The sequence below is a fragment of the Netta rufina genome, assembly GCF_964035555.1.
Source record: "Netta rufina genome assembly, chromosome: 3".
NCBI lineage: Eukaryota > Metazoa > Chordata > Aves > Anseriformes > Anatidae > Netta > Netta rufina.
This window is the reverse complement of record NC_140125.1, coordinates 73,487,287-73,547,880: the sequence shown is the minus strand read 5'-3', so window position 1 is coordinate 73,547,880 and position 60,594 is coordinate 73,487,287. Positions and strand designations below refer to the sequence as shown.

The 60,594-nt window shown below is 40.6% G+C and overlaps 1 protein-coding gene across 1 annotated transcript; it reads right to left on the bottom strand.

Annotated features, from left to right (window-relative positions):
- Positions 1 to 5,868: 5,868 nt before the first annotated feature.
- Positions 5,869 to 41,524, bottom strand: CDC40 (cell division cycle 40). The gene is made up of 15 exons (XM_084285223.1): positions 41,300 to 41,524; positions 34,891 to 34,977; positions 33,338 to 33,467; positions 24,567 to 24,650; positions 22,800 to 22,939; positions 22,068 to 22,164; positions 20,265 to 20,404; positions 19,263 to 19,337; positions 18,546 to 18,591; positions 16,925 to 17,026; positions 15,686 to 15,801; positions 15,274 to 15,407; positions 10,248 to 10,324; positions 7,811 to 7,955; positions 5,869 to 6,873 (listed from the first exon to the last, which is right to left on the bottom strand). The coding sequence occupies exons 1-15, from the start codon at positions 41,489 to 41,491 to the stop codon at positions 6,696 to 6,698; spliced, it is 1,743 nt and encodes a 580-aa protein (XP_084141349.1). The 5' UTR covers positions 41,492 to 41,524; the 3' UTR covers positions 5,869 to 6,695.
- Positions 41,525 to 60,594: the final 19,070 nt, after the last annotated feature.

The window sequence follows — 60,594 nt, the reverse complement described above, 5'->3', positions numbered from 1 at the left end:
GCAATGCAGGGAGCTAAAAAGTCTATAGCAAATTGTTTCTTTTTCTAAAGATTTTTGACATTAAACTTTGCATTGAAATACCAGATCACAGCGTTTCTGTGTCTTTGATAGATGTGCTTTGTGACTACCTTTGATTTCAAACTTCCATGGGGCTCAGTGTGCCTCCCCTTGGTGTTTCTCAGTCCGGCACTGTGTTTCAAGAGGTCTCTCTCATTGTCCCTGTATCGTGCCTTCTCTTGTAATCTTCTGAGTTCCCTCTCCTTTTTATACCCTTCGTTCCTCTTTCACCCCCTTTGCTGCCTCACCTCCCTGACCTGCTTCCTCCCAGAGCAGGGCCCAGTGTTGTTCCCACCATGCCCTCAGGACCTCAGCGAACTTCCAGAGGGGAAAAAAAGCTCCAGGAGCTCATCCTTCCAGCCAGGTGAGACAGCTTTCTCCCAGAGCCAATGCTTTCCAGGTAAATACATCAAGTCATTCTCCTCTCTATTTCCTGAATCTTTCCTCCTCTCCCACCTCTCCGAGGGCATCTGCTACCCCAGTGCAGGCAAGGTCTGCTCTCACCAGCAGGAGCAGCTTCAGCATTTCATCTCAACTGCCTTTCTCCCAGAAGAGGCCAGCAAGCTGTGGTGACAGCCTTCCTCCCACTCCTCTTGTTCTGTGGTGGCACGGAGCCACACAGCCCGTCCACCTCCCCACCTGGACCTTCAGAGCCCTTCGTGGGTCCCGAAACTGCCTGAGTGAATCAGACCTTGAGCATCAGTGGTGACCATGGAGGCCACACACCTTGGGCTTCTTTGGAAGATGCTTCAGAAAAACCCTGCTCTGATGATGGTGGACTAGGTGGTGCAGGGCTCGTGGAAGTGGAGAGGATTTTAATCTCTTCAGTGAAAGCCAGCTCTGTGCCCTCATACACTCAGGAGCGTATCAGCCTTCCTTCAGTCACATCCGAAATTTTAACTTGTGATAAATGTCAAACCCTGCCTGTTTTAACAAAGGCATGCTGATTTTCAATCCGCTGCCTTTCAGTCCTGCTGACAGCACCTTGTTGTGTTGTGTGAAGGGAGTTACTGCCTCTCTAATCCCATTTTTATCATCTTTTAAAAACAAACACATCCGCTTCTTTGGGTGCACTGGGATTTTCTGAAGTGGGGTTTAATTCTAAGGCAACTTCATACGGGTTTCACGCATTAAACACCTCAGTTGGGGAAGAAGGAGGAAGGCCAGGACTGCTGGTAAAATGGAGTGGTGGCAGGCAGCGATCGCAGGCCCTGGCCATGGCTGCCTGGTTAAATTAATGAGCTCCCTGGCACAGTTTTGGTTCAGGCCACCTGGGACCCTCCCAGACAGTTCCTGGGAGTCAGCCCAAGCCAAGGCCAGCTCGGATGCAGCCACCTTGTGCTGGAAGCTCAGCGTGTGGTGAATAGGCACGGCCAGCCCCTGCCACAAGGCTGGGAATGCAGTCCCGGCATGGCTGAGGCGTGACGGGACCTCTGGAGGCCATCTGGCTCAGCCCCCTTCCTGCTCAAGCAGGGACAGCTAGAGCAGGACTTATCCTACACTGCTTTTTTTGTTTGTTTCTGGTACAAATGTGGCTTGGGCCTGCTCCTGCACACCCTGCTTGGGCCGGGGAGCAAGGGCTTTGCGGCCTGGTGGAGCAGAGCCCACATACTGCCACCCCGGGGTAACCCCAGAGAGCTGTGACCTCCAAAAATGAGTGGGAAATGCCTTCTTTGTGACAGCCGTGCCCTGTACATTAAGTGCTAAGACTGTTCCACAAGGCAGGGCCAGAAGGAGAAGCATTAAAATGCAAGAGGGTGCCAGGTTTGCTAAGCTGCTAGAAAGCTGGCTGGGAACAGTCACACTTTGTTCATCAGAGAATGGCGCCCCTTCCATTTTTCAAATAACGGGATGGCAGAAGGCCAGGTGTTATTAATAAAGCATAGAAATATAGGCTCAAGCACCACACAGGGTTTTCTTGCTGATAAGTGTTGGAGTACCTGGACTGGTGGCTTATTACCATTTGTTTAAGAAACCAAAAGATAGAGGTAGAAAGACAAGCGACGCTCTCTTTCAGGTGTTAAAATTCAAAAAGGATGCGAACCTTTCATCATTTATTGTCGTGAAGAAAAACCATAAATTACATGTATATGTAAATCATAGAAAAGGACTGGAGGGCCATCCTGGTGCCCAAGATTCAGAGCTGAGTGTACCCTCGTCACATTTCTTGCTCAGGATTGCTAGGTAGTGTCAGGAGCCATTTAGGCTGCAGCAAATACATCTCCTGCAAGAAAAGAGCCCAATAACTATGGTAATTTTTAAAGAAACCTCTCCTAAGCTTCGGGAGAGATAAAAGCCATTTATCATTCCGGAGGCAGTTATATGATATTATGTGAGAAAGGGAATGGCTCTTATTTTATGCACTCTGCCTCTCTACTTAGCGCCTCTTGAAGCGGAGTTACAGCCCTTCCTTTCCGAGCTCTTGTTTTTGTGCCCTGCCCTTTCTCTTTTCCTGACCTCCTTCTACCTAAAGGAGCAAATCTCACACAAGGCCAGTTCCCTGCTAACGACTGGGCCTGATTTCAAAGAAATGTGGTTGGCACCGTGTTGGTGAGCGAGTGTCCACTGTGTGACATTGAGGTGCGATCGGGTCCCCACCTGCCGCAGGGCCCCACCACACACCGTGCTCAGGCAGCATCACCCATCCTTCAGGGACTGAGCTGACAGAAAAGGGAAGAGATCCTGCACTGGTCACGCCTGAAGTCTCTTGCTCCTTCAGCCTGAGCTGAATGCTTTTATGGCCCTGGGCCTTGACCCCACCAGTGACTTGTGATGGGTTGTTCTTCATGAGGACCTCTCAATCCTGAAAGATCAGAGAAAATGTAAAGGGAACGTATGTCTGGTCTTTCTTGGCAGATGCCAACAAGACATATCGCCGGGTAGCACACCTAAAGGCACTCGTTCTCTCTGAATTATTCAGTAGCTGAGACCAACTGGTTAATTCAAAACCTTTGGTTTTGTGAGCTTCATTAGCAACTTCCTTGCTCTTGGAAGGATCCTCGGGGTTACTCAGTAAGAAATCACTCCTGATTTCTTCCTGCTTGTTAACACAACGTGACATTTAATTGCAGACAGTAGAAACCTGTTTCAGTGGTGGTGGAAGTTCAGAGCTGACCTACATTCAGAGACCTATTTATACTTCCCTCTCTCTGCTGGCTCTTTCATGGGGAGCATCCAAAAAATAAGGCCAGCACTTGAAGAGAACCACCCATGGTCATGAATGGACCCTTAAATAGAAGACCCTGCTCCTGGCATAATGTGACCTGCCCGCTCTCAAGTGTGTCTCAGCTGGGTCAGGAGGAAATCTTTGCAGATGGTCTGTGCTACAGCCCTTATGTTGACCTTGCACAAGGAGAAAACAGGAGCTCGCTTTGCGCTGTGTAGAAACAATGACTCAAATGTGAATAAAAACAAAACGTCCCTACTCTTTTCATTGGATTACTACCATACATGCTTGTTTTTCAGTAGTTACCTGCAAGTAAGTTCTGCAGTATACATAATATAAAATGAGGAAATTACAGCAACACACCAATTCAGGGTAATTATGCTGGGAGAACTGGAGAGGTGGGCAGCTCCCAGAGACATGTCTGTGTACCTGTCAATGGTCCTGGAGCTCCATAAAGCTGATAGGGCTGAAATTACTCACTAGAAGACTTGTGTTGTTTTCTCCCTTTCCAAATCGGAGGGCAAACAGGCTCATTTAGCCTTGACATCTTTCAGATTAACCAAAAAAAAACCCCAAGGACGAGTCATAGCCTCTTATTCTGAATGGCAAACCCAATACATCTGCAGTACCGCTTGATTTTAGCGGTGCCCGTCAGCTGATTTGTTGGGTATATAGGTTCAACTCTTTCAAGTCTTGCAGGCAAAGCTCCCCTCCCTGCCCTGCTCTCCTGCTCGTTCCCCCTCAGGCAGGCTGCTTGTCATATGGAGCCTCTCTAGCAAGTAGGAGCAAGATCTTGTGATGACCAGCTGGTAGGAAGAAGGAAAGTACATTGTGTTCCTGGGCGCTCAGCTTTGCAAGGCTCACTGTTTAAATCAGCCTTTGAAGACCACACTGTTAAATGGTAGATTGAACATCTGCCCATTGCTAAAAATTGGCTTTTTACAAGGCAACGTTGGAGTTTTCTGGATGTACAGTAATTTAGGTATTTGTTCCTTGTAATGAGGGCAAAGACTGAGCATCCCGTCTTACTGGGGACTGTTATAAACTCTGTGCAAGACAGATGCCAAGACCATCTGCTTCAAGAGCGACAGCCTTCTTAGCAGCGAGTTGCGTGAGGATATGTGGGATATTTCCCCCTCTCGCATATGAAGAGAGTCCAAGAAGACGATGGCACAGGGCCAAAAGAACGATCAAGTTCCCGAGGCAGAGCTCCAAGGATGATGGAGATAGCTCACTTACCCGTAAAACCCATAAAAAAAAACCCTGATATTAATAAAAATGGTGACATAGCCACGTCATTTCTTAAAATTAGAGATGCACAGTCAAGGGGAACTAAATTATAATGCTGTCACAGCAGCATTTGTGCGAACTTGCAAGTATTCCTTCCAGATAGGGCGACGGGCTTGCCTCCAGCCCTCACAAGGAGCTCCTTCCAGCCCAAATCTACCCGATGTTAGAGGACAATGATTTGGGAACTTGAAACACGTGGCTTCCTTTCCTCACAGAGCTGCTTTTCCGTGGCTGTCTGCTCACACGCTCAGTTCAGCCCAGAGGTCTCAGTCTAGACTTGTTCTGACCGATATTTGTGGCAGACCAATTTCTGGCGAAACACAAAATTGGGAAGATAAGAGGACAACGTGATTAGAGTTAATTAGCCCAGCAAGGAGTCTGCTCCCAGGTGGCTGTTGGTGAGACAAGTCTAGACTCAAGCCACACAGACACCCACCGCCTGTTCTCAGGCACAGGAAAATAGCTGACAACGCGAGCCTTGGGGTTCATAACTCTCAGGCTGACAAGAGGGAATTATCCTCATAAAAATTCCCCCTGCGGGCTTCAATGCAGATGTGAGAAATTCCACAAGGGATTAACAGGGTGACCAGCAGCGAAGGACAAAGGATTTTATCTGAAAGTTTCTGGCGGGATTTTGATTCAGGGCTTGTTGCACACGTTTAATCCTAATTCATCATCTCCAGGATTTCCTGAGTATACATTTGGTACAGTTATGCGATGACATAAACTAGTAGTGAAAAGACTCAAACTCAGCTTCAGACAGCTGGTCCTAAAACCCCTAAGTTCCATGGCCACTCGTAAAAGCCTAGCTTGAAACTTTTGGTTCAAGTATTCTTTGAAAGAACAATCTTCTTAATGAATCCTTCCAAAACAGATGATTTAAAAAAAATAGAGAACAAAACAAAAAAATAATTGCCCTTCTTCCTACACAATTTGTGATTCTTCGCATCTCAACTATTGAGATGTTTTATCTCCTATCCTACTGCTAATTATAGCTATTACTCTTTTACTATTGTTTAATTGATGAGGAGTGGTTGGACTTACAGTAAACAACAGAGTGTAGTCCAAAACTGTAATTAAACGGGATACATTTGTTACATGTTTTTATTTCTGTTATGGCCTAAAAACAAGAGCAGATAGAGAATTAGAAGGAGGGGGAAAGTCCTTTAAATTTACATTAGTTTTGTATGAATGGTGTGAGAAAATGAGTTTATCTGAACTCTGATACAACTGAGAATTGAAACACCAAATGATAAGAAGTATTTCATACGGACAGTGCTAGATGGAAGAACTGAATGAAGATAATGAGATTTTTTTATAAAAAGATTTATTAAAAATAAGTTCTTTGACGAGAAAAAGTGTGGCATGTATATACATTAAATTGTCAGAAACTTTATGGAGCTTATAATACAATGTATTCACTTTGTTGGTGCCCTTTTTTTTTTTTTTTTAATATGTCATGCTTACTGGAACTTAACAACATTAAGGGAAGAGAAAAACACCTAGCACACGACCATTACAGGCAAAATCTTCAAACTGAGGAGCACTTGTAAAGATGACACTTGGTGATCAGCATGATACAGTCGTTAAATACAGACAAGACAAGGTTTTTATGAATGCGGCTTTCTGTTGATACAGTTTAATTGAGGGCTGCAAGCTTCTGATTAGTCCATTCCAACTGTGAATTAACAGATATTAGCAAATGATTGTGTTCTGTAAAGGTAGAAGTATTTGGGGGAGAACAAAATACTGCCAAAAGCCACAAACAAATGCATCTTTTCCAGCTCTACTGCAGCAGGTATCAAAGATTTCTTCTTCGGAAGAGAATTACACAATTGCTGGTTTTCTCCTCTAAGTCCCCACACCTCTGACAGCCAGAACCACAAAAATAGTTTTTCTTAAAATTATTTTATTTTACAAGAGTATCTCGCACAAAAAGTGACAGGACAAACTAACACTCGATTCTGCATGCTCCAGGTGACCTCAGGTTCTCACACCCAGATGTCATATTTCGAACAATATCCTTTGGGACAAGTCTTCTGAAATTCCCCATTTTTTAGAGCATATGTACAGCTAGCTGGGAACAGCCGTATTACAAAAGTTTACCTCTCCTCACAGCTGAATGCACTCCAGTCTCAGATGTCTGCAGGGCTGACACCTTTAGATCCTCGTAGCAGTCTCGTTAGTCCCAGAGTTTAATAAGACCATCCCAGCCGCACGTAATGACTTTGGATGTTTCGTGTGGATGCCAGACTGCACCAATACAGACTTTATCGTGTGCTTTTACTCTGCTGTAGAGTTTTGTTGTCTTCCAGTCCCAGATGTTCAGTTTTCCATCTGCATCTCCAGATATCACATAGCTGTATTAAAGGGATTAAAATAAAAGCTGCATTGAGTGCAAAGACTGCTGGTATTTTAACAGTTTGCATTGAGCAACGGAAATAGAGCTTCGCCCAGCGAGCTTCCCATCTGACAGTCTGAAAACATATCTGCCCAAGAATTAGCATTCGTGCTGTGCTCTAAAGCACACAAGTCCTGCAGAAGGTGATTCATCAGCTACGAGGTAAACGTGCTAAGCAACGTGATTATACCATACACGGTGTTACTGGAACTAGAGAGAAAACATCGGGCAAAGATGAAGTGCGAGGAGTTTATCTGCAAGTTACAGACGCTTCTCTCCACTATTTCCTCCAGGTTTGAAGAGGTTATTCTCCCGTTTTTATAGTACTGAATATCTTATGTACACACAATGATAAATGTATCAGTGTAATCCTGAGCAAACAGGATGAAGAAAAGAAAATTCTCTCAGCAGCAAGTCAGGATTCACCACAGCAGACCCACAAATTAGAAAAAGTGGGTATTTCTGAGTCCCAGGTATTCTAGACAAGTGCATATCGCAGGGATAAAGCCTTGAGGTTTCTGGGAGGACTTTGCAGCTGGTCTACAGTAAAGAGCCAGAGGCAAGTCAGATGTGGAAGCCTCTTGTGCTGCACCAAGGCTGGACAAAACAAGGGGAATCTCCGGATGCTTTAACACAGAAACATAAGCCATCTTTGCAGAATGGGGAATCTGGAATACACTGCCTGTTTTCTACTGTTGTTTGGACCAACTCTTGAGTATAACTTAGTCTAATTAAGTCACAAGAACAGAATTTCCATTCTGCTGCTTGGCTAGAAAGCCGTCTGATGCTGGGTTAATTGAAGGGCTGTGCATCAATCATTGTTGCAGAGGATTCAAAAAGAATCCTAGTGTCTGTGCTAGCAAGTTTACAGTGAAACACTTTCCCACAAAACTCACCTCATATCAGGTGAAAAATCCACTTGACAAGCGTAGCCAGCTACCATGTGACCTTTGAAGATTTTCTTTTTGTTTAATCTGAATCTGTTCTGAGCTCCAAAAATCAGAATTTGGTTATCCATTGACTGGCAAGCCAACCATTTCCCTGTAAATGCAAGAAACAAAGATTTCAGAGTGCCACGTGTGAAAAAACAGACTTGGCTGAGAAGTTTGAGACACGTATCTTTTCCTGCACTATATTAATAGAGATTTTTAGTATGTATCAGTATCAACTTCTACCTAGAACCTTATTTCTGCCTGTTATAACTGCCACGAGAGGCAGAACCTTATGCTTGGCAGGAGCTGGGAAGCCTATGCCCACAAGAACCCCTCAGAACTGTAAGAAAAGCCCTGCCAGTTATAACAATATGCTGCATTAACCCCACTGAGTTACTGATTTGTTTTTGAGCTACCGAGCAAGCTTGCTGGTGCACACATTCTAAACACTCAATCAAGTAATTCAGATGAGGGAAAAAAAACAACATCTAGCTGCAATCTGTTTGATTACCTCCTTTGTGGGTAACTCTAAGATCATCATCTCTTATTTTTCTTTATGAGAAAAGCAGCTCTAAGGTGGACTCGGAAGTTTGAAAATCTGAAGTTTTCGGAATTATTTCATATTCTGTGCCTTAACTGAGCATGATTTACTGAAGACATTTAAGAAAAAAAGAACAGGCTTTTCTAATCTTAACTCCGTTTCACTCTGCTTCTTGGCAGCACATTAACTCCTGCCTGAAAATCCAACGAAGATGATGCACTACAGAACAGTACAGAACAGAGACTCCTGTCCTGAACTCTTTATATCATCACTGTCTTCACAGTGTCCCATTTGAACAGCAGTAACAAAATGTGTCGACTTATCTGTAAATCTGATCCAGCTCCTACCTTGGAATTAGAGGTTTTTCTTAAGACTCCCAAAGAAATAAACAGCATGTGTACCCCAAATGTGTTATTCTCTTCTACTTTTTAAAAGTCTGTCTCCATCTCCTGCACCCTTCAGAAGGAAATGTGCCCCTGCTAATGGTTGGGGGGTTAGAATTAGATGATCTTTGAGGTCCCTTCCAACCCAAACCATTCTGATTCTATGAAATTGTAAGTTTTCTTCTGTAAAATTTTCAATTTAATTTTCTTTAAAGGACTCATTTAACTCCAAAACGATGCACTGTGTATCTGGCACAATCAGTAGTGTAATTATTCTAAAAGCCTTTGTTCTGCCTGATGTTGGACTACTCAACAGGTCAAGATAATGTTAGTTAATGTGAGGTATCTGGAGCTGAAGAAACGACCCTACTTCGTTCCTAACATCATTTACTGTCTTATCACAGAAATCAAATACTCAAATGACCAATAAGGAAAAAGAATGAGAAATCTGGTAAATACCAGATCTGGTAAATATCAGATTTCATACAAATGTGGAAGAATGAGATGAGCAGAAAAACTGGATGAGAACACAGCAAGTTGTGCAAACTGGATGAGAACACAGCAAGTTGTGCCACATCAGAAATAGGGGTTGAAATAGCCCAGCTTGGGAAGCTAACATTTTAAACACGTAGCACTCTTTCTCCCTCCAGAATCTTCCTTTCTATATTAAAGCTCTACTTCAATTGTTAAGAATAAAATATTTACACTGCAAAGCAAATGTAATTTGATGCTGATAGCTGGCTGAAAATGCTAGCTGTGCAACAAGTTCATCAGCCGCTGCTCAACAAATGAGACCGTTAACTGTAAATCCAGTAACACTTCAATAACGTTGGCAATAAAGCTATTTAATTTTGGCCAAAACACATAAAGAGATTTTGTCCTATTAAAAGGATTTTTCACTTCTTACTGGAGACACTAACCCTTTATCCTCCCTCAGTTTGATTCTTATAGAAGAATACAAACACCAGGGAAACATTAGCACACAGAAACACTGAGATAATTTAGAATTTCTCTAAGTGTTATTTGGGCTATATTCAGAAGAGAAAGCAACAGCATTAACAGGAACACGTACAACATCACTCTTTGCTTTATCAGTGGCACCACAAGGACTGATAAACTTGCTTAGCAGTTTGCAGCCACTGTCAATTACCACCAGTGTTTCTCTTAATATTGTAAATATTGCAAAGAACACATTATAGCTCTACAAAAAAGGAGAGTCTGTTTACTCTGGATGAAGGTCTAAATTTAAACCAACAGTTATCCTGATATAACCCCTCATTTTGACATACTTGGTCTTCTCAGAACATTTCAATCAAAACCTTATCCAGTCCAATCTTGGAATAAATGTCCACACGCTCCTTCGGGAAGGTAGGGTTGTGTGGGGCACCAGGGAAGTGCAGCATGGCAAAGTTACAGATATAATCAGTAAGACGTGCCTACGTAAGCTGCCTAAGAAGGCAGGAAAGTGTTAACCTACCATTTGGAGACAAAGTCACGGCTGGCATCGAATGCATACTTGGCTCAGCAATGTACTTGAAGTCTACAGGAATGTCCCTGCAAAAGGAAGAAGTATGTGCTTTAGGAAGACGTGGAGACACTCCAGCGGGCTGCCTGGAGTCTGCTGATTTACTCAGCCACCAAATCACGGAGAACGTGGTGGTGCTGTCCGCAGCGAGGATGTGGAAAAGGGCAAAATTATGAATGCCCACCTCCAGTTGTGGAACCATTTATGGGATAATCTCTGGTAGCATGAATTAACCCCAAACCGAGCGACCCATACTCTACAGCACAAACCTGATTCCAACCGTTAAACTTTAACACAAACGTGTTAAAATGTGGCCAAATGTTTATGTAGGTAACAAGAATAGACTGATATATGCACGCATCTCACTGCGATAACTCAAGGACTTGAGTCTTGTTTTAGCTGTAATACTTCTCTGCCTTTTTATATGCTTTTTTTTTTTTTTTTTTCCTTTAGAAGGAGAAAACAGGAGTCTTTTTCACTTCTCTCTGACAACGACCCTTTCCTCCTGATTTCCCCAAATGGGATGCCAATCAATTCTGAATGTTCATAGCTGAACTGTACTGCGAACTCCTCAGTCTCAATTCCATATAGGACCGTGCCAGTGCATGTTAAGTCTATATATAAAATGTACAAAGGCACGTGGAACAAGGGAAAAAAAACCCTACAGGCTAATCCTTACTCCTCAGAATAGTCATTTGGTTTTCACTATGTAAAGTGAATTACTAATGAGCTGTGCACATCCACAGCATTCCTCACACCCCACACTGGAAGGCTGGTAAAAAGGGAAGACAAACACACAGCTTTCCCCTTAAACAATGAAATCTCCAGCAGAAAATAGATTTGATTAGTGTATTCATTCGAAGACGTGCAAAATGTTCTGTAGCAACAGCAATTAAGACAAAGGGGATGGTTCTGGCCTCAGTGTCTATAATTGACCCAGTAGAAAGGCTGCTGGGACACTCTCAGGGCAGAGAGCGGGGATGGCTGCCTTGTACTCACTGAGGGAAATGCTAACAGCATTAGCAAGGTAATTAACAGTCATGGTTTATTGGGGAGCAACTTATTTCCTGGCATCTTGTGTTAAGCAACGTGCACATGGGCAGCAGGGTGCGAAGCTGCCCTGCTGTCAGAAAGCAACATTGATGCTGCCGTGAGCTAAATGTAAGATCATTTCACCCCTCAGCATCAGAGGAGGGGGGGGGAAGAACACGTGCAGGGTTCTTCTGTGTCCTTTGGTGGAGAAGAGCACGTGCAGGGGTAACTTCCTAGTGTGCAAACCTAATCCAACACCCCCTCAGCCCACCTGGCACCTGGAGCCCTCAGTTGTAGGTAAAAGCAATCCTATCAGAAGCCATGTTTAAAAAAAAAAAAAATCCTATTTTTTAAAGAAATAAAATCACAGAAGATACATCTCCAGTGCTGAATGCTACCGCAGTGAGAAATTTAAATGCAGTGTAGGTTTTCCACCTTCTCTTCTCCCTTTACAAAGGGAATGCAGGCTCATCTATTAGAATTTATTCAGGACAGCTCTGTTCTATGTTGAAAACTAGCAGGCACAGTAAGGACAGGTGCAGAATACAATGCCTTCGTCTGTTAAGAAAAATTGAGACATTTGTGTTTCCCCATTTGCTTCCAGTCAAATTGCTAAGTAAGCAGTAATATCAACCTGCTCCGCACATGCCCTCCCAATAAAAATAAAAATTAAAAAATTACCGAAAAAGATGCTGTCATGGTTGGCTGACCTAAAAAAATCACGTGATCCATTGTTGTTCAGATTTTTAAATTTAAAGATCTTCGAATCCTTATATATTTTTCCCCACTTCCTAACACTCTAAAGGCCGAAAATGTTTAAATATCAGAAGTAGCTTCTGTTTGCCAAGATCTAGAAACGTGATAATCTGGGGTTCTCATACCACTTCTTCCCCAAGCAGGAAAGAGAAAAAGCCTTCCAAAGGATGAAAAAAAACACCACCACCAAAAACCACAAAAGCAAAACAACCCCCTTCTGGGATCTGTACATCATGAGGAGCTCTCTCAGGAGACTACAGCATCTTTACAAGGAATTATGGAGTGAAAAGGCCTGCTGCGGGGTATAGCTTTCTAGACGTGACAAGCCTCCTAAGCTTGGCAAAATAAGCACTAAGCTACCACTGTACTGCTCTTTGCTAGCTGACTTGAAGGTAAAAGGAAATAAAAGCTTCCAAGGTCAGTTGCCTGAATTATTTCACTGTTTAGCCAAGTAGGGTCAGAAGCATGGGAAGCAGGCAAGACAAAATATTTTGCATTTCAAAAAGAAAACCCAGAATATAATACCCATGTTTTAATATCGCCGCTGTGAAGCTACAATCAAATGAAAAGTAAAAGCAGGCAAACGTTGAAGTACTCCTCTCAGGACTCCTGACCGCCCCCCTTGGTCTGTAAGCCTGTCCCCTGTGTTTGCAGGTTGAACTTTCAGCAGCTGGGCAACTGCAATTCAGAGCACGCCACCAGTGCCATCGACGTGCATGCTGTGAACTCCTGGGGAAAGGAGCTTTGGAGTCTCGGGGGAGAAGTTGCTGACTGTGATGAAGTCTGACATGCCATCCCATTACCAGCTCTGGCCAAGTCGAAGTGTGTACAAAGCAGACTGCAAAATTCCTCTAGACAACTGAGACTAAGCAATTAAATCAGCTTTAATTACTGGCTTTTAAGGCCATACTCAGGTCAAAATTACTTTGAAGGCTGCTTTGTTTCTGTGGAATATTGGAGAAATACATCAAAATGTGCAGTAAGCAAGTCACCCAAAGCTTAGGAGTAACTGTCCTGATGAACTTAAGGCAAAAAAGAATTTGAGGTGCAGCACAAAATAGTTTGAGGTGGAATTTTTCAAAGTCCAGATCTGATGTGCTGAATAGACTGGCTTAGTTTCCACGTGTTGTAAAAACCTGGATATTGAAGTTAAGTATGTCTGCAGAGCAATAACCATGTATCATAGCACGTTATGGACAAATGTTTTTTTAGGTTGATGCTAGGAACACAGTGCTGCATTCGCTTTATATAAAATAAAAAAATTTCCCAACAACTGAATCACAGAATACTGTCTACTGTTGACAATTCCTCCCTGTTATCTGAACAAGGACGCTCTTTCTTCATTGTACAGGAAGCTCAGTACATATTTTTGTTCTTCAGAAGGAAGAAAACTTCTGCTACTGGAACAATCAGGTTGTGATGTTCCCATCCCAGAACCTTTTTGCCTTTCCTGCTCTTCCCCACGGAGTGACTAAATCCACCCACTTCGCTATTTATTTCAGCCATCAACACAAAGCTCAGAGAAGAAGGGCAATCCATTCTCAAGGAAGTAACAGATTTGTGCAAGTGAGATCCTCCTCCTACTCACCAGAGAGGAGACATTCCCTAGCAGATATGATAATGTAAAGATGTTTTTCTTAAGGAACTCAGTAAAGAGTCTAATCATGAAAAGCTGAGCAGGGGCTCTCTGGGAGAGACATCTGCTGATGGTATTCTGTGTCTAGCCTAAGCCCGGGATCCCAGACTTTGGTCATTACCAGCACTGCTACTGGCAATGGTAGCAGGTCACAGACACTCTGTGGGTTTTGCTGGCTGCTTGAGTAACATTTAAATACTACAGACCGGAGTCTCCTGTCTAGATTTATAAATAAATAAAAAAAAAAAGCTGGGGAGGAACTGATTAGTCACGGAGATGTCAAACTAATGTCTGTATTGTGCAACAGCTTTTCATGCGTGAACAGCAAAATGAAATGGATACGTGAAGATATGGAATTAATAATTTCCAAAAGAGGTTTGATGTCCTAGAGAAATCTTCAAGTCCTAAGCAGAAAGTTTTAAGACCTAGAGCCTTGTGGAAAACATTTTAGAAGCAGGAGGGATTTGTTTTCTCCCCAGAGCTGTTAAAAACTGGAAGCCATTGAAAATGATGTTTCATGTGAGTTTTCTTGGATAAACTTCCATTTTTCTGTCACCTGTTGTATTCATACTGTGCGTATCAATGATTGCCCAAAAAGCAGACTACCAGAAAAAGAGAAATGAAGCTAAACTAAGATAGTTATTTCATGTATTGGTCAAACATTAAATAATAATATAACATATCCGACTTCAAAGCATTCAGAAACTACACAGGCTAACATAACATAGCAAGCTTTTCTTTAAAAGGCTAATTTAAGGGCTAATACACCCTTGGGGAACGGAGAGATAACAGAGATCACTAATAGAGTGCAGCATGCTTCAGGCAGATAAGGCTGTCTTGTTCTTTCTTTGGAGGAAGGGAAATCTATGAAATCTCTTGAGCATTAAGCCAGAATAGGTTTGTTAGCATTCAGCTAGGGGGTAGGAAGCAACTAGTTTTAAACGATCAGAATTATTATTTTTTAAGAGTTCTTAATAAGATACAACATTAAAATACATTATTAATAATTAATGCTAATAATAAACATAGCCTGATGCCCTTATAAGATTGACACCAATAAAACAGAGGCTATTTAAGACATTCCATTTTACAGACTTTAAAAACAGTTTTCAATTACTGCAGTGGAGTAGGGCAGTAAGCTAGGGACAATAACTCACTATTAAACATTAATAATGTCTAGACATTGTGAGTATTATATTTAGATTTTGGAAGGAATGTTTTCTTCTTCTGGACAAAAATGTTTAAGAACTAGGACCCACGCTAGACTGAGTGGCAGAACAAAGAAATATGCAGAGTATATGCCCAACTTCAACAGTATCAGAAATGTGCAACAAGGATATCTGAGATCATTCTGGTTTTACTTTCTTGTGAAAGACTTTCTAAAATTGTTTATATAATTATGTAGTAGTTATTTAAATTAAACTCTTCCTCATTTAGTTAGAACCCAGTACACTTCAGCATCCTATGTGCCATGTACACTTGTAAGAATAAACTACCTCTCAGTTTGCTTACAATACACTTTATGTTAAAAAAAACAGTATTTTAAAAACTTACCATTCCCAGACTCTTAAGCTCTTGTCATCAGATGTACTCACAAACCTTCTATTTTCATCCACAAATACAATGGTGTTGACAGCTCCCAAATGCCTATCATACTCCTGCACAATCTCACCACTCCGAATATCCCACTACAATTAAAGAAGACATAAGATTTTTTTTTTCTTTTTACACTAAATATTTTATTATTATTTCAAGTTTTAAAATATTTTCAGGTAAGGAAGCAAATTCTCTAGCAACAATCTTTGAAGGTCTAGCAAAAAGAAAAAAAAAGACGAAGAAAGATTTAATAACTGGTTGAGAAATTCTAGTTGAATCAGAAAATCCAAGTAAAACTAACAATTTCTTGAGCTGTAGGTGGAGCGTTTAAGACAGAATCCGAAGAAAATAAGGTATTAAGTAGACATACCTGCACAATTTTCTTGTCTGACATTCCTGCAACAAAGAGGTTTTGTTTATCTTCATCAGGATTGAACTTGACACAGTAAGGAACCTTCCTGTTTGTGAATCTTGAAATGCATTGTCCTGAAACAGACAAACCATTCATATTGGGTCAAGAGGGAAGTTCTAAGGGCTGGTGAGTTCATTACAGGTATTGACAGAGACATTCATTCTACTTTTACCTCACTAACAGCAGAAAATACCTTTTTTTTTTTTAAAAGGCCCTGAGAGGATCAGAGGGTAGAATTTACCCTACATTTACCTACCCTAACACTTTAGTTAGACATTCTTTCATGTGTTTGTAAGCGTGCATCTGCAAAAAGACATACAAATACACTCACCCAATATCATTACTACAGCTTTCCAAACAACATAACTTCTCTTCAGCCTACGTATCATCAGGACATAATCAAAGACATCAGGACTAGTGAAGACATCACAAGCTGACCAGTGTCTTGGCAAAGCACCAGCTGACTAGGATCCAAGTTATCCCCAGCAAAAGACTTGAACTCAGTGAAGAATCCCTTATTGCAATGACTAAAAAGGGCAACAGTAATCCAGCTAGAAGACAAACCACTGACCTCCTCTCACAGCCTCAGCCACAAATATCCTGACTGTGCATTATTTGTAACTCTCAGGAGCCTGGTTTAGTTCAAAAGCACAATGTTTTTTTTTTTTTTTTTAGGTGGTCCAAATAACTGAGCTCTAACACAAGACTGGAGGATCTGACCTACCTTCTGCCTGCCACTTGTATGAGACTTGTGCCACTGCTAACCAAGGAAGCCAACATTTTTTTCAAACATGGGAAATTCCTTCCTTTCAAACACCCTCAGCTTAAAAGAATACTGACAAAATTTACTTCGAATCTTTTTAACTGGAGAAACTATTTGCAGCAGAATGTTACAGAGCACCTTCCAGCCAGTTCTGTGAAAGCATCACACCTATCCCTTCACTTCCTAAACCAGCAGCTGGATTTCTACTGTCGATTCCTATTCAGAATGCTCTTCATGTTCAGGTTAGCTGAAAGATCAAGTGAAATAATTCTTCTAAATTGAATTTAGGTTTAAAGTGCAATTTCATTACTTAAGTTGTGCCTGTACACATAAACGTGCAATTAATTGATGTAATAAAAACGTTTTACAACCTGACAACATGTCTTGGTATTTACCACAGCGCCACGTAACAGTGTGTAGAATTACAAGCCTACCTGTTTCAGTGTCCCAGAGTTTAATATAGCGGTCATACGCAGCACTAAGAAACCGAGTGCCAGCGTTATTAAAACAGATGTCTCGAACAGCTTTACCATGTCCTGCAGAAAAGATGCAATAAACTTTTAGCCATTCTTGCTTAGAATTAATTTTTTTTTTGAAAACATTCCAGTTAACTGCTACCATCTTCATCAAAGCAAAAAGAACAAGGAAATTGCTTGAAATTCTTCATGAGCGCTAGTAAACCTAGTTTCAGCACAGAGATTCATTCAAGTGGCAAAGAAGAAGTAACTCCTAAAGACTGATAATTATTTCAAAAAACAAAACCACAACTAAAGCACTGGAGAGAGAAACAACAGTATTGCACAGAAACATGCACTGTGCATCATTCGTGAATTGATATGCAAGTAAAATTTTAAGTACTTTTGGGTTCAAAGACTGCTCTGATCAGTTAAGAACTGCAAGAGAAATTTAAAACGTTGTAATAAATGACAACATCTAAGGAAAAAAGAGGAAGGACAAACACTACAAGAGATGCACTTAAAGGAGAAACGTTTACCATGACATAATCAAGTATAAGACATGTTAAATACTAGGTTAGAAAATTAATAATCTGGTGTTAACCCTGCTACTCCTCAGCCCAATACTTTCAGCTGAGAATTGAACCAGACTTGTAGAAGTTGTCTTTCATTAAAATGTTGGCACTGGAACTATATATATTAAAAATATCTAATACATAGCTACATGTAATCATACAAATCTATATAGCTATACTTACATTATACTTGCATTACATTACTTGCTACTTACATTATATATGATATTATGTATGACATATATATAATATTTACTTACATACATATAAAACAGCAAGGAAATTTTCATATGTATTAAAATAGTAAGCAAATCTGGTTGATAATAAGGACCTTCGGAGAAAAACAGTCAAACCATTCAGAAAGAGTAGTGTATTGATAGAGAACCCTTTCTGAGCACTCCTTTGCCACACTGCTGTCATCAGAATATCAGATAAAAATACTTTTTTTTGTTGTTATTCAACATATATTCACTCAAGCAGTGTTCTAGAAACCTTCCCATCTCAAAAGGGGAATGAGCTGCTTTTGTTCTGTATTCAAGGCTGCTATGAAGTTTGTATTTTTCTCTCTCAACCACCTGCTTTAAAAAGCACCTGTTACAGGAACAAAGACTGCACCTGAACTAGGGGGAAAAAAACAAAAAACAAAAACCTCTCATGCTTTTGCACTAGAAACTGAATACATAAGAGACTACCTAGTTAAGGTGAGATGCCCTCCCTGCATAAATACAGAGGGCACCTGTTCTCACTAAGAAGATGGGGCAATTCCATTTCCTAATTTTAGCTTTGGAATGGAGTATTGCCTGGAATAATGCCAAAGGTTCACTAAAAACTTGTACTTTAAACAAATTTTTATTGTCAACATTACACTGAATACCATTTACCTTGGATGCCTCCAGATCTTTTCTAAGATAAAGTAATAAGCTAATCTAAATCATGTCCTTCCATGTAGTTGTTATATATATATATATATGTATAGATACACACACACACACTTTAAGAACTCAGTTTAAAAAAAATGCTATTACCAATAAATGTTCGTAGACATCTTCGATCACCATATACTTCCCATAGCTTGGAAGAAAAAAAAAAAAAGGATGGAGGAGAAAGAATGTTAATTGGTAAAAAAACGATGCTGAAATTAAGTGCAAATATATATGACAACATCTTTTAAGAAATTAATTACAAACAGAAGACATCAACCGATTAATCACAACTACCTATGCAGAAATTCACAAGAATGTTGTCATCATCTTATTAGCAAAAAAAAAAGAAGTCTTAAAATAATTAAAAAACATGCCAAATCTAAACTTAAAAACCCCTAAGATTATGCTAGTCAAAAAATAAATCAGTTTTCTAATATGACATATGACTGACTAAAATTACATTAGTTCAAAGCCACAAATGCTTCAGTAAACCACTTCAGCAAAAGCCTATTTCTAGCTGTAATGCTAAGCTTCATAGAAAATTAATTATGATGATGGCAAGGACAATAACCTGAACAACTTGTGACCTTCTAAATGCTATTAGTAAATGATTAACACTGTTCTAACACCCACATCATCTTGTGTATTATTCTTTGTTCCAGAGAACTTGTAATCTAAAAATCAAGTGAGAAAATAAAAGTAACAGACAAAAAAAAAATGGTCCTTGGTAGAATTACGTAGTGTTTAAATACTCTAAATGCAGGGTCTGTATTCAATGATGGTATAAAATACATAAATAAAAATTAAAAAATAACTCACCTTAATTTTGCAATCCATAGAGCAAGACAACAGCATATGGCCAGACAGAGGAAACAACCGAACTGCACTGACACCCTGTAAATAAGGACAATTAGATAGTAAGTGGAGCATCTAGATATTTGCTCAGTTCACTTGCCCTCTTTCCTTTCGTAGGCAAAAAGCTAAACTGCATCTTGAGAAGAAATAACCTAGCATTCCATTTTAAAAACAGCAGTGCATTTTGAACATTGTTATTGGCACCAAATAGATTCAGTTCAACAGCTGTACATACACCCTCCTTCAGCATTCACACCGTTACTGTGAATCATGACAAAGAAATACAAGTTGTGGCTGAGGGTAACAGCTTTGACCACACACTTCCTTCCATCTTCTGGCTACCATTAAGGTGCTGTCCATTGCAGCACAGTATATTCCCTGAAGGAGTACTGAAAATCAGAGATAAAAGAAGGCTTTTATGAACCTGATCAATGAAAGGCTTTTAATATAAAAGTATGTATATAGTTACGGGCTCTGGCAACAGACTGTAAACATGATGTAGCAATAAATAAAACTAAGTTAAAAAACGTATTTGGAAATCTTGTAATGCCTATGCACTGTAACCACAAAACCTATTTTCTTACGTTTAATATAAAATAACTCACGCACTTTTACTCTACCACTGCATTTTCAGTGATCTCTAGAATTAACCTTCCTCTTATGCACATGATAGTTTTGAAAATAGCTCCAAACCCCACAGAGGTGAAGGAAGAATATTTTTCGCTTTAAAGGATGTCAGGAAGTCACTATGTCTATGTAAAAGTATATGGAGGTATCAGAAACAATCACTTCTGACCATGCAAACATCTCATGTGGGGCATACGATGCCATGAGCTGTGTGTCATAAATGAGAAAAATATTCCTTCCTTCTACTGATAGTTCAGCTTTATAGAAGTTACTAGCTTCAGACACAAAATGAAGTGTTTCTCAATAAAAAAAAAAAAAGTACACTCACAAACTTCCTACCTTTGTATGTCCAGACCATACATGGATTTGTTTCTTTGGAAGATAGCACTTCTCAGGCGGCACTGTAGAACGGAGATTAACTCCAACATCTTGAGGAACGTGAAGGTAAGATCTCCCCTGGTAGTCATACATTTCCTTAACTAAAAAGGTAAACAGAGAAATCTGAGAATCAGATTGTATTTTACGAGGTAATAATCTTGGAAAGACTCAACTGCTGCACATGGTTAAGGCTTTTCTCAACACAGCTGTTCTGCTCTGAACTGGGGGGGAAGAAAAGAAATCCACTTCATAGGGTATGGATGTAGAAACCTATTTGACATCAGTTGGGCTCAAATTAAGTCCGAAACGAAGCAAAAGGTCTGTTTGGAATCTGAAAATCTGAACATTAGAACAATCTAACCCCCTACTGATCTGACTCATTATCAAAACGCAAGAGAGGCCAATAATGGTCTGCTTACACTAACCCTACGTAGATTATGGTGTGCAGCTCTAACCCTGGCACATGCTTGCAATTTACATTCCAGCCAGCTCTGTGCTGCATCAGTCATATCAACAGAATTGCAAACCAGAGAAAAAAAAAATCCATTTAGCCAACGTGAATGAATATTGGTCAACCAATACTGGTCAGCAGCCAACACCTGCTGTTGAACTAGATTTAACAGAAGAGATTGGACAGTCAGACATGCAGGGATGCATCGTGCTTGAAAGGATTATTTCAAGAGTAGACTTGTGCTGGATAGTGATGACATTAAGCTGTGCACTGACTAAATCGAATTCTCAGTTTCTGGGATATTACTACGGCAGTTCCGTTTGTATATGTGACCTCCTGCTTGGTATTAATGATTAAAGGTGTCTACAAAATGGCTTAGGGAAGGCTTGTGTTCGAGAGGATTAATGTTTATTTTGTAAGGACTTTCACTATGAAGCTTTAGAGACCAAGGAAAATATGATACAAAGAGTTATTCTACAGGAGGCTCAATGGCTAAAATTTAAAGTCTATGTTTGTCACTATTCAATAAATATTGTCATAATCTACTGTATATAAATACAATGAAGTACTAAGTATCTCTCTCGTCCACTCCTGTTTAATGCATATAAGAAGATGCTCCAGCTTACGTGTAGGATCCTGGCTGTGGTAAGTGGCACACAAAAAGAGAGGCTCAGTTTGGGCTAAATTTCTATGCCAAGCAATGTAAAGCAGGACTGTTTTGCATACAGCCAGCTGAAATAACAGTTTCCAAAAATCACTTAATTTTACTTACTTGACAATTTTCATTGAAGATACCATATGCTATAGGGTAATTATTTCGTACATAATTATTCACAGTATGACAGCAGGAGCCTTTACATTAAGAAATGAGGAAGTACCGAGTCCAAGTGATTTTCTAAATTGCATGTAGGTAAGCCACAACTCAAAGCACTATTTGCTGATGAAAGTACTGAGACACAAAACTGCAGTAACTCTGAAGCTCGAACTAAGCCAAACTCATAACCTAAAATTTCTTTGCTCTGTAAAATAAGAGAGAGATATGCATGCCCAGGAACATGAAAAATGAATAAAACCAGTAGCCTGAAAGATGACATTTCTATGTTGCTCTTCACAGTATGAAGTGGAATTGGTCCAAGTTTATCTCTTTCTCTGTCCTTTATGCTTATGCCTCTGAGCGCTATTATCTCCAAAACAGAAACATCAAGGTGCCTCAGCAAAACTGCTGAGGCTGTCTGCCATCCTTACTAATTAACACAGCAGGCAAGAAAACACAGCGAGTAAGAAAATGAGAACAGGCAGGAAGACGCCGTTACCATGTAATATAGTCTTCTCCTCTCCAGGTTTATCATCTTCCAGCTTTCCTCTCTTCTGCCTCTTAGCTGTTATTTCATCCAACTCTTTCTGCTCTTCCTGGAAAAATTAAACAGGATCATGACTTTTAAAAAATTAAACATTCAGAATGACGTAACAAATTTCAAAATTGCATTACTGTTTACTTACTATCTAAAACACATTTACTGGCTAAATGAGATCAGAAATATTTCTAAGCCTCAATCAAGAGAATACTTTTATCAAAATCAGATTAATTTGAAAAGCTGTGTACACTGAACATAATTATGTATAAGCTTTTTATTTAAAGACTACAGCTAGGCATCACTGACTAAATGTGAAGGACATTTGGTGGTTGGAGGGTTGAGTAGTTGCTCCCCCACCCCTTTTTTATTATTATTACAGTTTTACTTTCAGGTCTTTTTCAAGCTGCTCCTACATATAAGCATCTTTTATCGGACTCTACACATGGCACATAAACACAATTCATTTTATTTTATTTCCAAGCAGTCTTTCAAATAATTGAATGCAGAATATTCAGAACACCTTATTCAAACAAATCACCTGAAACATTTCTATTACCCTGAAGCACAGCATGGATCTTCTGGTTGAGACAAACTACTAGTGCAGTTGGATCCTTATTAAAACCACCACAATGTATTATGGCACAATGATGTAGTAACTATCTGTATCTGCTGAGCTAAAGCAGTACTTACTTCTGATGGCTTGGCTACTTCTTTTTCATCAACATACTTTGCCCATGGTCCCAGAAAACCATCAATGTTAGATGCATCATTCTCCTTGAATTTCTTCCTTTTTTCGATTTTCTTTTGTCCTGTTTCAAACACTGTTAAACCTGCAGAAAGAAACAACGCACTGCCTAGCTGCTAGCACAGAATACAACACATCACAGCAGTCTAAAACAAAAAATCACACCACCACCACCCCCTCCAACACACACAGGAAAACGGAAAACAGATTTTGGTGCCAAAACATTGCTAACTTTTTTACATTATGAACACTGCTAGCTATGTACAGTAATGGAAGAGACAAATTAGTATTTAACCATACGTGTTTCCTTGTGTTTTTAACAATAAGCCTGCAGACTGTACGAACACATCAGTTTTCATACCTTAAGTAGTGCAGAGTTCAAAAAAGTAGAGTCCTAACAATTTGCTTCTGATCCCCTTACCCCTGTTTTAAACAAAACCCACAAGCAAACAAAAAACAAACATCTCCCTAAACCCCCATTACAACTGTGTATTTTAATGCAGAAAGAAAATAAATCAGGGTCATCTATTTCTGAACACTAGCTTATTCCTTCCCATAAATGCTAGCTTATCACAAATACTGTGCCCTCGAACTTCATCTGTCAAAACCAGTGTGCAGTTTTCAAATAATGCTTTCCTACAGCATCAGTAGTACTCCTCTAGGGAAAGGGAAACAAAAAAGATTTCTGTGTAAACAAAGGGAAATAGGCAATGTAAAAGCTAAAATAATGGTCATATGGAAGAATAGTATATTAAATTCACGAGGTTTCTTAAAATAATACTGCTGAAACTGTAGTTTCAGAAGGGTATGTTTTACTTCTGAAATTATTTATCTTAGCCATCTCTGTCCAATGTAGTTGCTATGTCAAAATAAGTCTATTTTCTTTTTCTTACTTAGGAAGGAAAGAGTGAAGTAACCTTGCATATATTCCATGGAAGAGAAGACAGAAATAAAGAACCTTTATACATGTGTGCAAATAAAATGTTTAAAAAATCATGAAAGGGAAAAGCATAACTAAAGTTTTCACATTATTACTTTACAAATTCGGTACTTCATATTGGGCTACAGTTTGATACATCCTCACCAGATTTACTTTACACTAAACTACAATATCACATGCTAACAAGTCACTTTCAGTGGTAAATATCTTTCATCAGCGTATTAATTACAAACCCCATGCTTCTGGTAGTCAATCCTCTCAGTGGCATGCTATGCCTTTACCATTTGGCAACTTTCCAGCATTTTTTTCTTTCCCAAATAACCCAAACAGCTTAACTCTGCTAAGCAGAGATAACATGCAATTCCCAACAGGAGTGCTAGAGGTTGCTTACAGAATGATCAGTTTGCTACTGAGCAGCACAGTTTAAGTGGTTATCCTAACACATGAGAATCCTAATGCAAACATGCGACCACTTACCTATGACAGAAATTCAGAGGACCAAAAAGCTCTGCTCAAATCAATGCTATCCACACAATTACACGTAAGAGTTCCCATGCCAAATTTGAAATTTGACAAGTGATAGCCTGATACGTTTGCTGCTTCAGGAAAACAAAGCTCCCTTGTACCTCTCTTTGCTTGTAACATTATGATTGCAACAGATCTGCATTGGTAAGTCTCTCATAGTTCCTTCCTCTGCTAATACCTATTCCATTTCTTACTGAGGAAGCAATGGAAATAGTCACCAATTTATATAAGATTCTGAATTATTTACCTTGATTTTTTTCAGCTTCTTCTACAGAACCAATATACTTGGTAGCAACTTCAGGGTTATCTATAGAGGGATCTAATGCATAACCTGGAAACAAAAAGAAAAACAAAATAATGTTATTTTCTCTTCTTGATGTACAACATTTAGTACTCTCTCCCCCTATGCTCCATGAATTTTTTTCCAGTTGGTCCTCAAGGAGCTCAGGATGATAAATACTTTGAAATTTCATTCACTTGATCTGGATATTGGGGTTACTACAAGTTATTACCACAGAGCGGTAGAATGGTTTGTGTTGGAAGGGACCTTTAGAGATCACCTAGTCCAGCCCCCTGCCATGAGGTCCTTGTGTATGCATTGCTACCAGAACGCTTAAATCTGCACAACAAAGAAAGAAAATATGTACAATAAGCAAGAAATCAGGTAAGACACAAAGAGAGGGTATCACAGGAGCAAAGCCACAGAATCTGTCTGGCCTCCCAAGAGGCCTCTAGCCCAACACCTGCTCCAAGCAAGGTCAACGCTGAATTCAGCCCAGTTTGCTGTAATCTGACACATTACTTTTTGGAATGTCACAACAATGTTCTCACGTTGTGATGTGGTGTAAGGGAAAGACTCAACTCTAGATTTAATGTTAGTGGCACAAGATTTTAAACAGATACTGCTTTAGTTTGGGACAAAGCCAGTAAGACCCTCCATGGGCAACTCAAGTTTTTTGGGGCTTTGCATATATTCTGTCTCCCCTAGGAGAAATTATTTCAGCCTCCACCTGTCCAGGTTGGGAGAGCTTGTTCCCTCAACTTGAAAGCAGTTGTTTTAAGTAGCTTGGAAGATACTGGAAGCAGCAGCAATGGCCTTTAATTTTTTAAAATAATGAAGTATTCACATCTTCATTTCCTGATTGCAGCTATTGAGTCCCATTAAAAAAAAAAAAAAGAAAAAAAAGCTGCATTTACTCTTATAAATAATTTATAAAATGTATCATCATTTTGTAGATATTCAGGACATTCACAATTTTTGGGGACTGAGGTTTCTCATTTTAATATGCGTATCTTACAGTTTCTCTCCATTTGTCCTGAAGTGGATAGGATGATTTTACAAGAATAAAACCGACAAATAATCTCATCTAATTTCCAAGGAACAGGTGCACAGTTACTGACCACTACTACTTTTTTTTTTTTTTTTTTTGGGTAAGAGTGCACCCTGGTGGACACATCGCCATTTCTTATTAAACATTACCCAAATGACACACCGTCCCTTGAGGACCCAATGAGAATCTCTCCATCAGGAAAAACAACAACAATGAAGATATCACCCCCTGGTAGAAATAATCACACACACAAAACCAAGGAAATCTTATAACAAAAATCCAAGAACTAGTTTGTATACTAGTATTGAAGCCCCAGAGACCAATAGCCCATAAAAACACTTGCAAGAACACGACCTGAGAACCTACCAACACCATCTCAGTAGCCAAAGGAGTTAATCCCCAACCGTTTCTCGGGAACACTGCTGTCCTAGAAGATTTTTTTACTTCCATGGCTAACCAAATTGAGCAGACACCGCCATCAGACTTTCACTAATTTAACTGCCTGCTTTTATTAAGGCAGTATTTCAGCCAGCTCTTTTCCAAGCTATATGGCTTCTGTTAGCAGCAGAGAGATATTACTTTGGATTTATGTCAAAATCAATACAGTGGTTTTCTTGTCCTCCAACTGTATTGACACAGTCTCTGGGACTCTATTTGCTCAGGACTTGTAAAAGAGGGGCAGTATTCGAATGAATAGGGCCCCTGGGCCAAGCACAGCTTCCCGTGGAAGTGGAGGCTTCTTATAGCTGGATTGAATTTGGTCCAGCATCATTGTCATAGAAAAGCCCTGAACAATTTCGACTTTCTAGTGGGTTTGTGAAAGAGAATCTTTTCTTTCTGGCTGAGGCTCCTAAACGCAGCTGCAAAAGACAGCTTGCTTTTATCCTCCTCAGCTGGTATGCCACATAAAGTGCCTCGACTCCTACGTCTCCTTCAGTTTTATTTGGGAGGTAGATATTTCATACTGCATTTCAGCAAGGCAAGGTACAATTCCTCCTACACCCATAACTTCAGCGCATTTGCAAAGGGTTGGTTAAATAATCAGACTTTGATGTAGATTCCAGAATGACAGCTACTTCAAACACATTTCCACTGCTCCGTGCAATGCAGCACAGGAACCCAAGGTAGCTTCTGTATGCGAAACAATATCTCTGGACTGATGCTGATGGAAGGGGCCTCTCTGCAGAATCAAAGCAGTGAAGTGTCTACAATTGTAAGAGGTAACAGCGACTGTTGGCCTTGCATGTAACGTGAAAAATACAGAAGTTTAATTTTCAAGTCAGAGTCATTTTAAGCTTTCAAGTATCAGCCTTACTGATACAGTAATCCTGTTTTACCCAAGTTACTGAATACTCAATAAAGGGCTTTGAAATTCCTGGGCAGAAGTCTTTATTATTAAATAAGACCTTAATACCTTGGGAAGGAGAGGCATCAAAACACTAAATGCTGCATGAATGAAGCAGTCCACTTCTAGCATAAGTACTGAGGTTGAACTAGCGATGAAACGATTCTTTTAACCACATTAAGGGAGGAATAGTTCAGCTGGAAGGGACCTGCAAAGATCGAGTACAACTGCCTGACCACGGCAGGGCTAACCAAACGTTACAGCAGACTTTTGAGAGCGTTGTCCAAAACCACCTCTCCAGGAAGCCAGTCCCAGTGTTTGACCACCCTCCTGGTACATTTTTCCTGATGTCCAGTCTGAAGCTCTCTGGCACAGCTTTGGGCCAGCCCCACACATCCTGACATCAGTGACCAGAGGCCAGCATCTCCTCAGGAGGTTGCAGTGAGCAGTGAGGTCCCCTCTGAGCCTCTTCTTCTCTAGGCATGGGCAACCCAAGCATCCTCAGCCTCTCCTCATAGGACGTGCCTGCCATGCACATTCATATTCATGAACAGTGTGTGTGCAAAATGTAAAAAGATCCATAATGCCCCTTTACCTGAAAGTTTAAAAAGCCTTTCAAGAAAGCCTTTTCTTGAATAGATAAAATAATGTAAGGAGATTGCCTTACACCCGTGGATTCTAAAAGGGGTGGGTTACCCATGACTGTAGATGCAACACCGGTTACCAACTGAAAAAAGGTTAGACTCTCATAGACTCATTGTGAATGGCTTTCCATCAAACTAGGAGAGGATCTCATATACGATTACAGAATGACCTGCCGAGATGATTTTATTGAGTATTTTTATGGATTATGCCATCAAAGCATCATATACCTGTACAAGTAGCAGCTGAAACCAAACCAAATGTGAAATATTTCACCACAGGAAAAAAAAAAAAAAAAAAAAAAAAGAATTGGTTAGGTACAGGGAAAAAATGATACAGACTGTGCAAGGGTAGTGGTGGTTTTACACTCCACAAGACAATCTGACACTGTTGAGAAAAAAAAAAAGAAATCTGTGGTTTGTTGAAAAGGAAAAACTGTGTAAAACATGGAACAGAGCTGGCAAGACCAAATCTAGAATAGCATATACAGTTTTAGGCAAGGTATTTTAAAGAAAAATTTGGGTAAAAATCCAGAGTAACAAGAATGATAAAATGCTGGAGGGTGGAGCAAGGCCTAGAAGAGAAAAATGGAGAACCACTAGGCCAGTTTAAGACTTGATGTTTCTTTTTGCGTATGATATGCCTGAATTTCTGTGGTTTGCATCCCAGACAAAGGATGAAAAGACAGTAGCAGCTGTATGATTACTTCTAAGTGCTGGTATCACAAAGATGTTCTTAATAAAGAAGCTGAGGTCTGCTTGATCTATCAGAGATCTGAGGTTTGCATTCAGAATGCTCTTCCTGTTCTCCATGGACTGAGGGACTGTGCAAAAGTGACTGGATTAAGGTTGCAGGATCTTTGAATTTGTACAAAATACGTGCAGGAAGGGCAGATGGTTCTCAAGAAGCTGTTCACTGCAAAGAGAAGCTGCAGATCTTTAATGCCAATCAAAAAAAAACCCTCCAGTACTCGTGTCAACACCACCTCTCCAAGTTTCTGGAATGAAGGGGACCTTAGTATGATGGGTAGGTTTTGTGTAGATTAAAAAGGTTATTGGTACTGAAAAGGTTCAAAGAGGGCTTTTTGATTAAACCGTTAGGGAAAGACAACAGTTAAACAAAAATAAGTGATCTGGCACAGCACGCAAACTTAAAAATATACATATCCTCAAGCAAAAGGTAGCATGGAAATTTGAAAACTGAGATAAGAAGGGCAGCAATAAGCATAGAATCCTATTTAAACTGAGGGCCTGAGCACGCATACAAAATGGCAGAAGCTAAAAATCAGAGAATCATTTAGGTTGGAAAAGACCTCTGAGATCAGAGTCCAACTGTTAACCTAGCACTGCCAAGCCTACCACTAAACCATGTCCCTAAGCACGACATCTACATGTTGGGCCCGATGATCTTTCAAGGTCTCTTCCAACCCCTTCAGTTCTGTGATGTCTTTTCAACACCTCCAGGGATGGTGACTCAGCCCCTTCCCTGGGCAGCCCGTTCCAATGCCTCACAAAGCTTTCAGTGAAGAAATCCAACCTCCCCTGGTGCAACTCGAGGCCATTTCCTCTTGTCCTACATGCACAGTGAAATAATGCATGGTGAAATTTGACCGTCTTGTTTTAAATTCAGAAGCTAACAAAATTGGTAGGACAATACTACCCTAATTGGACAGAAAGCACTGTACCATGTAAAAATAAGGTGGTCATGGCATGTTTTTTCCCCATTGGTGTGTTAAAGAAAGCTTAAAAGCAAATCAGATCAGCAATTTTTTAATAGTGTTAACAGGCAGTAGAGAATCCTTTGGATTGAAATTCCAGGTTTAAGTAGCAGCATGTGGAGTTACCAGGACTCCATTACTGACTGCTCAGCCAGAAGAGGCGATAACCATGAGGTGGTAACAAAGCTGCTAGGAAAAGAAGCATAAAGTCATAATGAGATACTCGAGCCACCTCCTTGGAGCAGATGATGCAAATGTCATGTCGAGATAGGCTGAAAACAGCATTTTTATAAAATGTACCTATTCCATGAAGCAGTCATGTGAGAAATTCACAAGGAAAAAAGCTAACTGAGCAATGCTGGAACCTTGATTTTAAGGGATTTTTCCCTTAAGGGAAATTTTAAGATGTGTATCCTTTAAGTGGATATACATCTTAACTGTGACCATAACAGAATAAATTAACATTCTTGAGGAAGCAAAGACAGCCATAAAGAGATTTACTACAATGATCTTAATCTCAAACCAGGAAGGTTATACAAAACAGAAAAGATTTTTAAAAGGAACAGAAAGTAAGCACCAAACAGTAAAGCCTTTTCTAAACGCAGGGATATTTCAAAGACAGCATGTTGGAGAAAAAAAACTAATGCCTGCCAGCTATTAAAAGACATAAAAGAGACCAGAAGGAAGTGAACACAGCTGAACATTATGTAAAGAGAAACAATTAGAAATGAGAAAATATTCTTCAACAAGCCTAAGTTGTATCTAAACGTGTGAAATGCAAAGAACCAACCTCTAGCAGAACAGAAGTAAAAACTACAGTAGAGTAGCCTCTCCCACACCTAAGTGAGAAACAAATCACATAAGGCAGAAAAACCTAACACATCACCCTTTGTCAAAAACGGCAGGAGCAGAAAGCACATCAGACAGTGTGTAGGCCAACAGATGATCAAGGAATGAAAAAAAAAAAAAAAAAAAAAGAGTATTACAAGAAAAAGGTGAGGCTTTTTTTTCCCTCTTTTTTAATACATGGTCATTATGGAGGAGCTTGAGGATGCTGTTGTGCTAGAACCTTTCTTTATGGGCAACATGACAAAGCGTCTACCTCAAAGCAGCATATCAGGAGACTAGAGACAGATGAGTGGTAACAAATCACCAGGAGCAGATGGTGCTCACCCAAGTGATCTGAAGCCAAATCACAGCATAAAATCTCTCACCCAGTATTGACTCTATATGACAAAGGGAACATACCAAATACAAAAATCTATTTTTAAAAGATGCTTTAGAGAGGAGCTGGGACACTACAGGTCAGTCAGTCAGGTATTTGTAAGGGTGGAAGTTTCAGGCAGTAGAAACTAAAATAGAGAGAATGATCAGCAGGCACTTGGGTGTTAAATACTGCAGCAGAACAGAACACGCAGCTTTCTGTACAGATAGAGTAGAGCGACGAAAACTCCGGAGTATTTGTGAGGTGACAATCACGAGAATGAAAGAAAATTGGTTGATGTTGGATACCCTTTATGAAACACAGTTAGATTGATTACAGGGTACCTCAAGGACATTTTCAGAAAGCCCACAGCTTTACAAGGTGAATTGATTACAAAAATATTAAAACAGGAATAAATGGTTGGTTTCCACAGTGCAGGAAAGTCACTGGCAGATCCGTGCTCAGGCCCATGCTGTTCAACGTAGTGACAAACAATCTGGTTAAAAGGGAACAAATGGCTCGTATGAAGTCATTCAAAGTTGTAATGAAAAATCCAATGTTACTTCATAGAAATTGAAGGAAAAAAAAACAACTCCCACTTTATTAAGCCAGAGAACAAATCCATGGTGAGATTACATGTTTAATGCTGTATATAGCCTTGCTCTTCATCTCAGTAACACAGTGGAACTAACACAGGAAAACAAGAGGAACAAGCACGGCCGTAAGCATGGAAAAGCTGCAGCAGACCAACAAGAAGACTGACCAAGATCTCCAATGGAAAAAAAAAAAAGACAAACAAAGTTATGGCTGAGATCTCTAATGTAAGGAATGACAACAAAATGGTGAGTAAAGAAAATGACTGATTTGTTTTCCAACATGAGAGATCAGGAGATACCAAGTCAAACTAGAAGGCTGTTAAATTTCACGGGTCTGAGCCAAACAGAGCTACTTCATCACACAAGGTGCTGGTGAGCTGCAGACCTGCCTGCAGGAGGTTACCACGTATACAGAACCCATGTACATATACCTGTTCAAGAAGCAAATGGATAAATCTGTCAAAAATCAAAGCCAAAACAAATTCACTGAGGAAAAAAAATCAGTAAATACAGAGACATTGGCCCAGCTGAAAGATGGCATATTAGAAAAATATTCAGGCATGTTACTGTTTGTTTGTCCTTTTCTCCTGCTCCTCATTATGTATCCACTGCTGCCCTCTCATCTAAGAGGACTGGGGAACATTCCAGCCCTTTTTCAACTACAGCACGGATGCTCTGACCTAGCCAAGCATCAGGAAGAAAAAGCACTTTGACAGAGAATATTTACTGCAAGAGAAATACATGGCAAAGGCTGCCAAAAGACATTTTGGTTTTGTTTGTAATTAATATATAGGCTTCCTCACTGAATACATATTAACTTTCAAGATGATACATAAAACCACCATTAAAAAAAGGAAAAAGGAAAAAACCCTACCTTAACATAATGCCAAAAAAAGTTAAGAATAAATTCCCATACTACAAGACTGCATCATTGACCTGTTTGGGACATGTGATCTCATTTACCATCCTTTCTCTTGTATCACACTTGTCCCTCAATTAGTCACTGGTCATCTACATGCGAGCCACTGCAGATTTGAGACCTCCTGCCTTAGTACAGTGCTGTCAAGCAGCCTAGCAAGGGCCGGAGCTCTTAAGATCTGCAGCTTTCAACTACCAAGTTTACTTTCTGTTCTTCCAATATACAAAGGCTTTGTCATTAAAAACACAGGAGAATCAGATTTATGCCTAGCAATTACACTTGTGGTTTCATACTTGCTGCTCTTTCTCAAGAAGATAGTCGTGACCTCCGTCCAAATGGAAAAGAGAATATTGATGTTTTAAATAGACAACTTTTTGACAACTTAAACAAGGGCTGTTGTTAAACAGCTCACAATAGACATTCTAGTGCTCATTTACTGCACCTTCTAGCTTGTACTTGAGCTTCTCAGTGCCAGCTCTTGCAGTTTAAACTGCCTATCTCAGCCTTTTTGTAGCTGTTTTTGCTGTACCCAGATCATTATCTACTGAACATTTCTAGAAAGCTGAACATGATAGTTGCACAGCTGCCAGCATTACCAGTGTAAAAATATATTTTTAAAACTCTCTTGTAGTAAAGCTTTTAGAGTAGTTGCTATGTACTGATAATATAAATCAACAGCAGGAGTAGACTTACAAGTTCTATCCTCCCCCAAACTAAATTTTACAAAAAAAAAAAATCCAAAAAACTAAACACTCTATGCCCACAGACACTTTTTTCCAATACGTACTTAACACAGTTACAAAATACACAATCCACACAGCACAACATATAATATCAGTGACCAAGACCAAAACTGCCTATCCAGGTTCCTACCTGCACTACCTTTCAATTCTAACATCAAAATTGCAGTCCAGTAACTAAAAATTATGCTACACAACCAGACATCCATTTCTTAATATCCGCATTTTACTTATGTTTTGTATCCTAACATTCCACATTCATGAACCTTTAGTTAGAATCACATGAAATAACCTATTTGCATAAAAGATACTCAGTTATTTGTTACATTAAGAGCATGAAATTTTGATTTGTGTTTTCCACACCCATGCAGCTAATGGGAGAATTAATTAAAAGCATTTTGGTAGGTCACACACTTGATTACAGCTTCAAAATGAGATTACCCAAATAAATACTACGATCTACAGCTGTATGGGTTCTCATTCAAAGACTTTTCCCCATACAGATTCCACTGTTAAGGACTTACCATAGGTTACAAACGTTCTTCTTTGTTGCTCAAACATGAAATCATTGATGTGAGCTGGTTCTGCATATCCAGAAAGCATATTTCTAGGTGCAGCCATCTGCTGAGTCCTAAATGGGTTTTCTGGTCCAAACTACATAAAAAATGTTAAAGAAGGTAGATCAGAATTACTTATTTCTTACTTATGTGTGTGTACTTTTGGGAAAACAAACAAACAAAACAGGAAAAGAATGGTTTGTCTTTCAAAAATGGTAACACAAAGTCACTTCAGCTTTCTGTTTCTCTCCAACTACTGAATAAGCATCTTAGTCTGTTATTTCACACAGTGATCACTAACACAGTTGCTCTGAACAGCTCATTTCATGATTGAACTTTCTAGCCTGTATTACTGGTACAGAAGACAAATCAATATCAACTGTTTGGCAAAAAAGACTTCTATTCAGTATGTGATCAGTACAAGCATGTTCAGAAGACAAAATCACAGCGTATTGTCCCTTAGAAGTGGGAGATAGCAAGTCTTATAAAACTCTTGTAGTTAATATGGAAATTACACTGCCAACACCACTTTCATGCATCTAAAAAGCAACTAGGGACTTGCTGCATTATTCCAGAAGAAACACTTAGGAAGCCCTGCCTTGCTTTTCTTTTTGCAAAATGACAAACGCCAAAGGCTTCCTGAACATACCATGGACAAGAAGAAGTATTTGAACAGTGATTACAAACACATACAACATACAGAGTAATAGCAGTAAATACCAGTTTATGTATTTCCCCAAAACTGTTTTGTAAACACAAAGCACAACTGATGCAGGGATTTCAGATTGATGTAGGGCCATCTTAGTATGAATAATTCAAGGAACTGATCAGCTTTTATCTACCTGGAATGCCAACTCCTGATTTTACAACATACAATCTGTACAAAGAAGTTAAATAGTGAAAAAAATATAAATGCTTGACAGCTATTTTTATATTTCAGATAGCCTGTTGGTTATAAAATAGAAAGTGGCTCACATTGCACCATCCAGTCCAATTTGCGCCTAATATGGTTTTTCACTATACACCTTAGAATAGCTTAAGTTAAAAAAAAAAAAATCAACAAAATGCTGATGTGAATAGTTATACTGAAAGTGCTTGGATTTTAGTTAAAAACAATACATCTACAAGACTTCCAACAATTTATTTTGCTAAGTAGCTTGATGAAGAAATAGGAAAAGATGTGAAAATAGTAAGAGACCATTTTAAAACTGCTTGTTTTTACTTATAATGCTATTTTCCAAGCCTCATTTTTTTTTTTATTTTCATAGCTCTAATTCTGATCACCACTGTAAGATTATTCTCAGAAGTTTTATGCAGAATATTAAAATTCAAGTATTAAATGTGCCACCTACGTACCTGTATATAATCTTTTTTTTCAGTTTGCCCAAATTAGATTCTTAAATATAGCAAGCATCTAAATGCTTGTGAGGTATGTCTTATTTTACTTCTAGGTGAGATTTACAGAACCTCTGCCCTAAACCAAGTAGGTTTCTGCTCTAAATACCGATATTGTTTCTTACCTCGGGTGCAAACATGGTATCGTAAGTGGGATTGTACTGGACTTCCTTGATAGCAGGATCGAGGTGGACTCCTGTTTCCACATCTTCCTGAAATAAAACAGACAGATTAAAACACCATTTTTCATGTCCAGACTTTTAAATATATGACATTACCCCATTTTGACCAAATCAATGCTGGATTTCAGGTTGACACTTGTAGCACGATGAAAAGAGAAAAGCACTTTGGAGAAGGGAGGGAGGAAAATGCAAAAATAATGCTTTAAAGAAGAAATGCAGTCTAAAATGCACGTGGTATTTTGCATGTGTACTGTTATTAAAAGATTTCATGTACACACTCTAAAAACAATAGCAAGATTAGAACTTTTTTTTTTCCTCCCCAAGATGCCTGAAAACCAGATCTTCTAAAGAAGAGTCAACTAAAGCAGTCATCAATTCAATATCAAAGTGTGAAAGCTAAATTTCTACAAAAAGGTAGACAGTAGAAGGCAGAAGTCACAAGTAACTGCTTTGAAAGATGGTTGGAAACAGAAGACTTCTGAGCAAACATACGTATAACAATGAGCTTCAGAGAATCCAGTGACCCCTCACCTCCAAGTTCTTACCAAAAGGGATGAATGCAATTCAGCTTCAGTTTTAAAGCACGTTCCCAAGCTTGTCGTGAGAAAAATTTAACTTGATAGATGAAGGAACAAGAAAGAGGGGCTGAAAATACAGCGTAACTTCTCAGACAACTCAAAGGGAAAAACTCAGAAGGGCACATGCAGCCGAAGTGGAGGACAGACACGACGGGAAAGAAAAACTCTGATGAGGTGGCAGTGCTCCCAAAGAGCTGGTTTTGAAGGGCTCTACAAAGATTCATTTACTTTGAGCCTAAATTGATGTTCCACAAAGTGGAAGCTCAGTCCCACAAAGGAGAACGTTATTTTGGGGTGCTTCTACCAGCACTGCTTCCTGCAGCTTTCTTCTAGAATCAAGATGTCTGAAAGGGATTTATAACGTGTTTGCAGATTGATAACACTCCTAACAATCATACTGAAATTTACCTGGCATGAATATTTTATTAGCGTTCATCTACAACGGGATCCCCAAAGCATCTGCAACTCACAGAAGGAAGAGAAATGGCAGCAGATCCCATTTTAGCAGTCTCTTGTTTATCAGAGAATGACAGCATCTTGAAAGAGCAAAGTGACATGTTCTGTAATCGTCACCTGATTACATTTGGTTAAAATCGCTCCAAAAAATCTGTTTATTTTTTAAAAAAGCAACCCCATCAATTTTTTGGTAATAAGACTACTGTATTAGCAGGGTTTTAAGTTCAACTAGAGAGCTTCACACTCACGGTGCATCAATTATTTTAGCAGGCAGCCCAGCCACTGCCATCGCTGCCGTCAACAGGGAGGAGATTACAGGAGCAGCCAGGCAGAGATAAGGTAATCTAAGGGACCACGTCCCTCTGCTGTAGGGTTTTCCCCCCCCCAACTTTGGTCTCACAGGACATATCTTGATTCATCTAAAAGCTTAAGATGAGCAATTCATCACGCAGCTGATGCCTTAAGTGCGACTCAAGTGGCTCTGTGGGATGGGAGGCTAGCAGGAGCTAGCTGAAAGAGGAAATATCTGCGATTTTAACGATGGCCTGGGTATTACTTCAGGTGGCTTCCTGCTCAGAAATCATAAACACGGGGTCAGAAAGTTGTCAATTTAAACAGATGCAGTGTTCCCGTGGAGAAAGCCAATAAGACTGGCAGAGGCAGCTTGTGTTTGCCACAGCTTGGAGATGGTACAAATAAGGGCTTTATGGCATGCTGCAGGATTATTAAAGGTGTTAAACCCATATAGCCTGAAAAAAAGAAGAATTAAGGCTTTAGAAAGTAGTGTTTTACTGAATATGGCTTTATTGGAGTACAACACAACGGAGCTGCAAACTTCAGCTCTCCCTGTTCTCTCTCTGCTTTCCTCAGCACTGGTAACAAGAGTTGAGCTGCATTCCGTAGCATCATAGGGCAACACGTACAAGCTATTGAAAAGGGTCCAAAAGAGAAAAATCAAGAATGATCTAAGAAAAAATGACCTGTAAATAAAAAAATTGAACAATTTAATTTAGTCTAAAAGATTAAGATTATATAATTAAACAGAAAGAAGGACAGTAAAGCACTGACACTGTGCTTTGTTGATCCACTGAGGTTTGGTACATACAGGATAAACGCGTGTCTGTGCAGAATGACAGAGGTATCACCCCTGATGCAAGGAAAAAAAGGAACAGATGACATTTTATCAGTGAAGCACCTGGGGTATCGTTCTCTCTTCCTCTCCAATACTGTGATCATCTGCTTACTTGGAATATCAGGTTGATGATATACAGTTCAGATGTTATTTGGTTAGGTATATACAAAATTATTTCATCCTTAACTGCTCTCCTTTTACCTCCCCTCTGCTGTGCTTCGTCCTACAGCACTGTATCATGTGCTGTCACAGAGGAAGGGCACTCGGGGCTGTACCCGTGGCGTACTAGTGTTTCCCAAGGAATCTACCTCGAGGCACAGAAAAGCCAAGCACTGCACTGCAACTCCCCAGGGATCGCAGAAAGTCTGGCTGCTGCCAAGGTGTCCTCCTTCAGCCCTGCCGTAAAGTCCCTCTGGCCAGTTAAAAGTCAGCAGAGGCAAGAGCACAGGAAACAAAAGGGATTTTAGACTATTAATACAGTAAACCAGATCAGCTCTGCTTTTTATGGATTCTTCACATGCACCACAGTCCTTTTCTTCTTCAGAAGAACCCTACCTGAATGCCATAAAACAAAAACATTACAATTTATGAAAAGCACTTGATTTGTAGAATGCAAGACAGTTCAATAAAAATAGAAATATTTTTTTTTTTCTAGAAAAAGCCTGCTGGAAGTTTTCTTTGATATGTTTGAAAGACAAGACAAAAACACCCTTGACTTAGACACAGGTCCAATCCCTGAAACACACATTAAAGAAAAACCCTAAACAAAAGCCACAAGCTACAGTATGGGCGCAGCTAATTTTGCTCCTTCTTAAGAGGGTAATAACGATGCCTACGTTAGCACAACTCACAATCCTTTTAATCCACAATATTTTTTAAATTTCAGCCAAACACCCATTGTGCTAGCATGTGGCTGCCTTCAAGTTTAATGAGGGTTGTTGATGTATTTCGAAGCAGAATTTGACACTTGAAATTTTAACTGTTTGTCCAAACGTGAGGTTTAATGGCACAAAGCAAAGGTCATAGCTTTTCAGTTTCACATCATGCAAGCACGGAGTTGCAAGGTATCTGTACGCTTTTTTTTTTTCATGGACATTTTAGATAATAAACTTAAGATGTTCCCTTTTCCCCAAGTAAAATCATTGCTAATTAGCCAAATAGCTAAAACATACAGCTGGCTTTGCATAAGATTTAATTAGTTTTAATTATCCATTAGAAAAATGCACTAAATTAAGACCGCATCCCACGAGCTGTGAAGGCTTCAGCAGTTTGTCACTTACACATTCTTGCATAAATCGCTTGGGCTGTCAAAAAACAATACTCTCTTACTCTATAGATTTTTCAGATTTATTACCAAGAAATGAGTGGCATTTACCATGAGGCACCAGCAGTAATGTTTGGTCCTTACCAGCTTTTAGTCCTTCTACCCTTTCATGTACTCTAACAGTAAATGTCCATCCCACTGACTTCAGAAGGTGGTAGGGCCCTGGCACAGGCTGCCCAGAGGAGCTGTGGATGCCCCATCCCTGGAGGTGCTCAAGGCCAGGCTGGATGGGGCTTTGGGCAGCCTGGGCTGGGGGGACGTGTCCCTGCCCATGGCAGGGGGTGGAATTAGGTGAGCTTTAAGGTCCCTTCCAACCCCAACCATGCTGTGGTTCTATGAGAAGAATAAAAATAAACTGACGAGAGAAGTATATGTTTAATGGTATTCTAATGAACTAGGATAAAAATCCATCATCTTGCATGATGACAAGTTCTAAACATCTATGAGCTATTTTGTGTCAACAGAAATCAGAAAAGAAACCAAATTAAAAAGAAGCCAAGACATTCTCAACAACTCATCCCAGAAGTCACCAATGCTCATTATTGCTTCCTAATGGTCTCACAATGACTTTGTACCTTTCCTCTCCACAGATGAGCAAGAATTAGCTTTTAAGGAACATTAAGAAATTTGACTGAAGTCTATTCTTAATCCCTGAAGTAATATTTTTCTGGACACCTACGCACTGCCAAAGGTAAACGAGTTCCAACAGAAAAAATAGACTTGAGACTTCCAACCCCTTCCCACATTAAATGCACAATTTCCAGTTTCTGTACTAGCCCAGTCCAGTTGACTATCCTCTTCTCAAAAACAGTGAATGAGACACTGCAGATGAATAAGGGACCATCTGCTCCCATCCAAGTCTCACCCTGAGCAGACGAAGAATAAATATCCTCTCCCAAAGCAACAGTTGTAGCTGCAACGTTTCATGCGAATCTGCTTTCTTCACAGTATGTTCCATTTCCTAAATTTCCTTCAGCATTTTTAATTCACAGGTTTGTGAGCAACCTTAAGGTGATTTTTTTTTTGTATCAGTAGATGCTGTATGAAAAAATTATAATTGCTTTTGGCAAAGTCTAGCAAAACAGAACTTAGAAAACTAAAATAAGGGACTGAGAGTAAAAAAAGGGAACTGCTAGAGGTCTTGAATTGCAAGCTGAACTCTACATTCAAATCAAAGCCAGACGCTGAACAAACATTCATAACACACTGGTGGTAAACACCAAGGAAACGAGTCTCTATATTTGACTGTTTCACATTATATTCTTTTAATAATTCTTCTAATTCACTATCCATAGAAAAAACAACAGATGCCTTTCTTAGCCAATTTCTGGATACCTAATCCAGACCAAATGGGTTCTAGATAGCCAAGTGGCCATCAGTTAAACATATTCTGTGTTTTCCCTCATTGTGTTAACTGTAACTTTTTTAAGATGCTCAGTTCACAGAACTGATTGCTTTAAAAATGTAAGACACAAAGAGCCTGACCAGCCCCACATTACAGACGGATGGATACCATGCTGGGGATGAGGTCTTGATGGCTGATTCTCTCCTAGTGCCTCAAGTTCACAATGCTGGCAAAAAGCAGATAGAGGTTTACAGCCCACCAGATCCAACATAATTGTCTGGGAGCTCCCCATCCTGTGGCAAGATGCTCTTACAGATAGTCTTTGGACACTATCTCATAGTTTCATGTCCTTCTTACACTGTGGTGCCCAACTAGAAAAAAAAAAAACAACACCAGAAAATGCTGTGGCTGAATGAGCTAAGAATTATGCCCTGCTAATAAAGAGTGAGGAACCTATCCCTCTTTGAAGTACACTCAAATCCAAAGTCTGTGCAAGTTAAGATAAAACTCTTAGCCAGCAACAGGTACAGCGCTTACAATCAGTGAGTGGATCACCAGATAAATAAAACTTACATTCTCAATTGCCAGAAACACACCGTTGTGTGGCTGTTGTTCATATTATATGCCTAACCTGTCTAGCCTCCCCTCTTATCACCGTATTTTCTTACACATTTCTGGTCCCTTGTGTATGACACATCCCTGCACTTATGAGTACAGGATCCTCACTTGCGTCAAAACACCACTTGCACAAGCGATACTAATGAACTGTGACTTTCTCCTCACTCAAATCATCGTTTTTTCTAAAACTGTACGTACAGAACGATTGTGATTTGAACATTTATCTTATGTTTGTTCAGTAAGGGCTCTCTAATCCTAAAGAATTAGAGTGAAATCACGAGGGGGTGACTGGCAAGCTTCGCCTGCTGGCTGGTGGGCTGCTAGCATTTTTAGACAGAAGGTGCTGAAAGCAGGCTGTCTACAAGACTGATTGATACTTTCATGTTTTGGTTAACAAAATACTTGTGGTAGAAGCAGTCCTGGGTGAGCTGGGCGAGTCGATAAGATATGTGCAGGCTTCAAGGAGGGCAGCGGTGCTTATGTAGTGTGAGTGTACAACATAACGTGCAGGGGCATACATGAATAATAGCTACAACTCATAAACGAGAAAAGGACAACACAGGGGGAGATTTCTTGGTCCCTCTTTGCCAGAGCTCGGCGCCCCCGAGCCCTCACAGGGACAGGGGTCGGCCGCCACCGCCTCGCCTCAGCGCAACGAGCCCCCTGGGCGCCAAGACCCGAACGGCCCCGAGTGGAGCCGAACAGACCCGATCGGACCCGAGCCCAGCCGAGCCGAGCCGGACGGACCCGAACAGACCCGAGCCCAGCCGAGCCGAGCCGAACGCGGCCGAGTGGACCCGAACGGAGCCGAACGGAGCCGAACGGCCCCGAGCGGAGCCGAACGCAGCCGAACCAACCGCTCCCCCCCCCCCCCCCCCGGGGTCCCGTCCGCCCCGTACCTTCACGGCCACTTCCGGGGCCGAGTCGACGGGCAGCGCCGGGGGCGCGGCGGGCGGCGGGCGGAGGTGCAGCACGGCGTCGCGGCTGGCCAGCACGGCGGCGGGCCGGGGGTCGGCCTCGGGTTCGGGCTCCGAGTCCGGCTCCGAGTCGGAGCCGCCGTAGGAGGCGAGCGCGGCGATAGCCGCCGACATCTTGGCGCGGGGGTTGACGGGACGGGCAGGTCCTGGCAGCCGCGAGGCTCTCGCCGTGGGGCTCTCTTCGCGGGGTGAGCGGGGCGGGGCTGCGCGGCTGGAGGCAGCTGATTAAATCCCTGAATGCATTTTAAGGAATAAAGCGTGGGGTCCTGTGGGTTCTGCGGGCGCTCGAGGCGGGCTTCGCCTCCTTCTGTCGTTGGTGGCGTTTAACCTTCCAGGACCGCCGCGCGGGACTACAAACCCCAGCATGCCCCGCGGCGCCCCTTCCTTGCGATTGGCCGCCAGCGAGCCGGCTTCGTTACTTCACAATAGCGGGCCCCGCCTCCCTGTGGTGGGAGGGGCACAGAGAGAGAGAGAGAGAAGGGGCCGGACCGTACCACCTGCCCCCCGCGGGGGGGGGGGGGGGAGTGGAGCGGGGGTGTCCGTGCGAGCGGCTCCGCCCCCCGGCTCTGGCCCCTCCCCCCCCGCCCTCCCGCACCCGGTGCCCGCGCCCATTGTGCAGCCTCCGCGCCCCCGCCCCTCGGCGTGCGCCCGGGCTCCGCGCGCGCGGGGAATGGCGGCGGCGGCGGCCGTTTGAAGCCCCAACGGCTGCGGGAGGGGCGCGAGCCGGTAAGCGCCGTCAGTGGCGGGCGGAGGGGCGGCGGGAGCAGGGGGGCGCCGCCTCGCCTCGCCTCGCCTCGCCCTTTGTGTGAGGGCTCCGGGGGGCCGGGGGCGCCCGCGGCTCAGCCTTTGTGCCCCAAAGGGTGGGCAGGGGGCGGCTCGGTCGCCCTGCAGCCGGCGGGGAGCGCCTGGGGCTGCCCGTGGGGGGGTCCCCGGCAGCCGCGGGGCTGGGGCTGGGGGCTGCGCGGCCGGGGGGACACGCGTGGAGCCGCCGAGAGCGGGGGTGGTCGGGGTAAAGCGGTAAAATAAAGCGGCGATTCCGCCTCTCTTCGCCTTCCGATAACGCCTGAGCGCTTGGCGGCTGGCGAATGGGCGCCTGTGGGCTCAGGGGGGGCTCGCTCCGCACCTCACAGCCCGGCGGCGGCTCACGCAGCCTGTTAAAAAAAGTCCTCTCCGTGATTAATTAACGCTGCCTCCTGCAAATGTGCCGGGCGAGGATGCTCTGAACGAAGCCAGCCCGCAACGGCAGGTGGGAGGACTCGGGGTACCTGCCTTCGCTTGCATCCCAGCTCTCCCCCTTCTGTTTCTCCTCGCTTTGCCTCCTTTCTTTCAGTTTAATCCAAAATAAAATGAAAACGTCCTGCTTTCCATTACGTTCTTCCAGTTAAAAAGGGCTCTTTGGCACTTGCTTGTCTCTACGCACCGTGGTGGACCTACCAAGTGCCACCAAGCCTTCCTTCCTCCCCTAGGTAAAACAGGAATAAGTATTTAAAAATATTTCCTTGAGCAACAGAAAAAACATCTTTACCTTTTTTTTTTTTTTTTTTTCTTTTTTTCATCTGATAGATGACCGTAAGCCTTAATGGATTCCCCCCCCCTCCCTCTTTGAAACATTTATGGGCTCGTGCTTTTGTGAATCACCCAGCATCTAGGAAGGTCTCGCTGCAGCCTTGCCTTCAGTGGGAACGCTCGGCGCATCTCAATTTCACAAACTTCCAGTTTTCTTAGGCAATTATCTTTGAGACCTCTCCCCTTCTGTCAAACTTGATGGAATTCAGCCAGCCGGCTTCCAGGCTCTGTGGAGCACATGGGAGCCCCTAGCCCTCACCAACGCTTCCTGCGTCAGACTCGTTTCCTTAAAAAAGCCAGGGTAAAGTATATTACATCTTAACTCAATATGTCACAATTTTTCCTTCACATCGGTCCTTTCTTCCCTATAGTAGATAAAAAAAAAAAAAATCATCTGTTTCTCAGTCTTTTTAATATGTTTTGTCCTACTTTCTTTTCCCTTTCCTTGCTTTTTCATAGCGCCTTTTCCATGATGGATGTGTTTTATCTCATACCCTGTGTTTTCTGCTGGCGTTTCTTCCCCACAGAAGATGCTGCCTGTAATCCTGCTTGTGCTATTTTTTTCTATCTATATTTTTTTTAACACTCTTAAAATGCTGTCAGCCCACTTGCATATACGCTTGCTTCTCATCCACCAAGATGTAGGTCTGCAGTTTGGGGGAAAAAATCCCAACGCCATGCCAGATACTTATCAGACAGAGGATTGAACTAAAGTATGAGGCTCTGTTGTCCAAGGGAAATACAGTTTGAAAGAAAACAAGGCTTTTTGCCTCTGTTCCTATGCTTTTTGACTGCCAAGAAGAGCCATGATGGAAGTCTTATCGGGTTCCTATTCCTACATTCTTACTGGGGCTTTCTGTAACCTCCTGCTGGCACATCTGAGGTATCTTAATGTACTTCATTTAATTCTACCCCTAGGAAAGCAAAGCGCCCTTTATAAGTCATGCTCTGCTTTTTCTGCCACCTTGGAGCCTCTGACTGCTGCAAGGGTGACAATACCTCCGTTCCCGGTTTTGTTTTTTTGGACTGTGGCCCGGATCCTCAGCGATACCAAGGCGCCAGATTGCAATAGGAGTTGTGTGTTCCAGTACATCTGTGAATCAGTCTCTTAAGTTTTTGGGGAGGGATCTCGAGGTCGTCTGACACAGATTACAGGCTATAAATTTCGTGTTTACAAGACATGGTTTCAAAGAAAAAAAAAAAGAAGATGCAAGATAGGACTGGAAAACAGAACAGCTTAGATTGTCGTACTTATTTCAAATGACTTTGCAAACCAAAAATTTCCTTGCAGAGCCTCCTCCGTAGAGGTTGGAAGCGTGCTGTGTAGTGCTTACACAGCGCCGTGTCCTGCATCTTATAACTCAGGCTGAACAAAGAATGTCTCCAAGAGGCAGCAAGACATTAATTGTAGGCTTCCAGGAAAATAAACTATTGAGCACCATTAGAAATTCTCGTATCTTTGGCATTAGATTTCTTAATCTGTTGAAATGTGTTTTTTTAATCGGTTAAAACACAGAAAATGTCATCAAAAGTGTATACATTTCTAAAAATATTTCTGTTAATTGAGGTGCTTTGGGGGTGGAAGCTGAATTAAATCCTAGCTTAGTTACCCTAGGATGTTGTGTGTTTAAGGTAATTTATTATACCAGAGAACTACAGAATAACAAACGCAGTTACATTTTAACTAAATACTTAATAAGGTATTTAGCAGAAATGATGGATAGTTTTCAATGAGTTTCTATCTGGCCATTGATTGACTTTTTAATTAGGTGCTGTGGTTGCGCCATGAATTTTAGTCTTCAGACAGCAGGCTCCATGCAGAACTAGGTTATTAGGAATGCCAAAACCATCTGAAGCTTAAAACCTATTAGGAAACAGAAATCAGTTCTACATCCAGGTGGGTTTTCTTGGCATCCGATAAAAGGCATTAATTCTGTTGATGCACTTTATATAGTTAGGGCATTTGTACTGTTCCCCCCCCCCCACATTTTGGTACGCTGTGTGGCAAGCTGCATTTATGTACTGGGAATATTAATAAAGTCTCTGTTCACTTTCTGGCTCTTGTTCTCACAGATTTGGAAAACCTCAACATGCTTGGTTGGGAGAACCAAATTAGGAGATGGTAGAAATCAGTCAGTAGATTTTGAAGCTACCGAAGGGCAGCTTCCAAGAAAATTCTGCAAGTGAGCTCTTAAATCTGCAAATTGTTGGGAGCTCTGAAAGCAAAACCGTTGCACACCTGATTCTTTTCCCTTACAGCTGCAAATACCTGTAGATGGGGGGGGAGGGGGCAAAAAGGACTGGTGGCAGGCTCAGCAGTGCTAACTGGTATTGCTAACGTAGTCACAGCTGCTGCTGCAGAGACACGTGCGCCTCACTGATCTACTAGGGGTTTTGTTTGCCGTAATGGCATAGCAGATGCTGTTCCAGTTTAGTTTTATTATCATTCTCGCATACGTATTAGGATTTTAAAGGTGTATGTGAAGGTTCCTCACGCCTGGCTATTAAATAAAGAAGGTGAGAAGTGAAATTCTTGTCCTGAGTCACCGTCTCTGAAATGAAATAACAGAAATAAATGTTAACTTCTAGGAGGCTTCAGGTTGTTTCTTAAACCAGGAGCTGTTTAGTATTTGCTGTTGATCATCTGTAGAAGTTGGATTACAAAGTGGCAACGTATGCTGAGGGTTTAAAATTGTTTAACCAAATTCAGAAATAGTGGAAGGGTCATCGGAGAAGTCTCAGTAAGCTGGGTGAAAGGACAGAGTGCTAACAGGTAAAACAATTTTGGTATGTGCAAAACTGTTTTGGAGGCAGAAACCATTCATGTTGACAGTATTAATGTAAGGAGAAAATTTGGACATCATTGCAGATTGCCGAGGTATCCGAGTCCCCAGTTTATAGCTGCAATCAGAAGCAGGGAAAAAGCATTGAGAAGGAAGCGTCATTCTGTACAAATTCCGTAATTCATTTCTGCTATTCAAAGTGTGTTATTACCCATCACTTGGTTTTGAAAAAAAAATAAAATCACGGGATTGTGGAGAGTTTGATGTGAAGGATATGGCAGAGTTTTTCGAGGGATCGAAAAGATTGGAATTATTTATCTCAGGAAATGAAAAGCAGATGAAACAAGTGAGGGGTGGAAAGCTATAAAATAGATATGAAGTTATGCTGTCCAACAGCTGATGTGAGAGAAAAAAAAAAGCTGCATTCAGAAAATTACAATTTATTGAATTTATACCTTTTTACAAGGAGAGGGGAACTTAAATTTTCCCTGCTTCCACGCAATGTACAAGCATTTGTTTCCGTATAGGTATCTATCTGTCACCCAGTGTTAGACTAATGCTCTTAAATACACAGAAGCAGCTTGACATCCTTGCTTTATTTGCTTCAAACCAGTAGTTTGAACTTTGCTTTTCCCCATCAGAGATGGCTGCTCAAATAAATGAATATTCAGTGGAGGAAGGTATTCTCAGTCTTCTGTATCCAAAATGAATTTTGTCATTTCTGGGCTTTGGAGTCATTGTCTGACTGCTTGATGTAATGAAATGTTTTACGCATAATGAAACAGTTCCAATCAGTGGCATGAGGAGAGAAATCCTTAAATCAATACGTTGACTGTGGAACTGACTTGTTGCATGGGGACGGCCAGCTTGAACACAAACCATGGATGAAAACTGATGTTTGAAGGGAAACTCTCTTAGGTCGATCCAGCAAGCTCAAAGAACATTGAAGGCAAACGGCAAAGGAGCACAAAGGTCCTTTTGTGAGGGTATTCTTTCATGTTAACTCTTTTATTTAGCGTCAGCACTGCAAAATAGGTGGACAGGTTATTGAAAATGGGAAGAGTGATTGATACTGGGTTACTTTTACTGGTAGCTCTCATGGTAAATGGTGTGTTACAGCAGCTTGTCTAGCAGCACCAGGTTGCCACCTCCAAAGTAATACCTATGGACGAGCCAAAATCATGATTGTCAACAATATTTCTGCAGTGTGATACTGTTCATATTTTGAGTGTCCGTAATCTTTTTAATTCGTGGCCTTTCATGATGTTGACGTGGGTTCAGCCAGGTTGCTGCCAGATCAGCTGTACCAGACAAGCAGTGTTGCTACCGAAGAGCCACGGTTTTCTGCAAGAGATTCTCATCATCAGACAGAACAGCACCCTCTGCAGTCAGTCCGGCATAGACCTTCGAGAAATTCTGAGCACTTTTTAGGAAAATGACAAGTAATTTATAATTTGATAGTGTGTGTGAACTTAAGATACGTAGTTCAAGCAGCTTTTGTAAAAATGGCACGCAGACTCAGCTGTTCAGTAAAGAGGAAATGCTTAACTTGTTAAATCTTGTTCAGCCACTAGCCGTTGAGTATGTGTGCAGAAATGCTTAGAGAGGTCTTTTACACTCAGCTGCTTCTGACTTTTTGTTGATATCGAAGGAGAAGGCTGTGACTAAGAACAAAAACTAACAAAAATACAAGCTGAGTTTGCCCTGAGTTTGATCCTGCTTTGATGGGGGGTGGTGAAGGGTGGACTGGAGGATCTCCACGAGTCCCTTTGACCCCAAAAGTTCTATGATTCTATGATCTTCACAGCAAGAGAAAAAATACCAGAAGAGTAATTGAGGAGAAGTATGAGGTAGTCTAGATGGCCATACAGGTGGTAATAAATGAGTCTGGTGTTGCAGCCTGAGCTGAATTTGCTCTTGTGAAAATGCATCAAAAATGATACTGCAAGTATTAGGCCAAGCTGCAGCAGCAGAATGACATTATCTGCAGAATTAGCTGATGTTATTCCATGGTCTTGTATGTTCAGGGGTGTCTGTTGCTCTCTGGAAACTTGAAATGTGGTTACTCGGTTGAAACAATGCTGTCTACATTTCCAAGCAAGACAATGGAAGGTGTTCTGCGGTTCTAGCTAGCCTGAGTGGTCTATTTAAAGCAATAAATAAATCTGAGTTTTAAGGGAGTTAACAGTTTTCTTTTTCCATGGGAATGAACTTCCAGGAAATCTACCTTCTTGATAGGGGAAGAGGTTCTGTGCAGTTCAGTCCCAAAAGTGCGTACGTTCTGCTGGCTAGGATGTTTCCAGTAACAGAAGTTAGACACGGGATTATCTGTGGCTAGCCTGTCTAGCTGTATTTTTATCCACTCTACTCCTCACTCTTAAAAAGGTTTTATTTGTTTGCCTAGGAAAGGAGCACAAAGTTTATTAGCAGAGAGATTTCTGCTGTCTTTTTTTTTTTCTTGTTGGAGGACAGCTGGAGCTCTCTTCCATACCTGAGGCTACTTTGCAGATGAAAACATCTTTTAATTCCAGGATGATGAATGTGTATGTCTTTAAGCTCCGGACAGGTTTGGGTTCCTTCTGTACAGTTATCTCTGCAATCTACTGGGAAGTTAAGAGTGGGGCTTCACTACATAACTCTTTATGAGTGCTGGCAGCATTTATGAAAAATGATAGCGGCAATGTTAGGTTGAAGGAGAAAAGGAGGTCTTATTACTCCTTACCTGCTGCCTTATATACCAAACTCTCTACTGCAATTGAGATAAATGTTCTTAACATCTACTTGATTTGATAGATTCTCGCAGCACTAATATTTTACAGGTGGTTTTCTGGTGAGCCTTAGGGTTCCTCACAAATTTACTCCATGCTTATTCACTGGAGATCTGATCAATTACCAAAACGTTACTCTGTTGGAGCTTGTGGACCACCTTTTTTAGCATCTGTGGAGTTGTTTAATATTGCATAGCATGCTATACTTGGAACAGCTTTCTTGTGGTGGATCAGTTAATGCTGAACTTGACAGCAGTTGAAGTTGCTCTCTTACTAGACTGTAGAGTATTTTGGTAGGAAAAAAGCAACTTAATAATTAGCATCATCCTGAAGTGATATTTATTAAGAGGCTTCAGGTGGAATAATCTCTTGATAGAGAAAACTTTTTGCTTTGAATACTTTCAGACTCTTGCCCTGTCACATTAAATAGTCCCTTAATCTTATCTTCCCACTGTTTGTGGGAATGCATTGAAAATCAAAGCCATTTGGGTGCAGACATGATCCAAACAGGTCATCTTCTGTATCTGAGCATTTTCAGAAATGCAAGCTCTTTCCTAGCTCAGTGCTTGCCATATGGGGCACTGGTAACCAAAGCTGATTTTTAAGCTTGTCTGTGGCACCCAGTCCTTTTTACGTGGCAGGAAGGAAGTGTTTCAGTTTTCGACAATCCCAAACCATATGCTTGTTGTAGGTGTTCCAGTCCATTCGTGGTTAGAGTGAGCTCCTTTACTCATAGTTACTCATTTTGCCTTTGAAACCTTCTGTATCAGTAGAGAAAGGATATTTTATAAAAAAAGATTAACTTTTTTTAAGCACGTGGATAAGGACGTGATTTTAAAGTGGAAGCAACTAGAAAAGAAAACCATAAAAGCTCTGTGATGCAGTCTAAAAACATATTCGATGTTAATATACAGTTCTGGCTGTTGGTCGCTTTTTATTCTGAAGCATCTTAGCTAGAGAGAACTAAGCTCTGCTTGATGCAAGCTTCTGGGAGGCTGAGAAAGATCTTGGACAGATTCTTCTCTACCTCCTTTTATCCCTCCTTTTTCAGGAATTTGTAAGCTCACGGTGTACCGCTTTCAGAACATGCACTGCAAGAGTTTTTAATCTTGGTTTCACTCCTTCCTCAAAAGTCTGCCTTGTAACATTACGCTTTTCCTATGTGTTTTTTTTTTTTTTTTTCTGACTTGCAACTTGCCCGTACACCATTTTTACAGGATAGCATTTATATTAATTTTCAAAACGTTAATGGCCGTTTAAATCCCAAGACATGTCTCTTTGCCTTATTTTTAGCGTACTCAGCTAGCTCTAAGCTTGAGTTGCAGACGAATTGATAGATGGTTTTGATTTCATGTTGAAACATGAGGAACCCTCTGGACATTGTTGAAAGGACTCTGGAGAAGCCTGATTCACCTGTACTTGGGAACAGTACTTTAATTCAAAAGCAACACTTTAGAAAAATATATTTTGTCTGGACCTTTTTTCTGTAAGACTGTTGTAATGTTGAAATATCTGGAGTCTTACAGAAAGAAAATGCATGTCCAGCACACAGTTATAACCCTTTAGAAAGTTCAGACGTTCTGGGGTGCAGAAAACAGGTAAATAGCACATTTGAGTATGATAATAATCATATTGTTGATCAGAGGATTGGCTTTGTTTTGATTATTTTTTGTTTGTTTTGTTTTTAACCTAATGAAAATTCAAAACTGCTACGTGGTGTGGTCCTGCCGTAGTGAACGTGTTAATTTTTGTTAGGATTCTGCAAACTTTTGAGATAAGATTTAACATGTCACATGCAGATCTATTTAAAAAGTATACCACTGTAACTTAATTTCTAGATCTAATTGAACAAGAGAATGCTAATTACTGATATGTAATCAAGTTCTTTTTGTTACAAATGCTGTGGGCTTTTACATAGATGTAATTACAATCTAGTGCTTCAGTTCACTTGTTATCCAATGTTAGTGAAAGTTTGCTAGTAAAAAATTAAGTTTGGGGTAGTTCTTGCATATTTAGAAAGGGAAATAATTGTAATACTGGTTTTGATTTGTACAGCTGTTAGGATTTTTTTGAAATATATCCTGTAATTAATGGATAATGTAGAGGAGAAATTTGTCTGTCTGTTAAAGGTAGTTACAGTATGAATTGGGCAGCTGGGTGAATGTTTGACTCTGGTCTAACGTCACTACTAGCTGAAACTTAGTATTTTCAGTGGTCGTGTTTGGGTATTGTAAAGACCATCATCTGAACTAACGTTAATTACAACCTCAGAGAAGCAGGGAGTAAATGGGTCTAGATGTATACTCATTTCTTATACAATGTTGTTTAGGTCATCTATAAACCATCTGTGTGTTCTAAGCTTCCTATTTCAAAAGCACAAAATTGAGTCATACCCTTGCTAGGTCTTGAGTATCATTTTTTCCTGAAACTGCATTTATTTTTAGCATACCAAGCTTATTATGGAAGTGTATTTTGAAGGATATCAGCGTTAAAACCTACTTAGAAAAGAATGGGCTTCTAACAATTCTCCCTCTACATACACTATGATTTCTTCTTCAATTTCCATCTGTCAGTGATGTGGCGAGCCATCTTTGTTAACAAAATCAGATCAGGGTACAGGACTCCTGCTTAATCATTTTGGGATGCTGCTTCTGGACAAAAGGAGGCCACTTCCAGGCTTCCTTAAAGATCCAAAAGCTAGTGTCCAAAATCTCAGGAGAATTGGGTGTTAATCTGCTTTAGCCTGTCTCTGTAACTTGCCAGTGTATTCATCTAGGAATACGTGTTAGAGGTAATAATGTTTCTGTGGCTTAGATGCATGTTCTTTGGTACATACATGCCATTCGTGGTATGGAGCCTGGAGAGCTGAGTTACATAATTCAGTTAACTCGTGGTTAAGGAGGGAAATGATCTGGCCCTGCCACCATCTCTGATGTGGCAACAAACAGATAATCTGGTACGTATTACATAGAAAAATCATTCGTGGGAAGTTGAGAGAAATTCATGTACCGACTCCTTAGTACAACCAGCAATAACTGGGTGATGCTTTACTTGTCAGTAAATAGCTAGGAAGCTTCCCTTACTAGGTATGAAAATGTAAAGCTCAGGAAGTTTAGAATTTATTCTTCCATTTAGTAGCTATAATTTACCAAATGTGATTAGAAAACAATTGTTTTGCGGTCCTGTTTAATACTCAGTGTGTTTCAGTCCCTCTGCTGCAGCTTGGGTTTTGTCAGGGAGTTGCAGAGTGAAATTAATGCCCGTCCCCTTGGCCAAAGCTTTTAGGTACTTTCTCTTCTCTTTGTGTAACACGCATGAAAATGAGGGGAGATGGCAAGTGGTTTGGTGGTGTTTTAGTGCTAATCGAGATAAGGAGGTTTTCAGTATATGAGACCTTGGGGAAGAAAACTTCAGGGACCTTGTTTTCCAAGAAGAAAGTGATGGATTGCTAGTCTCTAGTCAGGGACCTGTACCTAGGTATGACTGGCACTGTACCTTACTGGTTTAAAAAGGTGCCAGCTGCTTGCTACTTCAGATTCTGGCTAAAAATTGTCAGGTAAATCACTGGTCCTTGGTATTCTGTCCTGTTTAGCATCTACCTACTTCTTTATTCTAACAAATAAAATGGAAATAACAGTGTCAAGCATCCTGAGAATGTCAATTTCTTCCGTATCTAGTCCTTGAGGATGTTGCCCGTGTTCTGAGTGTGTCATGGTTTTTTGTTTGCTTGTTTTGTCATTTTTTTTTTTTTTTTTGGTAGTAAGAGAGAATTTTAGACAGTTATTGAATGAAATACAGAAAGGCTCTCTGGAGGATGTATTGTGTGTCATTGAGTCATACAGTAATGCTTGGTCTTTTTCCGCTGTTGTGAATCTTGAATTGTTTTGTGGTCAGTGGAATAACTGTAAATGGAAGGTGAATAGTATTCTAATTTGTGTTTGCATATAGTCTATCAATATATTTTAACCCCTATACCTCTCCCCAGATGTAGGAGGTATGCTTTTGAGCTACCAGAAGGCCAAGGAAGAGGCTTCTGCTTCGAAGGAGACAGACCTAATATCAAAGATAGATAACCCTATCTCCCGGGCACGTTTTCTAGGAGAAAATAAGGACATTTCCTTCATTTAGTGAAGGAATGAACTGTGTACACAGGATGGGGCTGAGGCTACTGAGTTCGGTCTGTGTCCAACTGCCCAGGTAGATACAACCTAAATGTTGTGTTAGATCTAGGCTTTAACGGTGTGGTATCTAATGCAAAGCTGGTTGGTATCTTTTTAGTGTGTATGAGAATAAAGCTGCCTAGGCAGGACAGAAAAATTCTCTGTCAAATGAAAGGTGACACAGTTACATCTGTGTAAATGGAGTCATAGCGTGTCTTAGTGCATTTCTCAGCACAGCAAAGTATTTTTGCCATCTGAAAATAGACACCGATACTTTTTCCCCTCTCACAACATTTCTGTAGTGAGCGAAGCAAAGTTGTTAGATGCATTTTGGGTAATTTGAGTTTGTCTTACAGAATATTAGTAATCCTGAATGCTGTTTAGGGGCACAATAAAAATGAAGTTGAACAGTAACTGTAGTACCATGGCTTGGTAGGGAAATAAAAACTGTTAGAATGGGGAATCATGTTTCACGTGTGATTAAAAACTTGTCATTTCACCCAAACTCTAGTCTGAGAAACATTTTGTGTGTTCTTGGATGTGTGAGGCTTCAAGTTGCACCCTTTTGTTTTCAGTCTGTTAAATACAGTGCCTCCATAAGTGCTGATTTGCTCTCATTTTTTTTTTTATTTTTTCAGTGGAGCATGAATTTATGAAGGTGGTTTGTTTCTGGAGGCAACAGAAAAACTTAGAGCAGAAAATTCAGCGCCTCTCAGTGCTGCTCCTTCTTTTTCAGTGCCTTGATGTCCATAATCTTTTCTCCCTGAATCTGGTGGTGTGCTGCAAGCCTATGTTGCTGTAGGTTGCTTGTGAGAATATAAACTGAACCTTTACAGAAAGCAGCATTTCCAGTCTCTTTTCCTTGAAGCTCCCGACTGCAGTTTGAGAAACACTGACTTGGTTTGCACATTCCTGCTCTGTTGTACCTCTGTGCCTACCTCCAGAGACCAGAGGAGAGCGAGGAATGCAGGGAAGCGATGTGCTCCTGGTCTGCCCGTGGTGGAGAAAGAAAGAGAGGTACCTCAAGTTGCTCCTTTCCTGAAGGACAGTGATGTGCCTCCCTTAGAGGATGCACCAAACGCCTTTCTTCTCCTCACTTCAGAGCTTTGCCATCCTTCATCAGCCATGCCAGCCAAGGGTGCCCCAGATAATCAAGAGCCTGCTATGAACAGAGTCTTATCTGCAAGGAGTCACCCTGATGGTATGCTTCTGTCCAACATAAAAGCCCCTCACATTGACAGTTGCCCAGAGAAGCTGTGGATGCCCCATCCCTGGAGGTGCTCAAGGCCAGGCTGGATGGGGCTTTGGGCAGCCTGGGCTGGGGGGAGGTGGCCCTGCCCATGGCAGGGGGTTAGAGCTGGATGGGCTTTAAGGTCCCTTCCTGCAGTCACTTTAACCTCCTGCTGTGACACCTTTTTAATGGATATTCTGTAAAATTCATAAGTCACTCTGTGTCAGAACATTTTGAGCTTCAGGTATTACAAACTAACTGAAGCCAGCATCTCTGCACAGCTCTGCAATACATATCACTTCTCGGGGCAGTAGTTGCATTCATTTGCTCTTTAAACAAGTTCTAAAGCTCCGCTCTGATCTCAAGAGTGCAGTTTTCTTAATGGGATTTTTAGAAGGTGGCTATAAAAGAAAGACAATAGCTACTGTCAGAAGTATTAAGAAGTAGTGTGCAATGTGAACAGGCTACTTTAACTTGCTCCTGAATATAATTCTTCTAGATTCTGCCCAAAATAACTCCCCTCCAAACAGTAAAAATTGATTTAAGTTGACAGCATGTTTTAGCAGACACTGATGAAGTGTTGATTTCTGCTTTTAGAGGAAAAAAATAAGCAACACAATAACGTAAACTCTTCTTAGTGTAAGATGGTAGCAACAACTACTGTCCTTATTTCATTTGTCTTCTGATTTTTCCTCCTTTCACCGTTCTCCTCTCCTCATCACTTTTCCACCAAATTGCTGTATTTTACTTGCTGGGAAAGTACCCGGTGTGAGCAGCAGACAATAGCCGAAGTTGCGGAGTAAATCGCTGTTGACAGTTCTTGCCTTTTCACTGCTCGGTAAGTGAACTTGGAAGGAAAATGCTCCGTTCTCTTCTGGTGGTGGAGGCAAGTCCTCCGTGCGTGGTGAAGCAGAATGCCAGGCTCGTTTCAATGTGCAGATCTCGTGCACGTGGCCAGGCGAGTCGGCGTATTGCAATTACCAACTTGCCGCAGGTGTCAAGCTCTGCTTATTTACATTGGCAGGTCACTTGGACGTGAGCGTGTGGAAGAAGGCTTAATCATTTTAACAGACTATATAACAAGTCGTATAGTTTCCAGAGGGACCTGGACAGGCTAGTAATTTGCAGCAAGATCAAGAGGGTAGCAAAGGAATCATGTTTTGTCTAGTAAATTCTTGAATGCAGAGATAATAAAGAAGTAATTTTATTTGAAATAGTATAACTTAAATATATAGAGATAGGAAGAGAGTAAATTTTACTGAAGGAATTTTGAATTCCTTATGCTATTTATTCTTATTTTTGTTTATTTTTATTATATTTTGTTTACTTATGCTTGTACTTTTTATATTATGCTGTGTAAAGCTTGCTCAGGAGAGAAATTAACTAAGGGCATTTGTGTATACCTAGGGCTTGAGGAAATACCTTTCTAAACAAAATGACAGTAACTTTTAAACTTTGCTTGTATTTTCATTATAATTCTGTGCAGAATTACAACTGTATGTAGTGAGAACATAATAAAGCTATAATCCAGGATAGGGAGTGGATTTTTTATTGTATTTTATTTTTGCATTGTATTAAAGAAATAAGCACAAATTTAGAGAAACTTGTTATTTTACAAAGGAATGGATTTTATGAGTATGTACCTGCTCATACCTTCTGCCAATATATTGCAAGCAAAACAGGATTTTTAGAGCTTTTTTTTTTTTCTGTTCCATGCTTGAACAGTAGTGCTGCTGTAGGAATCTAATTGGGTTTCATCCTAGTATCATCTCAGAAGTAGAAGAAACAGATAAGTAGGACTGATGTTTAACAGGTGAAAAAGAGGATGTGGAGAAGTAGAGGAAATTACTAGCATGAACAGAGAAGAGTCGGAGTCATATGAGGCAGTTATGGTCTGGAAGAAGTTTTCAGGCTCCCAGGTGAGTCTTAAAATTCTGTCATCAGATTAGAGGAAACTTTGAATATTGTTGTTGTGTGCAATAATATTATTTCTGGGTATTGCTAAATCACCCCTGTATAACATATAATTTATGTGGGTATCACAGGAAACACATTTTCAAGTATTACAGCTTTTTGGAAGGAACTAGATTTGGCAAAGTAAAATATGCTCTTGAAAATCTGCTAAGATGGTGTACAAAATAAGCTCTTTACTCACATCTTTTAGCGTTACGTGTCGGCTGACATGTTCAGAGTAAAATGTTGTCTGTTGCTCAAAGTATTTGTGCACTTTACAAAGAATACATAATTCTTCCAGTCAATTGCAGCTTAATAGGTGCTTGCCAGTGTTGTTGTTTTTCTTTTCCCTTATTAGAAAATTTCAGAGTGGAAAATTAAACTCCAAACCTTCTTATTTTCCTTTTCTTTCCAGTTGCGGACTACAGCTCCAGCAGTTTTGACACGGGATGAAACACGTGGATTTCAGGGCCTCCTCGTGCTACCACAACCACTTAGCTTGCTAGCGTAGGTGGGCTGTGGGTGGGGGTGGAAAATGGGGATTTCAGAGTTCTTTTCTGAGCCTGGCTGTGACAGGTCTTTGGGAAGAAAGCAGATTACTGACTGCTAAAAATGGAGGAAAAAAAATAGAGGCAGATGAAAACTTGTAGATTTAAAAAGCAAAACAAACCCCACCATTTTCTCTTAACTTATCTATTTAAGTCTGTAATCCCCTTGATGTTGGTAGTAGCGTTCTCAAGGTGTTCTGCAATGATGTGTGGAATATTCATAGAGTGCTTTTATTACATAGATTGCTGTGCACTGGGAAGAGACAAAGTGAATAGGACAGTGGAGAGGGACTAAAGGCTAGATGGTGTACTAGGAGGAGGCATTGAATGTGGGAGCTGAAGGAGAGAAAAGAAAGATAAGTCTGGTGTATAGGAAAAGAGTTTTAAAAAAAGGAAAAGGTGAGGGAGTTCTGGAAGAAAGCTTCAACGTGCTGATATGTACAATTGAGAAGAAATAGAGGAAAGCAGTAAGGGAAAGGAAAATATAGTAAAAGTCCCATATACAAACATAATTGGGAGAAACTGTGATTGAAAATGAAAATGGAAGGAAGAAGTAAGCAGAGAAAGATAAGAAAAATATGCATGCAGAGGGTCAGAGTGCATATCCATCCTAAACTAGGGTGGTCATTTAAGAAAAGAAAAAACAGCTTAATTTAAACGATCTTATAAAAATATGAGGGGGAAAAAGAGGGATATGGGATACAAAACTAGGTTAAACTACAACTCAAGTTTAAAAATCCTCTGCAGATCTGAAAGGTGTGTAGGCATTGCTTCGAGCATCTTGATGTGCCATAATCATTTTGTTCACAGGAACACCTAGACAGACAGACCAATATCTTGTTAGCTATTGTCATTCATCCTATAGTCTTTGCAAATCAGTCAGGCTTTCATTTTGCCTTCTGGGAGATGCTCTTTTCCTTAAAGATAGCAACACGAGATTCCGCAGAGCCAGTTATTTAAGTGTGGGCATGAAGCTCCAGTGCCTTATGTTATGCTTGGCTGAAGAAGCTAACAATCTGCACAAGGCTTCAGCACTGTCTGGTTTTGAGAACATAAACTCTGAAGCTTCATGACTGGCTTAGGCTAATATGTTGCATACAGTTCACGCCTTGTTGATACTCTGAACTTGAGGCAGGAGCCTTGTATCTCTTCTACGTCTATATTCTAAAAGGAATAGATCTTATATGGATGAAATATATACATTTTTGAGTAAGTGAGTTTCAGAAATATGCTTGGAAGAACATAGGTTGTCAAGAAACTCTTGTGGTACCAATTTCATTAGGCAGCACCTGCTGATGGTTCTTGCATTCGCATCACACTGTAGTTGTATGGTCATGGGATAGACTGGATTGGGTACTCGTTCAAGGTCTTTGTATTTGCTGGATTACTTTTAATCGGGATTGATTTTCTGCTCTTCTTGTTTGTCACTTTTACCTTTATGGCAGGTGTAACAAGATGGAGGAAGAAACTGCAGGATTTCTGTCTGTGCTGCTGAAAAGTGGTTACCAAATTGTAGCCTAAATACTCGTTCTTGATCTATACAAAACTTTGCAAAGAATTCTCTTCAAATGTATTTCTGCACTTCTGAAATCATGGGAGCATTGCAACTGATTTCTATAAAATTAAGCTTCTTATGAAAACAAATGGACTGGGATTGTTAAAGGGCATTCCTGAGGTTTCTCTTTCAAGACACAGCTTTTTTTTCCTGTTCATTTTTTCATCACAGCTTGCTAAGTATTAAACGAGCAGAGTAGGAAAATCAGGCATCCGTGTAGGTTTGGAATTGGATGACTTTGCATATCGCTTGGACTTTTGTTAGAAATAATTAGCGTGAGTACTCCATGCAGTTGTAACATTCTCCCTAGAGTCAGACTATCTTATTCTTAAACTCAGATTTTTTATTCGGAAGAAAATAATTCTGGCAAATATGTTTTTCCAAGCTAGAAAGAGCCTATTCTGGGAATCCCTTAAATTAACTTCTTAATTGTAAGTGCAGCTTTATGGATGAGGAAGTTTTATTAATGGATATGAGGGAGTTTGGAATAAAACAGGCAGTAAGGGTGGCAGTTAAAATGAAATGAGACTTTATGCTGTCAGCTCCGTAAGGCAGTAGGAGGAGGTGGTTCTAAAACCAAACAAGCAGTTTGCATGCATAAGTTAGTTATTATCAGTAATCTGATGCAATGTCAGACAGACTGATTTAGTTGTTTATTTTTCCAGAAGAACAAAATACAAAGTTTATATTAAAAAGTTGAAGTGGGCAGGGGAGGTTTTTTTACATGACGTTCTTCTCACAAAGCAATCCTTTAATACGGCATCAGGACTGGTTTAGTCATATGCTTCAGGTGAAAGGATGCGTTTTGTTTTAGTGGTCATTCCAAGCTTCCTTCCCATTTCATTGTGTATTGAATACCGCTGTTTAAGGGGAGCTAGCCCTACAATTCCAAGATAATTATCATAGCAGCAGGAAAATTAGGCTCACTTTTCTTTATCTGCCTCCATCTGTGACCTGTTCCAGCCTTGCACCTTTTGAAGCTTCATCAGCCTTGCTGATGTGCGGGGCTAGTCTACCTCCATGGGCTTCTTACTGAGCCTCACTGGTTCAGATGACTCGTTCGTCAAGGTACTCAATGTCCTTTTTTTTTTACTGTTACTAAGTGAGCTTAGTTGTGTGATTGGATTTTGTTCATTTGTTTTACCATATCAAAACAACAGATGAGAGCTAGAGCCAACCACACCTACAATCTGGGTTATCCCAGGCTCTAAAGAAGGCTCGGGAATCAAGGATTCATTCAGCAAAGTGAAATACGGCCCTGAACCTCTCAAAGGCCGCATACCACCACCCCAGACCTCAGAGAAAGGCTTTTTAATTTTGTCTTTGACTTAGAAATTTGGCCTGTTATTCTAAGAGAAGAGGAGAATTTCTACTTTTTAATTTTTATCTTTATAACAATGAGAAGCTATTGCTACTGAACAGTTGTATGGCGGTGTGCCTGAAATTTTTTAGTAGCACTAGCAGCAGTCAGTTACTTGCACGGTATCAGCTTGTGCTGATGTTCAAGGTTGCCATCCCAGTAGATTGTCAATCTGTACTACGTGTGCTGAATCTGGTTTGTAGATGAATTAATACATCTGTTTTAGGGATGCAAATTCCAGCAGCTTTCACAGGGGCTGCTTGTACTCAAAGGACGAGAAAAAGGACAAATACTTGAAAAACAAGAGGACGGTCAGAATGTGAGTATCTGCAGTGAAACCTGCTGCACATCTATGTATTTCAAATACAATTATTGACATATTTTGATCAATACAGTTAATACTGGAGTTTTTTTTAGCATAAAGAAGTGAAATTAAGCCTCTTTCCTACCACAATTATATTTAAGTCTTTTCTTTTGAAGATATAATTAGAATAGGAATAAGGTCTGATATATTTGTGTGAAGGAATTCATTTTTGTTAATTTTTTGTTTTTTAAAAATGTAAAGGGGAAAAAAAACGTTTGTCTGGCAGCCTAATCTAGTAGGTTGTTTTCATACTGCGCTGAAATTAAAAGTATCCATCATAGTGATGTGAACAAATCAAGAAAATATTCCTCATAGAGCTGTCCTTACAGGCAAATGTTCATCTATCAATAACAGAGTGAATAGCTAATAATTTGAGTTGTGAGTTCACAGAAAGTTGGTATTAATGAGGCTGAGATGAAGAACACAACTATTCCTATGTGGAAAATAGATATTAAGGTGTACACAAATATAACTTTGCTGTGTTATTTAATTCTGATGGTTTTGTTACTGGTTTACCAATTAAGACTGCGGGATTAAGTCCTAAAATGCTTATATTCAGTAGGTAGGTGACAAACACTGGTAGTAGCAATGCAAGCCTCCTGCCTACACACCAGATGCTATTTCTTTCTTTAAATTCATACCTAGCATAGTTGCTTTAAGGATATGAAGGAAGCTGGGTGTTCCTTCTCTAAACTCAAGGGCTATTTCACACCTTTGGCAGCACTTTATTTTGTGTTTTAAATTGAAGGTGAGTGAATAAACATGATCTCTTTTTGCATTCTGAAAAACTGTATTTCTGAGCCTGTAGCACATACAAATTGGAAGACAGAGGCCTATTGTGATTTTTCTGCACTTCTACTTGAAATCTGCATTAAAATGTAGGTTTCAATTTGCTTTGGTACGATGGTATTATATTGAAGCTGAAGGGC

Coding starts and splice junctions, on each gene's coding strand:
- CDC40 (XM_084285223.1), bottom strand. CDS start 41,491: ATGTCGGCGGCTATCGCCGCGCTCGCCTCCTACGGCGGCTCCGACTCG. Junction 22,940..24,566: donor AGAAGCTGAAAAAAATCAAG/GTAAATAATTCA, acceptor TTCTTTCTGCAG/GTTTAACAGTGTTTGAAACA. Junction 15,802..16,924: donor ACTCTGGGACACTGAAACAG/GTAGGCTTGTAA, acceptor TGTCTGTTTCAG/GACAATGCATTTCAAGATTC.